Source organism: Bactrocera oleae, chromosome 4 (genome assembly GCF_042242935.1).
Source record: "Bactrocera oleae isolate idBacOlea1 chromosome 4, idBacOlea1, whole genome shotgun sequence".
Classification (NCBI taxonomy): domain Eukaryota; kingdom Metazoa; phylum Arthropoda; class Insecta; order Diptera; family Tephritidae; genus Bactrocera; species Bactrocera oleae.
In genome coordinates, this window is record NC_091538.1 from 58,949,374 (window position 1) to 59,011,967 (window position 62,594).

Genomic DNA, 62,594 nt, shown 5'->3' on the forward strand with positions numbered 1-62,594 from the left:
TAATATAAGTGAAATTGTATTTAATCAATTATTATTTTTATACCGTATTGTCACGATAACTAGTAATCCAATTGTGTTCTGCAAGCCAAAATTTAATATAATCAAAATTTCATTATTTATTAATTTTTTTTAGTTTATTTATAATTAACTAGTAATATAAATTATAAATCTATACTAAACATATACGCTTCTATATAATTTCATAAAATTCTTATTAGAAAAATTTCATATTTCTATATTCAAAATAAATTCTTGTTGATTCAAATTTTCCCTGTAATTAAAAAAAAATCATCGGAATACAACGAAGTTTACTGGAGCCTACTAGAAAGAGCTTTAATAAATTCGCTAAAAAATTAACGCGATTTTACTACCTACCTAAATACCACGATAATTTTAATCATTATAATACCTTTACTCCCAATGCATCTTATCAACTGTAACTGATTATAGTCCAGTTAATGCAATCTTTGCTATCAGCTTATCTGCAACATCGAAAGGAATGGGGTAAATAAACCATGTGTTGCTCACTCAGCAAACATCAGTAGCTGAGGGAAAGGCCTGTGAAGTGGTAGTCACCAAATAAACATAATGTGCATACAAATAAAATTTAAGAAATAAAATTAAATAAATTTCATTATTAATTTATTTAAATTAGTTTTTTCAAATAAAAGTACACTAAAAAAAAATAGCTAAAATAAAAGTGCGTATGTGTAAAATTAACGAGTATAATAATTAATAAGAAAATACAAAAATAGGTACAAAGCATTTTTTGGAGATATTGTGATCAAATTATGTATATATAATGTAATTTAAAATTGGGGGAAACTATTATTATTTTATAGAAATAAAATTTTAGAAAAATATAAATATAACCTTTTATAATTGAAAAAGTTCTTCAAAAAAACCTTTGAACTATTATTGTTCAGTTTTGAAACGTGTGGAGATTATCTACTCATATCAATCATTTAATTGGCGCAATAAGCCTAATTATTAGTTAATTGAACTTTTATAATATTAGTACTTAAATTTCGTTTATCAGTTTTTGAGTTATTTGGAGTGTGTATATAGCATTTTGCTGTTGAGGTAGACCTCAACAATATTTTATAAATAGAGGAGAGAGATATAAAAAAAGAAGGAGAGAGGGAGATAAGGAAATGACAATTGTTTGTAAAAGAGATAAAGAGAGTCAGACGATTGATACTTAACGGTATACATGTCCATGCATTACCAGAAATAAAAAAATAAAAAATAAATAATAGCTCATATCCATTAAGTGTATTCTATAAATAACGGAGGTCCGTAAAAATTGTCCCAGAGTCATCAAGTTAACAATATGTTCACATTCGTTACAAAACTGTAAACTCGACAACAAAAAATCGAAACTTAAATGGTAGACTAAGCTAGACAAAATGAGAACACAACAAGGTTATCAAGATAACTTTTATTAGTAAAATTACTCCTCCAAAATAAAAAGAGAGATAAATATTTTAAATTCGGTATTCCCGTTGCTATTAATTAATAGATTTCTTCTGCGTAAACGTGTTATTGACTTAATATAAAGAAAATCCTGGTAGTTCAAAGATCTCCGCAAAGAGGTACTTTTTTGAATAGCCTTTTTTTTTGACAAATCACGCGTCATTTTTTTATTTTTTTTTCTCTCGTTGCACATCCTTTTTACTCAAAACCCAGTAGATAGTGAGGCCATATTTGTTCGTCTTAGTCCTAAACTATTGTCAACAGTTGTGCTTCTTAGCTATAATTACTGTAACACCTCATTATGGCTCGTTCAAATTTGTTTATGTTGTCTTGTAAGTATATACTACATTAACCTTTGAGTCTGTTTAACTCCCGGGAATTGAGCTGTGATATGAATACCTTCCTTTTAGTCGCCCTAAATCTTGCTGTGCAGAGGATGATTGCTTTAAGGGGTTATATCCAAATGTGAATTTCAAAAAATCGATTTTGTTTTTATATATATCGTATGTACATATATTTGAGAATATTTTCCGAAAATTTGCAAATAGTAATATAAAAGTACTTTAAATTCTGTACATGTAATTTTTAAAAATTTGTATTACATAAAATGCGTCTTCAAAACAAATTTACACAAAAACACGTTTAATGACTTGTAAGTGGATATAAACCCTTAAGTCCTTTCGAACAGCATTTGCCAGTAATTTACGTTTATAAGTTCAGTTTACATTTTTTTGGATATTTCAATCAAATATGTTACTCAATTTTCTATTATTGAATAAATATTGCATTAAGAGTAAAAAGGCCATATTCGATAACCCAACAGCACGATCTTAACTGTGCGCTATTATTTTAAAGTATCGAAATATGTGTTTTTGAATAATTTTTCGATACTCGAATACTTTCTAATTCAAATAATATTCATAATCCACATCACCATCGAAGTAGTTTAATTACGACTAGTTGAGAACTACATAAGTATGATGTATAAAATCACTTGTACTTCACCCATAGAAATATAATATTAATATTAGGTAAAGTAAAAAGTTCGTTCGGTTTTTTATTGATTTCTCGAAAGATGATAACTTTGTGTACATTTGTCCGATTTAAGTCAAATATGCGCCGTTTTGTTCGTAAACTTGTTGCCGACGAGATGCCAACTTCATTATACCCCTCTCGTAGAAGACTGCGTTCCTATTGCCAAAAAACTCGGAGAGCTAATTTTCACAGGCCTCTCTTGAGGCCAACTTCTCAGCATTAAGCGCGTTCACCATGGACAGGAAAATATGGTAATCACTTGGTGCCAGGTCCAGACTATAAGGTGGATGCATTAGGACCTCCCATCCGAGCTCCCGGAGCTTCTGGCGCGTCACCAAAGACGTGTGTGGTCTGGCATTGTTCTGATGCCACAATTCGGCCGCTGTTGATCATAGATGGTATCTTCTGGATGAGTGCTGCCTTCAAGCGGTCCAGTTGTTGGCAGTAGAGGGCCGAATTGAGCGTTTGGCCATAGGGGAGCAGCTCGCAGTAGATGATTCCTTGCCCATCCCACCAAACACACAGCAAAACCTTCCTGGCCGTCAATCAGATCTTGGCCACCATCTGGGCCGCTTCCCCGAGCTTTGACCACGACCGTTTGCGCTCAATGTTTTCATAAGTGACCCATTTTTCATCGCCAGTCACAATCCGCTTCAGAAACGGGTCGATTTTGTTGCAATTCAGCAGCGATTCGCAGATGGAAATTCGGTCCATCATGTTTTTTGCGTTAGTTCGTGTGGCACCCAAACATCGAGCTTCTTTTTGAATCCAAGGTTATGCAAATGATTCCAAACGGTTTTCTGGCTTATCTTTATTTCCTCAGCAATTAAATAAGTGCTCACGTGATGGTCTGTTTCCACTATTTCCATGATTTTATCGCAATTTTCGACGACAGGCCTCCCGACGCGTGGTGCATCTTTGACATAGAAATTACCGGAACGGAACCTAGCAAATCACTTTTGTGCTACACGTTCGTTTACAGTATCGGGCCCACAAACTAAATTAATTTTCTCAGCCGCTTTGGCTGATATTTCGCCTTGATCGAAGAAAATTTGTAAAATATAGCGAATTTTCTCTTTGTTGGTCCATCTTTGACGAGCGCTCACAACGTACTGAGTAAATCAATCGAAAAACTGTCAAAGACAAAATTTTAGCGCGAATAAACACGTTTTCAGCGCCGTATAGTATGACACGTAACACTAGCACTATGAACAATAACGCCATCTCTTAGATAGAATATTATAGTTTGAAAGTCACTAAACTTTACAAATGTTTCCGGTTACATTGGTCAAAAAGTTTACTTCTAAAGCCAAATAATATTTAATTCACACAGCACAATGAGCGTTATGAAATTCGAAGTGCACAACAACAACATAGAGCTAAAGAAAAGCAAGAAATTTGATTGGTACTGGGCGCCCATCTACTGTGCTGTCTGGTATGCGCTTTTCTATGCCGCTGTCATACCTAGCTTCTATAATTATCCAAAGACACTACAAATCAGCGAGGAACAACAACATCCCGATGAATTTATAGGACAACGCGCCGAACAACAACTAATCACATTAGCTGGTTTTGGCGTTAAACTTACAGGCACCGTAGAAAACGAAGTTCTAGCCATCAATTTTCTACTTGGAGAAATTGAAAAAGTCAAGACACAAGCACGACTCGATATCTACGATATCGATGTGGAGGTGCAATACTCTTCGGGAAATTTCGAGTTGTGGCAGATGGCCACAAGCTATCGTAATGTCTCCAATGTAGTGGTGAAATTGGCACCAAAGAATATTAAGTCCACTTCATATTTACTGGTGAATGCGCATTTCGATTCAGAAGTGCACTCACCGGCTGCCGGAGACGACGGTGTGATGATCGTGATTATGCTGGAGATACTCAGAGTGATTGCAAAATCAGAGAAGCCGCTTATGAATCCCATTGTATTTCTTTTCAATGGCGCTGAGGAGAGCAATCTCCTGGCATCGCACGGTTTCATCACGCAACACACATGGGCGCAGTATTGCAAGTATGTAGTTAAGCATTAACTATTTTTGTGAAATCATTTAACTGCATTTAAATTAATTAAATTTTAGAGCTCTTATCAATTTGGACTCTGCTGGTTCGGGTGGTCGTGAAATTCTCTTTCAATCGGGTCCCAATCACCCTTGGCTCATGAAGTACTATAAACAAAGTGTACCCCGCCCCTTTGCTACCACAATCGCGGAAGAGTTATTCCAAAATAATTTCATACCGTCCGATACCGATTTTCGTATCTTTCGTGACTATGGCATGTTACCGGGCCTCGATATGGCTCACTCACTCAACGGTTATATTTATCACACTAAATTTGATACTTTTGCTAATCTGGAACGGCACACATGTCAGACGACTGGTGATAACGTCTTGGCCTTAACGTGGGCACTGGCCAATGCACCGGAATTGAAGAATCCAGGGGTATGAAAATATTATATATAAAATATAAGATATAAAATATATAAGAGCAGTTTGAAAAGTCATTGTGATTTTGAAAAAGTAACACAACATAACGCTATGTAACGTAATATAACTAAACGTACCATAACGTAACCTAAAGTAACTTAAAGTAACATAACGTATAATACCATAATATAACTTAACATAACTTAACGTAAAATAACGTTTCATAAAGTATTATAACGTAACATAGCATAGCATAACAAAACGTAACGTAACGAAACAACATAACATGGCCCAAAGTAACTTAACATTACGTATCACATGCCAATATACAGTTTCTCGTCAGGAGATCTTTTTTACTTATGCATACATACATATAAATGAATGTGTGACCATCTATCTGTGAACCATTATTGCGCCCATTATTTCGAAATTTTTCAAAGAAAATTTTATTAACCTATCATAAAACCTTCGCAATTGAAAAAAAATTATAAAGCTCAAAATCATTTTCAGGACCAAGCCAAAGGCCATACCGTCTTCTACGATTACCTCGGCTGGTTTTTGATCTTCTACTCAGAAGACACTGGGGTTATACTCAATATCACGTTCTCTATTTGTGCTATCATAGTCATCTCAGCTGCTTTTTTTCTAATGTCACGTGCTGACGATGCCGACACTACTAAGCGAGTCTTCATACGCTTGCTTACCATATTTGTTGTACAAATTATAACAATAGCTGCAGCAGTGGGTCTAACAATTTTAGTTGCGGTTGCCATAGATGGCATCGGTGTCTCAGAGTGTTGGTACTCAGAGCCTTGGCTCATCTTTGGCATCTACTTTTGTCCTATCTTCTTTATTATGTGTTTGCTGCCGGCAATCTACATGCGTTGGACCAAGGAGCGAGTAAGTGAATTTTAAAATCATTCACATTTATTACTCTTATAACCTAGAATATTTATTTTCAGACCAATATGCATCATGATGACTCCATTGCCTGCTTTATGCATTCGCATTGCCTCATTTTGGTGTGCCTTTGTTTGGTTATGACTGCTTTGAATATACGCTCGGCTTTCTTTCCAATGATTGCTATCTTCTTCTACACAATATCGGTTGTGTTGAATATCATAAATCACTTGTGGGGCAGAAGTAAGTTTTAAAACTAATAATTTAGTATTGTATAATTTTTATCTTCTCTGCTTTATTTTCAGAATACTTGTACTTGCCTATACATCTTCTCTGCCAGCTGTTGCCTTTTTGGTTTTATACTTACCTAACATTTGTATTCCTCAAAACATTTATACCGATGCAAGGACGCAGTGGACCAACAAGTAAACCGGAATTTATGATTGCTGCTCTTTGTGCTATAATGAGCATACATTTCGGCGGTTTCATTGTAAGTAGAATTTATTTTAGATATCAGGTTTGTCAAAACAGAAAAACCGATAATTTTTCAACTTCCTCATTACATGGTTTGATTGTCGAGAAAACCGATTCTTAAATTATAGTGGAATTAAATTTTTAAACTATGCCTCAAAAATGGTTGAAGTAAACTTATTTACTAATGACCCAATAATAATTTACGTGATTTATCTGCCATGATTAGGGCTTAATTTAGAGAATAGAGTCAGTCGACATTCCACTGACATTAGTTCAATTAAGAGAACTCTTAAAATTTTGGAAACAATTTTTTTAAGAATTTTATAAAAAGTTTCTCTCGAAATAAACGCATAACTTTGCAACATATATATATATATATAAATTAAGGAACAATCTCTCGACCCTTTACTTATCTCAAATTTCATATGAAAACGGAAGGTGCCGAAAGCATATGACAAGGGTATAAAATATGGTGCCTCGAAATTTTCTTTGATTGGCGAACAATCCATTGACCAATCATCAATGGCATCATTCATAATATTTGTAAAGATACTCAGGTGATCGGGATCCGCAACTTCTAAGCTAATGATCAGGTTCGTATTTTAAATGCGATCTATGCGCAAAATTCGAATTCTCGGCCAACCACTCGTTTTCGGAACAGGGCCGTCATGAATTTTATGAGTAGTTTCGCTTGATATAAATAAACTCATAACTTTGCAATATATCTATATAATATATTTGTCAATCCACCAAGTAACAACCACTGTTAAATTCTAGTCTAGACATTATACTAAATTAGTCACCTATTTTAAAGCACAGAATATGGTCAAACAGTGTCTTAGTGTTGAAATCAATATAGGAAAAATATAGTCCAGAATCTTAGTCCTTTGTTATTGTTGTAGCGGCAGCTCTTACTTAGAGCCGTTGTGGGCATGATCTTGGTCCTTAAGACTTTTCCAGTTCAGAATCTTACGCCAATAAAATATTTTGCAAATGCAGACAGTGTATCTGACAATCTTCATTTAGATATTTTCCTAAACAAACATAATTCATTACTTATTAAATGATATATTAATTTACAATTCATCCATCCCTACATACAGCTCCCAATATTGCATAAGTTCCGCAAATCAAAAACTTTTATAAGCCTATTTGGAGCTCTATTTTTGATATTCATTATGATTGCTTGCCTACCCGTCGGCTTTCCATATAAGAAGGATGTCGCTGTACAGAGAGTTTACGTTTTGGTAAGCGCTTCAGTAAATAATTTTCAAAACTTAGAAAGCGTAAAGCTTACAAGTATTTTAACTAAACTATATTTTATACTAAACAGCACACGACTCGCACATTCTACGATGAACGGGGTTTTGTTTACAAAAATGAAACCGGTTTCTATGTGCAGCCCGTCGATAAGCGCATTGAAACCTTGAAGAAAACTATTTTTCAAAATGCTGAACCAAAATCGAAGATTCAAGAAGATTGCGAGACGGAAATTTTTTGCGGTTTGCCATTATATAATTCCCGTTGGATGGATTGGAAGTAAGTATATACCGTTACTTGTACATACAAAAGTTTAAAAAAAAAATTTTCAAATATACGTATTTGAATTTACTAAAAATATTTCTTTAGAAACTCTTCACGCTGGACAGTGGCGCCAAGTCCAAATTTACCTATATCAACCGAACTCAAATTAACCTCAAAAACGTATATTACTGAGACACGAGTCCGTTATGGTTTCAGCTTAAAGTCCGCAGACCGCGTAGTGATCTATGTAGATCCTTATCCAAATACGAAAGTTGTTGATTGGACTTTCGATAAGACCTCATTGAACAGCAATTTCTCGACACCTTACTTTGTGTATCACGTCTATTCGATGGATGATAGGCCATTGGATTTCTGGATTGAATTGGACGTAAGTGCTAAATTTATAAATTATTTTTACTTTCTTAGTTCGAAAAATTTCAAAATCTTGTTTTTTCATAATTCTTAGCTTTCTAAAATATTTTGTTAGCCAAAAAAATTACACAATGTAAAATATTTGCCTACATTTAGGATCATAGTCAATACAACATTGCTCTTGTATGAAGAACCAAATTTATTTAAGGGAGCTTCCAAACTCCTAAATCAAATATACTTATTCCTCAATATTCTCTATTTTCAGCGCGGTTCTCCAGACTATGAGGGCGCCGCACTGCGTCTTGGGATCGGTGCACACTTCATGTACCACGAAGCTTACTATACTGAAGAATTAAAAGAGTTCCTCAAGCTATTTCCCGAATGGTCCTATCCGATAGACTGGTTAGCTTCGTATGAGAGTCGCTTTTTCTAGTATTTTCTTTAAATTTCGAATTTATTATAAAGTAAAACAATTATATTATTTTAATTTTAACATAACTTTAGGATATTTTTATATCTTTATTTTTGTATAATGTTAATTTCAAAAGATATACAAAAAATCATATAAGAACTAATAATTACAATTATATATCTGACTATAAATATTTTTTTTACAAAATTAAATAAAAAAAAGTCTTTAAAATAGTTTTGCTTATTTCAATAAATATCGTGGTGCTATAAACTTCTTCGAAAAGACTCATGTCTCAGAAGGTAAACTCATGCACTTTTTTCGTTGGTTTGCGTTCCCTTAAATAATATACAAATTTATTCAAAAAGTCATTAGTTTATAATTAAAGCTATGGCATCTGTAAATAATAGTATTTCAGGGTTTGATCATAATCAAAGTAAAGCGAAGTGTTTGGTTCCTATTGCTTAGATTCGCCAACTGTCGTAGGAGCTCGTCCAAGCACTTACGGTGGACCAGGCTGGAAACTTAGCGACGAGCTCACGAAACTCATCTGTATTTGAAATGTCGTGGTGAGTTTTATGGCCTATAACGGCGATGTCAAATGTTGCGCCTGACCAATCTGGACTATTATGCTGGATAAATAAAAATAAAATGAAAAATAAGTTTAGTAGTATAGATCAAAGCCTGTATTTGAAGATTTGTATGCTTATTCAGTACCTAAGGAATTTCATCCCTTTTTACTGCTTGGAGCAATGTAAATTAGTTAAATCATTTTTTTAATAAAGGTCTTGTTAGTTAGTATCAATTTTTCTCGACAATATAATATGTGGAAGTGTGTAATTTGGAGATAGTCCTCCCGACCTTTAACCTACCTCAAATTCCATATGAAAACGGAACGGCGCCGGATCCAAAGCATATGACAAATATATAAAGTAAGGTGCTGCGAAATTCTCCTTAATTGGAGTACGATCCAATGACCAATCAATCAATTTAGTATCATTCATAGGATTTATAAAGATACTCATATGATCAGGGCCCGCAACTTCTAAGCTAATGATCAGATTCGTACTTGAGATGCGGTCTTTGCGCAAAATTCGTAATCTCGGCCAACCACCTGTTTTCGGAGCAGGACCATCAATCCAAAAGCTTTGGTCGCTGAAAAACAAAATTTAAATGAAATTAAAATCAAACTTTTTAAATATTAAATGAAAATTGTTAAGCATACCGCCAGCCCAGCCAACGCGAACTGTAGATTGGATAGCCGCACATTAATTCAGTTTCGCAATTCACCGGTTTATCGGTTACTGTTGTATTCATATTCTCGAACATATAATCCACAGAATGTGGATGACGATCAACGGGCACGACATAGTAGCCGGAATCGCTGTAGCGTACGGACATAGCAGGATCGGCATTGTGGAAAGTGCGTATTGTGTGCTGTGAGAAGTAATTAATTTTTTTTAACTATAATATTACTTAAATTATTATTATGCGACTTACAGCGACATAGAAGCGCTGTGGCGCTTCCCGCTCCTTATACGGAAAGCCTACGGGGGTGGCGGCTAGAATTATGAAAGCCAAACAAATGCCACCGAAGATGGAAATAATTGTTTTTGATTTGCGGAAAAGACATAAAAGTGGTACCTGCAAATAAGTTGAAACTAAGTTAATTATAGGAACTTTATCGGAACGTTGCGGCGCTCAACCTACCAAGAATGGCGCCATAAGCAAACAAATTAACACCGTAAAGCCAGCGATAAGAATATCTGGATTTTTATTGGCGCCATCACGACCCTGCATCGGTATAAAAATGACATAGAAAGCATAACAGCAGTAACTGTAAAAGAGGAAGGGCAGCAGTTGGCAGATGATGTGCGGTATGAGCCAGAGGAAAGCTACGAAAGAAATAGAGATCATTATATAAAAGAAACTCAAGCAATAGTAACAAGAAAATCTTACTTGTTTTGTGAAAGCAAGTGATCATATTCAGGATAACCGATAACACATAGAAGGCGATACAAAGCATTAAAGCAAATGCCGAGCGTATGCCGAAAGAGATCAAAAGGATGCAAACCACCGTTAATATCAGACAGTGGGCATGCATGATGAGCTGAATAGCATAGCCCAAGGGTAGACCGTGCTGGAAAATAATATATACGTATTAATCAAATAACATTTCGATTATTATACCACACAAAAATCACCTCTTTCGTTCGACTCAAATAAATCGCCGGTAGCAAGCCCATCATAAAGAACATCGGACAAAAGTATAAACCGAAAATCATCCACGGTTGTGCGAACCACGACATCGATAATCCAACAGAGTCCATTAATATCGCAACAGTGATCGCTACTAAAATCGCCAAGAGCACAGCAGCGACTTGTATACCCAATAAAATGCCGAATTTGATAAAGACGCGCCGACGAAACATGCCCGTCTGGTGTGCCATATTCCAGATATAGGCCAATATAGTGATAATGGCAATGATACAAACAATAATATTTACAACAGTGCCGGTGGTTTCCGAATAATATACAATAAACCAGCCAAGCACATCGAAGAAGATTGTGTGTCCCTCTGCATGTTTCTATAATTTTATTTAAATAAATAGAAAAAAGTTAAAACATATTATCGAACTTACAGATGGATCTTCCATTTCGTATGCATTACATAATGCTTTAGTCAAAGCCAAAACATTGTCGCCCGTGAGCTGATAAGTTTTTTGCGGTATCAAGCTGAAGCGATCATATTTCGTATGATAGACATAACCATTGAGAGTGTGAGCCATATCTAAACCTGTAAAATGTGAAAAAACCAAGAGAGTTAGTGTCATATGAATTATTAGTCATATCTTTAGTCAACCTGAAAAAATAGCCGGAATTGATATGAGCCGGCTCAACAATACACTCAAAGCGCTTTGTCGATTTTTGAGAGTATTTTCGATCAATACTTAGGAGTATTAAGGTTAAGGCAATGAACCAGCATTCTCAGCTATCCATGTCAGATCCGTTTTTTTTTTTTAATTCGACGTTTTAACTTAATCTTACTTAACGTATAACTATTCGTATCTATATCAAGTAAGAAAGAAGAACACTAAACGCCTTCTCGTTAAGTTGAAGAAATCTGTGTCTTTAGTCGTCATAAATGTATGGGAAGAATGTAGCATGTACGAAAAACCAAGAAAAAAGAGATGCTTTATATGCCCTTCTCAGGTCTAGTCTTTTACGGCTCTTACGACAAGTAAAAGCTGAAATAAGGATCTCGATTTCAAATGCTTTTCAATGATATTTTGGCCTGATATAGCCTTTTTTGCCGGTAGGAACAATGGACGTATTTTTTTCCGACTTCATTGATAGTAGATTTTATCAAGAGTACTCGTAGAAACATATACATTTTAACATAACACTCTCTACAGGAATTTCGACAAGACAACATTTCATTATCACTAATTAATTTGTTAAATATATATGATCTATGTATAATATCTATTCACGACATATCTCGGCACTTGTACTCACCTGGTATATTACCAAAATCTCTAAATATTCTAAAGTCAGTCTCCGAGGGTACAAATCCAAATTGAAACAATTCTTCGCCGATTGTGGAAGCATACGGATGTTCTATGTGACTACCGTAATATTTCATTAACCACGGATGATCAGGACCAGACTGGAATAAAATTTCACGACCACCAGAGCCTGCTGAATCCAAGTTTATGACAGCTCTATAAATTTTGCATTTCATCATTGAGTTTACTATTAACTTTATTCATTTTCATTTGTACTCACTTCACATTACGCGCCCATTTGTGTTGCGTAATGAACCCATGTGAACCTTGCAACGGATTTTCCTCAGCGCCATTGAATAGAAATACAATCGAATGCTGTAACGGTGTCTCATATTTCGAAATTACACGCAAAGTCTCCAACATAATGACTATCATCGCACCCGAATCACCGGCACCGGAACTACCCGGCACCGTGTCATAATGACTGTTGATCAGTAAACTGGATGTACTATTCGTGCCACGTGGCGTCAATTTCACCACAACATTCTGTATGCTCTGATAAACATTTACCATCTTCCAAATGACATAATTACCAGAGGTAACCTGTACTTCATGTTCTATATCATAGAGATCTGTGCGCGAATCTCCCACTATTTTACGTATTTCTGTGAGTAGAAATTGCACTGCGGATTGTTCGTTTGGAGGACTACCCACAACTTTCGGACCGATTTTCGTGAGACGCAGCAGCATACTCTCCGCGCTCTCGCCAATAAAACGACCCGGATGTGTGGCTTCATCTTCGATTTTAAGCTGATCCGGGTAGCTATGATAGCTTGGTATAACGGTGAGGTAGAAGAGCAGAAACCAAAAAGCAATGAATAACGGTGCCCAATACCAACCGAATTTGCTGCGATTGTATATGATTTTCATATTCTCATATTTAGATTTCATATTTAATTCGTGCATGGTAAATAATTTTGTCTGTTCTGCTTATATCTGAGTTGTTGATTTAGGCGGAAACTTCAGATAACTGTAAAGTATTGTAAAATAACTAATTAGATCATATGTCTTTTTCTAATTATATTAACTATTTGAAAAGAATATAAACAAATTCAGTTATAATTAAAGAACTACGGTTCCATTATCAGCCAAAGCAACGACATACAATTTGTAATATATACTATATAATTTTTTTTATAAACAAAAGATTTGTATATTGACATTTTGATGCAAAATACTGAGCCAATCCTCTGATTGATAATTTTCAAAGTCTCTAAGGCCCTTAAAAATTAAAAAAAATATTATTTAACAAATAAGGAAGGGCTAAGTTCGAGTGTAACCGAACATTTTATACTCTCGCAACTTGCAAAGATCAAAACCGGGGAAATACCTTCAGATGTAGGCAAAACTTTATGTTAATAAATATTGCGAAAGAATTCAACATTCATTGTTCGACAAAAGTGTGAAGAGATTACAATCAAATTTGATTTATATTAAATTGTATTATAAATCATAAACTCTCCTAGTTTTATTACCCAGGTATAAATGGTCTAGGCTTATTACATTAACTTGTTAAAGGCTGGAGAACATATTTTCAAGCAATTTAATAAATATATAACTCACACACTGACCGTAATATTTGGAATAACGAAATCATTATACGATGTATGTATGTAGTACATGGAAGGCAAGGTAATTCGTAGACCACTTTCACATATTTTAGGAGTTAAACAATAGTATACCCAGTATTATACGCTCAGTTAATTTTACTAAGATATGTTATATATTGATCGATATATACGATATAAAGTAAACCGGAAGTTGGAGAATCTTATATTAAGGATATGGCAAATTTTATCTATCCTTGGCATTACCACATATTGTTAACAGAAAAAGGTGCTCTCTGATCTTCATTATGGTACCTCGCATACCATAACCAATATATAAGGAGTAAAATCAATCGGATGTTTAAAATCCTCATACAAGGTGCGTTCCAAAGTAAACAGTAAAAAAGTAACAAAGTAAACTCTAGTGGAGCCATCTGCGATAGCCGATCTGCTATCCTTTATCGACTTCCAGTAAAAATTTCATAACATTTCATCTATCATAAGTGGAAGTTTATGACGATGATTGCCTATCCCGTAGCAGAGTGCACGAGTGGTTTCAACTTTTTCAAAGTGGTCGTGAGAACATAAATGAGAAATGAGCCGAAGCCCCAAGTGAAGACAGTTGACGTTTGTTGCACGATAATGCGCCGTCTCATCGATCGACGCTTGTGGCCGATTATTTGACCAAAAATCACATTGTAACAATCAACCACTCCCCGTATTCACCTGATATGCCACCGTGCGACTTCTGCCTGTTCGGAAAAATGCATTTGCGGATGAAAGGAAAGCGTTATGCAGACGTGGAGGCCATTCAAAAGGCTTCCACCTGGCGGCCATACCGGGCAACGAGCTAAATTCGATATTTGGGAGCTTGAACAGCTGTAGTCCAATTTTGATTTCAAAGTTTTATCCCGATATATTTATTGTTGCTTCATTCATATACATATAAGAATAGGTCCTAAGATATGTGAATTCACCTATTATATTGGAAGTTATAATCCGATTTCAATTATTTTCGCATTGTCAGAGGGGATAACAAAAATATTTTAAGGTTAATGTGGCTTTAGTAGTTTAACATATTAGCGGGATGCTTTTTTGTCGGAATCGCCGATATCGAACTACTATAGCATATAGCTGCCATACAAACTTAGCCATGAAACTCATGTTCTTGTAAAGAAAAATTTTTTTATTTGCCAAGATATCTTCACGAAATTTGGCATGAATTATTATCCAAGGTAGCGCTACAATCTCCGAAGAAGTTGTTCAAAATAGATCACTATAGCTCATAGATGCACATCAAATTGACCGTCTTAATCCTTTGATCTTCTTAAAAGATCTTTTTCATTATTAAGTAATCTTAACGCGACTCTGAATTTGCTGATATCGAACAACGTGACTAGTAAGAGGTAGCAAAATATTTTCCGTTGGATGCAAACCATTGACCACTTGCGTTTTCGAATTTTGTTTTACATATACATATGTCAGTGGTATAAAACAAGCAGTTAAGAGGAGTATTATAGGTAGCTTTGACGCAGCCGAAGTTTTTTATTTTCTTTTTTTTCCTTTGCAGCTTGAAGTGTCGATTGGGCGGGAGAAGGGTAAACGTTAGGTTATTATTATTATATTATTATTATTATTATAACATATGTTCTTGTTTTTACATAGCTTGATTTAAAATCCAGCATTCCAGTGTACTTTAAATCTGGTTATTTATGGATTATATTTATTATATTTCATAAATACATATGGTACATGTACATATATATGTATATATACATTAAGATACTTTCATAAGTAAATATATGTTCAGCAAAAGTACATAATAATTAAGTACAACAAGAAAAAACATTACCTTATTAATTCAATTTGAACTTGCCCTTCAGAGGCAGACACAATGTAATAAATAAATTTCATGAACACACATATACAAAACAGCATGTACATATGTATTAACAACAAAAAGTGCTTATCGACAAATTAATACAGCCGCATCATTAATGTTTTGCTTCATTTCCATTTAAGAAGAACGCAATAAATTATTTTATTTTTTTCCTTTTTTTTCAATTTCACATATATCTCTCCGAATTCGCATGCAGCATCAATTATAAATAATTATGTTGGTGTGACTTTTCGCTGCATTTTTATTGCGCCAAAGAATAAAAGCTCAAAAATATTCGAGGAAAAAAACGATTCCCACTCACAACAAGTAGTTGCAGCTTAATTATATAACACCATCGCCAAACTCGTTAAAATCGTCAATAACAAGCGTTTACGCGCCGGTATAACTCGGTGGCAGCGACGAACGCATAAAAACTACATTCGAATTGCAGAACAAAGAGCAGCTGGTTGCACATTAATTGAATTGTCTGGAATGGCATGGTATACGTAACATATTTGCGGCGTGAAAAGATCGGGTAACGGTGCAATATTTACAATTATTTCACATTTCACTCGTTTACGCGTGTGACAAATGCTTGCGGCCACACAATCAATCGCGCGCCGTTGACCGCTGGTGATTGCCGCAATTTATGAATTAATTTTTTTTTTTTAATATATCATTAAAACGAAATATCAAATCGAAATAATTCGAAAAAATTTTTCAACGATACAAATATACATAACTATATGTATACTTTTGTGATGACTGTGTTAAAAAATAATTGTTTTTAAATACAATACTGATTAAGGTATGCGTCGCTTGATTGAGATTTTGATTAATTTATGGCAATACTACACACAGACACATATGTATATTCAAGGTTTCATAACTGTACTTTAATCTCATAAGCTGTATATGTCGGCGATTGTTATCTTGGTTGAAGGTTTGGTTCATCAAAACTCTCCGAAATGATGTTGACCGCATTACATCACGATTTACAAGGCTGGAATTCAAGCAAAGGCCACAGCAGTTGAATCATTCTAAAGACCATCGGGTTTATACTATAACCAAAATGAACCCTAAGATTGTTAGATTTCAAAAAACTATTTGAGAAATGTTTTATGTTACATACATGATAATATTTTTTAGAGTATAATTTTGTGGCTTTCTTTTACCACCATTTTAGTTCGGCTTTGAACCGCTTTTGAATACCTGGCAATCTTCCCCTTAAGTTTATTAAGATTATCTCGAACAATAAAAGAGATATAATCTCATTAAGTTCGTATTTTAAGCCTAAGCCGAAAAACCCGATACTGATATTACGTGTTTCCTTAACACTAAATAAATATTATATATTTTCGTTCGACTAACACCGCGTGGATAATCCTGACAGTCAATGAGATATGCATATATTGAACACCATTTAAGTTTTTATAATTATCGAAAGTATTTAAAGCTTGATTCCGTTCAAACTTAGTCCTTCCATATTTTTCAATTTTAATTTTTATTGTGAAGTAAATAGCTATTTATCGCCTTTGTGACTCCCTTAATTGACTCAGTGACAGTAATCTGTGATAATAAAATTTTAGAGCTCTTGTGAAAATCAATTATGTTTTACAATTTAATTGCTGCCAGTTATATTGCCTTTTCTCTTCTTGAAATAAACCGCCAGAAAAAAAATGTTGTCTAAAGCGAATATTTACCACTCAGCCGACTGTTATATGCAGAAAAACGCATATATTCGACTGGACAAGAAATAAAGCAATTATATACAAGTATACTGTTAAAAACTGATAAAAAACGATTAGGAGCGATAGCGTTTATATTATAATTACTTATAAGTTAACAATAGTTAACTAAGTCAGTCTCTTGAACTGCCAAAATTGCAACCTATGCAGTTTGGATTTCTGAATGACCGACAGCCGCAATTCAACACCTTGCAGTAGCCACCGACCGTGTGACCGGCGGATGTAACGCAATGCCTTACACAAGCTTAGGCGTCAGCAGAAACTTAGAAAAGCAGCGTCAATGGCAGTAGCGGCGATAGTAATAGTAGATTATAAATAAGAGAAATGTTATTTTAATAAAACAGTTTAAGAACGGAACTCAACTTGTGCTTATTTAAAATAACATCATTCCGTGGTAGTCGACAACACCGTCGCTATCGCATAATCGGAAATATTATTTAAATAGTTAGTGGGTAGTCGACAACACCGTCGCTACCAATCACAACGCACATAAGTATTCAAACTACTTATAGTAAAAGTAGCGATAATAAATAAATAACTATTATTTAAATAGTTCGTGGTAGTCGACAACACCGTCGCTACCGAATAAAGGAACAATAAAAGTTTAAAGATAATAGAAATATAACTGGCGCCCAACGTGGGGCTCGTGAAAAGTGCTGTCAAAAAAAAATAATAATAATAACAAAACCCCATCGTCATTGTCGCGGTACATGAAATTCGTCGTTACGAGAAAAGTACTGAATTTAATCCGCAAATTGCCATTCCAACGTGGAAGAAAGATTACAAGCAACGTGCAAGAAGGAAGATCGGAACCAAGGAGGAAGAAAGAAGATCACAATCAACGTAGAAGAAAGAAAATCTCAATATAATTATGTAAGTTAAACCCCTTTTCATATCCGCCATATATCGACTCTTTAGTAGTATTTGTATTGACTGTAACTGTATGACTGTGTAACTGTCGACTTAAACTAACGAATCAAACGCGGGCAAGATATGAATGAACAGCAGTTGCAAGGTATTATCTATGCGGCCGTTAGTGCCGCACTGCAGGTTCAAAGAAAAGAATTCGAAGCCAGGATAGAGCAGCTTACAAACCAATTCACAACTGTGACAGCCCCCGAAATCAAGGCCTACGAGCCAATAAAAATTATAGACGGTGTCGAATGTCATGAAGGGCTGGATGCAGTTAAGTCGGTCCCAGAGTTCGATGGCTTACAGGAACTATATGTGTCCTGGCGGGAGGCAGCATCTCAAAGAATGTCTGATTACAGACGCCAGAGCGTAAATTATTTGACACAAGAAAAAAATGATGTATCCCAATACAAAAATCAACACGATCAAGCTGCTTATGATGCAGCGGCAGAAATAGAAGCTGAAAATGTAGCCGGCTATGAAACAGATACTCTTAATTTGTTAGCGGAGAAGGCGATTGGAATCCTCCATGCCAGTTCACATATTTTCCCGAATATTGCTACGAGGCAAATAGATCGGAGCAACGCTTATCGCCAGAATATGGTCTTCGAAGTGGGAGAAAAATCCAACAAGAGGTTGGGCGACAAGGTCATCCCATTGCATATTGAAGAGAAGGTTGACGCTGATTTAGGAACAACCGTTCTTATTAAGGGGAGGGTGGTTCACAAGGACAACCTCAAATGAAAACTTCCGATACAGTTATTTTGATACAGTTATTACAGAGGCGGTTATGAAGGAGGGTTTTAAGAGAGTTACAATAACCCAATTGCTTAGGATAGCTAGAGTTAAGGTTTTAGCGAATAAAGAAATAATAATTTTTGTAATCAGCTTCCCTAGAACTAAGTTACTATGTAAAAATATTACTATTTTTTCCCATATCGCATGCTGGCCGTATATTGCACTTGTTAGATAACATCATAGCTGACTGTGAAGGTAGCATCACCGCTGTTACTTCTTGCGTTGACACGCCAATGATAACGTTCTGTAGAGATGCCGTAAATGGAAGACGACGGTATAGTGGTGGTAAATGATGCGCTGGTCGAGGTTAGCGTAGATGATGGCCCTGAAATTTTTGTGAACGGCCCTTACCTTATTACGTTTAAACGCACCGCCTTTATCAATGGTACAAAACATGTCAACTTCAATGACTATCCGAAGAGACTTCCCCAACTGGCGACTTCAGCGCGACTCAACGTAACCTACCATCATGCCCTGCCAAGCTTACCATTCCTTCACAAGTTGAGTAAAAAGAACTTGCAACGCATCTCCGAACTACGCATACGAACAATTGCTACACCAGTCGTTACCGCCGTAATCTGTGCCATTATCTCCGTAACCACAATCGGATTAATCGTTTTACTGATGCGTCGGCGACGAAATAAAACTTCGGAGGCTGTGCGGCGAGTACTGGAAAAGTTGGGTATGGCCGAGGACGCCCATATTTTGGAAGAGGGAGTAGTTAACAATAGTTAACTAAGTCAGTCTCTTGAACTGCCAAAATTGCAACCTATGCAGTTTGGATTTCTGAATGACCGACAGCCGCAATTCAACACCTTGCAGTAGCCACCGACCGTGTGACCGGCGGATGTAACGCAATGCCTTACACAAGCTTAGGCGTCAGCAGAAACTTAGAAAAGCAGCGTCAATGGCAGTAGCGGCGATAGTAATAGTAGATTATAAATAAGAGAAATGTTATTTTAATAAAACAGTTTAAGAACGGAACTCAACTTGTGCTTATTTAAAATAACATCATTCCGTGGTAGTCGACAACACCGTCGCTATCGCATAATCGGAAATATTATTTAAATAGTTAGTGGGTAGTCGACAACACCGTCGCTACCAATCACAACGCACATAAGTATTCAAACTACTTATAGTAAAAGTAGCGATAATAAATAAATAACTATTATTTAAATAGTTCGTGGTAGTCGACAACACCGTCGCTACCGAATAAAGGAACAATAAAAGTTTAAAGATAATAGAAATATAACTTATACATATATAATACGTATATATGTAAGTTTGTATAAAATAATTTTACTCTTGCTCACAGAAATTTATGAAATCAACGAATTGTCTCGATTTGTTTTACTCAGAACTAAAAGTTCCATTCAATAAAACTAACAACAGTTATCAGTGTCTACATTTATATCTGTGTGTGTGTGCGTATAAAATTTAGTTTAGAAACAGTTCATTAGCACTTGCAGCCATTGGTTTATCACAATGCTCGTTTGCATGCGCATTCAAGTTCATTGCTGTCGATAAAACGAAATAAAAAGAAATACAATACAATTGCAAAAGATGTAGATAAATTTACCAAGCAATAAATATTTTTGCTTGCAATTAAAAATATGAACTTAAACACACACAGTTATATAAGCAATATATTTAATGACTACTCTTGTTACTTGCCTCAAACTTGCAGCAATCACATTCATTATTTCTTGCTTGGCTTGTTCCAGTCATAAATTTTTAATCGTAGCACAATTAAATAAATATTACACTCATACTCCGTTACACCAACATGAAGCGTTATTAATGACCCCAAATGACTGGTCACAAGCGAATAAAAGTCAAATCGTAAATTGGTCAATAATTTCGGTGGTGAGTTCAAGTGCTTCAAACACGATTCGGACGAAAAGATTGATGGTACATTGTCAGAAAATTACTTAAATAAATTTATATTTATTCAGAGTATTTGTTGTTATATATTATTTTTTTTTATGGCACCGGAATAGAAAAATGCCCAAAAAATGTATTACTTAACACGTACATATGTATGTTGCCCATTGATTACAATATTTTTCCACTCGTCGATAGTTGCCGTATGCGCATGTAGGTTGAAAAATTCTGCTTGGTGCCTTTTTCATTTTAGACATTTGAGTGGGTGGGACCTTCTTTTCTAGCACATAGTCTGAAAAGCCTATATGTCGACAATTGGGATCTTGGTTGAAAGTTGAGTTCATCAAAACTTTTTGAATTGATATTGACCGAGGCTCCAAGCGGTATCATATAACGGTTATGGATCCTTATTGCTTCCAAATTTTTGGAAATTTGAGTGGGCAAGACCTTCATTTCTACTAAATAGGCTTACTGAACACTATGGCTTGACGGAGATATCCCGTCAAACAAAAAATCTCTATCCTTGACTTATCTAAATTACTCACGAGGTTTATTGACATTTCATAGAATCATTCTCAAGCTATTGTTCTCAAAGTGGCGCTACTTCTGCGATTTCTGCTGAGTTTGCCATTTGATAAAACATTGTTGCCTAATGGGAAAAAACACCGTTGATACAAAGCAATGGCTTTATAAGTGTTACTGTAAATCAATCAAGCATATTCAATGATAAGTACTGAAGATATTTTTCATGAATTTTACGAATAAAAAAGTTTTTCACGCTACTGGTGCCGCCTGCAATCAAGCAAACGTTCAAAGGACAATCCGACTTTGATTATACTCAATGAGAACGAGTTTTTGCAGCGGCTTGTGATAGATGGATGGGTGAAACATGAATACGTCATTACAGATCTGCCTCTAATTGGCATTCCGCTGAATGGTTTTCTAATGAAAACCATCTAAAGCCGAAAGTACAACAGTCAGTCGCCAAAGTTTTAGGCAATATTTTTTTGGGATTCTAATTGATAAACATCTTTGCTACGATAAAGATCTTCAGAAAATGTATTTTTTTTCTTATTAAGATATCTTAATTGATTCATGGAAGGCGCTGGAAAAGACTACACTGGCGAAAAAATGCTCTCATCAGTATTTGTGGTGCACTACGAACCACCTCAACCATTATATGGCACTGAATGTCATTCTGCATATAGCCCTAAGCTACCCTCAGACTCAGAGAATATGGGTAGTTAGATGACTCCGAGCCTGAGCACTTTGGAATCTTCGCACACTTTAAATTTATTCCTAACACTTGAATTAACAGGTTGCCGAACCTTATCCCAGCTGTTACTTCTCTGCTCACATTCCTTCAAGGGAAGCATGGAAGGAAAAGACTCGGTCGAGAAGATGAGCGACGAGCTTTTTTACGGATGGCTTAGTACAGTAGTACACTGTCGGTAACTTTGCATCAGCCACAGTTTTTGACTTCCTGTCTTCCGCGTAAAGGTGGGCAAAAAGGTAGCAGTAGATCTACTGCTCCGCAGCACAGCCTCCTTCGGAATGTTGACTATCCACTCCGATAATAGAGTAGCGATATTAACCTTGAGTTCGCTGATTGTGTGCTCAAAACTAGTGAAAGGATATCTAGACTCTTAGCTTCTAGCATCGAGTTTGCTACACGTTTAGACTGATTTGGGTGACTGGTCACGGCGGTATTGCAAAAAACACAATAACCGCATAACGGATTGGAGCTCCGTTGTCATCTTGTGGTTCACGACTGGACTGTTGGGCCTCAGACCAAATAAGCAAACGCTATTCGACTACTATCAGCTAAGGTAAATTGTCAGAGGTTGTGGGAACTTTTCGCTCTCAGCAAGGTCCGCCTTTCAATTATTGTAGGAGTTCTAACTGGACACTGTCCGATTGGGATTCATGCAGTAACATTGAATATCTTACCGATCTAGAATCATCTCAACACTTCCCCCTTAAATGTCCCGCTTTTGCGAGATCACCTCGGATCTCATACTTGTAGACATCCAGGTGAAATAGCGAAATTAGAAATAAAACACCTTTTGATATATTCAAGGCGTTTTTGCCGATAGCTGATATTCAACTAAATGAGCTTTTCGTTTGGCATCACAAAAGACTACACATAAAAGTCTAAGTGTGATCCCCCCGCAATGCTGAGGAAGCAGCCATTTAACCTAACTCTAACCTAACCTAACTTTAATTTGTCTTGAAGGTTGTTTATATTATACAAAATGGCTGGAGGAGCTAGCAAAACGATTTCCGTTTGATGGAGACCGTTGGTCGGTTAAGTTTTCAGATTTAGTTATACATATGTTATAGTTGCTATAAGAAATACACCTGTGAAGAGTATTATAGCTTCGGTACAGATGAAGTTAACGTTTTTTCTTATTTATAATGATCTAGTGATGTCTAAATACTGTCAAGGATTGTCAAAGTACGAATGCTATTAAAAGTATTTTTTACTACACACTTACAGATTTTGGAATAATTTAGTTTCTAGTTAATATTGTATAATATATTTTTCTGAAAATATTTTTTACAGACCGTAAAGATTTATGTTTCCTATTTGCTTTTTAATACCGTTGAGAATATTTCTGCCAAGTATAAAATAAAGTATCAAAAATACACACCGCCATCCCGAGCACAATGTACAATATGTAATTGTGTAATTTTAAAGATGACAACAGGCGAAAATTCCATCTTTGAGGTGTCTAAAAATAAATTTGTCATGTTTTCATTACAGCAAAGCGGCAAATGACAAAAGTAAAAGCAAACCGCTATACTATGCCCTGGTATTGGCGCGTTTTTAATGAATGAAAAAAAAACAAATGTGCAGATGAAAACAAAACAAAATAAAACAGTATAAATTGCAAAAGTCACAAATTGTCGTCTTGTGTTTTGATAGAAGATGGCGTGTGATGCAACTAAAATACAAAAACATTCACAATAATAAATATAGATCATAGCTCTGATATACATATGTATGAAGGTAGGTATAGCATAGCAATTTGTTATTATTGTTGTCATTAGCCGTATGAACTAGTTAGCGATTTTGTTTTTCTTTAATATTTTTCTTCAATTTTCCATTAAGTATGTTTGGTGTTGTGTGGATATTTTGCTCAGCTCAAATGTTGCATTATTTTCATTTGTTTTCCATTTTTAATTTTTTTTTTAAATACATACATACAAACATACATGATATATTTACGAGCATAGCAATTTTTATGACAGCGAAATAGAAAAATGAGAACTGTTGATTCGTATGACTCAAGCATAACGGCACATCAAATCACTTGAGAAAAATTATTTTGAAAGAAGATATTTCTGAAAATGCAAAGCAATTATTTAAAAGCTTTAACTTACATAAGAAGTCACATATGACTAGGCGGCCACTTTTTGTTAAAATCAGCTGCCAAATTATTTTAGTATATTTCAAATCAATTATTATATTATTATTTATTATATTTAGCGTTTTACTTTCGAAACAAAATAATTTAATTTGGAGGGGCTCTAAAATAATAATTTTTCATGTGTTTTTATTTTAGTTGTAGTTTTTTATTTTAGTAGTAGAAATTCATCTATAAATAACATAATAATAAGTTTTAATTTTGAAAAAATACCAGATTATTGTTTTTTTTTTTTGCTTAAAGAGAACCCAAAATTTTTTAAAATGAATAGCAAGATTATGAAAGTACATGCAATTCTGTAAATGTAACGGGATACCTTTTTCAGAGTTGGTATTTTTAATAGCTTGTTTTATACTCGGTTTTGTTTGCCATTCCTAGTGAACAGACTTACCACAGAAGACCCGAATGGGTTCATCCACCACCGCGCTCAATAATTGAAGCTGTTCTACTTGGAGCTCATTTAATTTACGAAAGATTTTGCCCTAAGATTTTGCGTTGGTTGGCTTACTAAATTCAACTTTTGCACGTATTCAGATAATCCCGAGACGATTGACGCTTTAAAAAAAATATTCGGCACGTTATTGTTGACATTCAGTCTAATTGCTGCAAGAAGTGGTCGAAAATTGGGCCTCTCGGCTGGAATTTATTCGAGCCAGCAGCGGCGGTCACTGGTCCGAAATCATTTTTATCTTCTCTTTATAATAAATCTAAATTCATGGCCGTAACATTAAATTTTATGCGTTTTATTTCTTCTTGAAAACCACATGTCTAAAAAACATACTTTATTTGAAACCATTCTCCGAAAATTTAAAGCTTATCTGGCAAATAGAAATATGATATTTTAAAAAATTTAGTATAATCGGCTCCCACAATTTGAAACACATATTTCTCGAATTTTTTCGATGGGCTTGAGTATACAAAAGGTATATTTTTTCGGAAAAATCGTCTCTTAGTCAAAAAAAATCTTCTAGTTCTTCCATCATTACCTGTATTCATCTATAATAATGATACATTTTTTTGGGTCTTGGATTTCAGAAAATTTTAAGCAGAAAACCCGTTTTCGCCGCCAGGCATTTTTTTCGAAAACCCTTTCACCAAATTAATTTTTGTCTTAACAAACATTCTTCTAATTGACTACATTAGGTGGCGATAAAGTTAATTATTTCATTCATACACTTGTGCCAACGAAAATTCATGTGTGCAAAAAACAAATTGGTTGACTCAATTTAAAACTTAATTAGTACAGAAGTTGTACTGCCTGTAGTAATTAATACCTACACACATATACTCAACAATTGCACTTTATACTCAAAACCATATCACCCTTTTGAGTTTTATCAAATGAATAGTGGCGCCTACAACTGATTTCCATATCAGTTAGAACTCACAGGCGTTGGCTACAACGCAATCAAGCTAAACAGTTGTTCATATTTGCAAAACATAAGTAATTACAAATGTTCGTATAGGAGAATATATTTGTACATATATACCTATGTATTATATATTTATGCAATTTATTTAAAACATGTGAAAAAGTTTCCGCTTTCCTTCCGCATTGCTTGCCGTGAGTCATAGCGAGTTTCTCGTAATTGCATGGAAAGCATAAATTAAATATTGCTATTAAAAAGCATTCACAGTAACAACAGTTAAATGAATTTCATTTATTTTGATTCATTCAATTAAGTAGTTAGTAATTTGACCGACGCTGACAAAATGTGATTTGCAATTGAATGCTTCAAAATAATTGAATTATTTAAAGTTTAAAATTAACAATTACTTTTTTAAAAAATAAATTGCATTGCCAGTTGTAAATTAAATGATGCATGTGATATGTAAACCGTACCAAATGTGCCTTTATCCTTTGCCATGACGTCGTCCAGCGTAGCGCAAAGTGTATTCCAACCAAGGTTTGGTTAGGATTATAAAATTATTAAAAAAAGGAAAGAAGCCCAGCCATCCTGTAGTATACCGCAAGAAGACGATGGAGCGCAGATTTTATTGCATGGATTTTTAATTTGAAAAATATTTCTTTATATCCAAAAAATAATAAGCACGTCAGTACATGAGGCATCTCAACTCTCTAACTCTCTAATCAAAAATGATCTAGTGTGTTGAATGTACACCAGACTTCTTTAAACTATAACAATATTATTTACATTTACCATCGTAGAAAACTTAGGAACTAATTCATTATTGAGCTTTTCACATGTTGATGAAGGGTTTCAACAATATATGAGTCTTAATTTATTTTTTTTACCGGGGGATCTATATCATCAATAATCCTAAATTGAAACATCGAAATCGCATACTTTCGACCAAGTTTAGCATATGGGTGACTCCCATCATTAAGACGAGTCAATGATCCAGAGAACCTTTCCTCTCCAGCACCATAAAATGTCAAGGGTTTTCTACAGTGATCGTAGAGGATTTTGGGATAACATGTCAAACAACCGGTGAATTGAAATGAGTTTCAAGAAATCTTGATTCAAAAAAGTGACATTAAACTAGCGAAAACCGAACCTTCAACTTTTCTCAAAAGCGATTTTTCTTTGAGCATAATTTACAATTAAGTAAGTTTTTGTGTGGGTTTCATAATCAATAAACAGTTTGTTGGACATTCATCTAGTTTTTTTAGTTCGAGTTAAAATGCATTAAATTTTTTTATACCCTGAATATAATATATTTAGTTTGCCAAGAAGTTTGTAACACTCAGAGCGAAACGGCGGAAACCCTAATTAAGATATTGTTCAGATCGAACCACAATAGCTTAAAACTGACTATTTAGATCAGCTGCATCAATCTTATTTAAAATTAAATTAAATCAAATAAATGTGACTAAATCGACTAAAACTACCACTTCTATATGAAATTTATTAAACACGACCTTCCATTGAGAATCTTTTTGAGTTGAACTGTTGATGGAAAAAGTGTCTTAATTATCAAAATGCTTAATTAAACTAAAATTCGACATAAAAAAGCCTCTTGCAAATTATGAAAATTTAGTAGCTACATTAATAGTTAACGGTATTTGAATTTCAGTGCCAAAACAAATCACGAAACTAATTATTTTTCATAGTATAACTGTATAAACGAGCCGGAGCATTGCATCATATTTCAATTCATTGGCAGCACAAATGATACCACTCAACCCAGTAGGCGTGACTTGCAAAACGCATCGAAGAAATTTAATATTTGTTCAAGGAAAAGCCAAATGAAACGCACAACAAATGCCACAAAGCAAAACAGCACGCTGATGCAATGTGTTTCCGACTAAACAAGAACGCAGCAGCCAGCCACAGAGCAAATCACAAGTGAGCAAATGCAATAAAAGGCTTGTCACTTATACGAGTAAATAATTGCACAGACACATAGATATATTTATCTTTGTATGCACATAGATATATGAGTGTCTGTGTAGTGACTAAATACAGCCTCGTGGATTTCCACGCTTATTTCCTAGCTAGCTAGTAGTCAGACTGACTAACTGAGTGAGCGACAACGGCAACAATCTGGCAATTGCAACATTTTATAATCGCTCCTATTTAGCTAATGTCGACTGGGGAGCATAGTGCGTCGTTAACCCAATTCCAAATGGAGGCGACAGTCTAAAAAAAAAAATATACGGAAAATAGAAAAATTAGCACTAAATTTGCTAATGCATCCATTTGCCAGCGTATAGAGAGGTCGTTAGCCCGTTAAGAACGACGCGTGCACACACCTACACACACGTGCGTTCACATGTGAGCGCCTCCGATTGCACACTTCATTGCAACGCGTTGCATATGTATATATGCAAATGAGACGAAGTCGTCGATGTGTCGTCGCCATGTCAGCGCGTCACTTTGCGCCATTTGGGGCAAGCATAAGTTGCACACGCCGGCCAATGTGCTGCGGCCTCCCTACCTCCACCTACATGTTAATGTATACTATTTCCAAATGTTTTTTTTTTCTTAGATTTGAAGCATACATGCGCTCATATGCAGATTCATATGCAAATATCGGTATGTGTATATGTAGCGTATGTTTTGCATTTTTCACTAAACCAATGCGACCGTTGTTGTCGTCTCGGTGCAACTCTTTAATTTCTTGCATTATTTTCCTTTTCACTGCACAAAATAATTGTGAGCTTAATGGGAAAGTGCAGAGAAATATTTCTATAAAATAAACTATAATATTATAATTGGTTTGCAGCGACTGAAGATTTGAGCAGTCATGAATACAGTTTTTTCTATTTGGCGTTGAGGATACGCACATTAATTATTATTATTTTGAAATTTCTAGATATTTGTCCATGTTTCACATACACATAGTGAAATTTTTGACAAAAATGCGACGGCGCTTAAACAAGCTCCTCCACTACTTCAGTAATTCCGGCCTTCTCCATGAATGAGTTGATTGAACTGAGTTTTTACTCTTTACATCCCTGTAACTCAAAAACTATTTGAGATATCTATTTGAAAATTTGGTATGTAATTTTTAGAAGTATAAACTAAAGAAATATGAAAAAAATTTATTTTTTCTAAATTTACACTGGGTGTGCCCTAGGGTGGGTCAAAAATCTTATATTTTTTTCCTATAGGTACCCTTAAAAATTAGTTAGTAGCCAGCTTTAAGTAAACCTTTCCAAGTTGAAAAAATATCTCGTTTCATAGATTTTGTTGGAAACTGAATTGAACACAATTGTTTCTTACGAATTTTTAGTAAACTCAACCATTTAAGAGATATTAACAGTTGAATTTTTATTATTTTAAGGCAACATTTTTTTTCTTATAAATTTTATAACTAACTCAATTCGATAGCTCATTTGTCTATAAGAAGCCTTCACTAATGTTTTTGTATCTACGATAATACAGGTTCTATGATAGTCAGGGTTGCCGAAATTGCATGTAATTTCAATTCGATTGGGAATTTTTTTGGTTGTTAATTGTTAAAATTGTTCATTTATAGCTTCATAATAGTTATCAAAATTCCTTGAAATATATGCTTCATACTATAGAATCCATACAACTTGGCAGATAAATCGAAATATTTGAGAAATATTATTTTCTGTACTATAGCGAGTTCTAGAACTTAAAAAAATTTAAGCCGCGCAAGAATTGGAAAACGGGTGATGAGATAGATGAATATTGGGTTGATATTGAATGTTACTAAAAATTAAACCCAACTTGTTACCAAAATGATAGTGGATAGTTATCGAAGAAAACTATTGATAGGTAGGTAGAGTGGCTGTCTGACGACGCACCTAAGCCTTTAGGAGGCCCATTGTGGCTGCTTCTACAATATTCTTATATGGTGTTCCTAGTCTGCTGGTATATCAGCCAATAAGATTGTGACCTGTTAGCATTCCTACTACAGTTGTTATGCCATTCCTTGTTGAGCAAAACTATAACTTTATCTCTTTTTCTATAAGTCCCGCTAAGTTTCCAGCATATAATTTTTTATGTTATTATTTTTTGGGGGGAAAAACGGACAATTCTAAATACGAATTGGCGGTTTAGAGTACAAAATTACCCTCTCCCTCTTGAACCATGGCTACAAATCATGAAATTTAAATACCAACTATGGATAGATCATCATACAATAGGAAATCATACAACAATACCTATAACTATAACTATAAAATCAATGTGCGGTGTCCAAAACTGTTTTTAATTTGTAATCAAGTACCTTCAGAATAACCTTCATATTATCGATACAAAAATATAATGCTCAAAATTTGCCTCGATAACTTTTGCAAAAGATAAAAGTCTAAGGTATCAAAGTCTAAAAGACTTGAAGGTAAAAATATAATTGCCAACGGTTTATCACCTGTGATTATGGGTGATATCGGAGTCGTAAAGTAGATATCTAACTGTAATATTTGTTATCTGATAGCAAGAAATATATATTTTGGCTCTTTCAAGTACCCTCTGAAAATATTTCATATTAGCTTAAGAGGTATTTTCTTTATTTATCTTTTTGCTTTTAACATTGTAAAGTGGTTATAACAGTCTTGAACTCTAAAAAGAGAAACTTGAACTCTTAAAAACCAGAAAAAACTTTACTACACTTTAATACACTTTACAGGTGAATTTCGTATAGCACAAAAGAGTATAAAACGTTCTTTATCTTAATTATATTGTAATTGGTCCCATCTTAACAATATGTTTAGAGATTGTGATCTTGTCTATACCTTACAGTGGTCCGTTATTGGAGTTTCCGACAAATAAATAGGTTCTTAAAGAGACAAGGACGTGCGTAAAATTTCTCATCGTTATCTCAAAACTGAGAGACTAATTATTTATATATAAACTGTATAGAGTCTCAAACGTTTTCCTCTGCGTGTTAAAAACTACGTGACAAACTTGATATACCCTGTCAGCTTAGTCATAAGACTTGCTAGTATATTATAAGTATATACTTTATGTTTTGAGCCTTTTTCAGACCTTATAGAATACTTTAGTAAAAACTCGATTTTTCCAGAATACTAGACTGAGCTAAATCCTAAATATATGTATTCTATATATACTTAGAGCGTATATATGATCTTTCATCAATTAAAAATTTAAATACCTTCACGGAATGTGAGAAAATTGAGCCAGCCATAAACCAATATTATAAATAACAAGTAAGGAAGGTGTAAGTTCGTATGTAACCGAACATTTTACATTCTTGCAATTTGCAAGGATCAAAGCCGGCTTAATACCTTCATGTGTTGAAAATATTGAAAAGTGTTGCGAAGAATTCAACATTCATTATATAATATAATGAAATCATGAATGGATTACAATCAAATTAGGTATCAAATTAACTTATTTTGAAAGTCATAGACTCAATTCGCATTATTACCATACTTTACTTCCAGTCAGCGAAAATTAAACCTAAATGTGTGATATAAACTCAACCGAAGAGGCAATAATTTTTGACATTGCTCAGGTATACTTGAGAACTTGTTTTTAAGCAATTTTATAAATATAAACATATATATGGACTAAAGTCATTCGGATGTTTCAAAATCTTGAAAATCAGTTATATGGGTGCTAAGGCATGTTTTTACCCGAATTTTTCTATGTTATGCTCAAAAATACACTGTTATTACAAAAACACGCTCTTTCAATCTTGGCCCCACTTTCATTATGATATCTCAATTTTTACTCAAGTTACAGCTTGCACGGACAGACGGACGGACAGACAGACACTCACCCGGATATCAACACGTCTCATCATCCTAAATATTTACATATGTAAGTATATAGTATAATCCTATAACTCGATTATTTTTAGAGGATACAAACAACCGTTTGGTGAACAAAAGTATTATACTTTTTAGCAACATGTTGTAAGAGTATAAAAACATATGGTTACACATACAAACATATGTACATACAATCATATGTATACCGCGATATTCACGTATCATTAGTTTTAATACCCTCAAGCGGAAAGGTGGAAAATTGAGATTGAGTTTCTCAATTTTCTCAATTCCAAGCGATTAAATACGCCAACACAAATCAATTGACGATTTTTTTTTTCAACTATATGCTTTATCTTCGTCCAACGCTTTATTATCAACGATATTCACACGCGTGGACCCCGGCACGCATGCATACATATGTATCTGCCTATAAATATACATAGATACATACAAACACATACTCGTATGTATACATATATAAATAAAATATAAATATATATACCGTATGGAAATGAAAGATGGTGTGTTGAGCAATCACGACGTCACATTAAGAACCGTTGGAACACCCACACACTCATTGTGCATAGACACAGGCGCACAAGTGTATACACATCATACACACACACATGTGTATACTTTTACGCTGGTATAAATATAATATTTAAAATTACAGCAACATAATTGTGGTGATTGTCTCTCCGATCTCTGAAGCTGTTTTCTTTCTTTTAACACACGAAGCACACACACATACTAAACGAGTACATATGTAGATGTGCATGAATGTAAATAAGTAAATTATACCGCGAAGAAATACCAAAAGTGCAATCAGCTGTGGCGGTGAGATGTCAGCCAAGTGCAGCAAGCGGCTGCCAAACTGCCAATGCGCAAACAAGTAATCAGGCTGACAATGTGGAGCGACGGCGAGAAGCGCAGAAATTAAAGCGGCTCTTCGGGGAGATAAGTTGCTAGATGCCGCAAAGTGTGGTGCTTATATACATATACATATGTACTTATATATGTACATAGTATTTATTTTTATGTTTAAATACTTCTGCTGATAAACATTACTGTAGGAAAATTCTGAGTTTTCACTGAAAAATGTGAGCATCTCACGAACTGATTGAGTTTTCAATGGCTGAGTGGTACTTTCCATATAAATTTCCTTTACTATTTGACTTTTTGAAAAATATAAAAGAAAAACGTTAACCTGGGTACAACGAAGGTAATACCCTTCACAGTTGCATTTTTATACCATAAAAGGGTATAAAAAGATCTTTATCTTGATTTCGATAGTTCAGTTTGTAGGGCAACTATATGTTATAGTGATCCGATCTGAATAATTTGTTTGGAGCTCGTAGCGATGCCTTGAACAATAATCTGCGCCATATTTCATAAAGATAACTAACTCAAATATAACAGTATTACATACGAAGGCTTTCCGAAAATTAATTAAAGATTGATATTTCAAAAACCGAGGGACTAGTTCGCATATATGTATACAGAAAGACAGACGTACATGGCTAAATCGACCTTGTTAAGGATATAAAACAATCCTAGAATGAAAATATTGCCAAATAATAGATATAACGGTGATGTAGTTGCTGTAGTGGCAGAATTTTATCGAGTTGACAGTCCTTGGCCGGAAAAAATCCGTGTCCGTTCCGGTTACGTAGACCCGACTGTTATGGGAACGGATATAACGGTGATCTCTGTTTGTGTTCGGTCGGAAATAAAGATTTAACTGAAATCTTAGCACAATAATTATAATTAAATAATAAAAACATTTAAAAAAAATTAAATAAAAAATACTAAAACATTAATTTATTTAATTTAATATCTTTTTTAAATTAAATATTTTACTGAAATAATAGCTTAAAAATTTAAACTTTAATTTAAAATAAAATTAAATAGTTTATTAATATTAAAGATTTCACTAAAATAATGCTATAAAATATATTTTAAAAAATACAAAAACTAAAATTAATTTTGAAAATTCCAGCAATTCAAATTAAAACATTAAAAAAAATATACATATAAACAAAATTTAAAAACTGAAACAAAAAATAAAAAGTAAAAAATCAAACATTAAAAGTCAAACAACACATAACAATTTTTTTTAAACTTAATTTTTTGTTGTTGTTGATATGTAATTTTTTAAATTAAATATATGCAGCTGGTTCCCGAGTTAAATGAAATCAAAATCAATGAATATACTCAAACCATTTTTTTTGTTATCAAATAAGTTTCTGTTTATTACATGAATATTGTTACAAGTCAATCAAATACACCCATTAAATATTAAATATCATTGTAAAACAGTGCATTTCCTTACTGGGAGAACGCTAATATTTCCACAGAGTCGCGCAACGATTAAAGCACCCACAACACAAATGTAAATACATAAAACCATGCATAAGAAGTGCACTCACATATGTGAGTATGTATTTCCCATATGCCGCTAGTTGATTTGAAAAGCAAGTGAGCTTATGGTGCAACATGCAGCTGCGCTTGTGTGGGAGAAAGCATCCGCCAGATAAAAACGAAAAGCGAAATCGGAGAAAAGAACAGCGCCGCCACAACAATGACTTGCGAGTACAAACAAAACAATGCAACAACATTACAACAACAAAAACTGTGACATACGAGTAAATACAGTGAACGGAAAGAGTATTAGCAGTCAAATATTTGTATATACATACATACATGCATATAGTAGTAATAAATAAATAATTATGTGCATGTGCATATACATATGTTAGTGCATAAATATGCATGTATGGGTTATGTAAGCCACTGCATAGCGCTGCTGCAGTCATTCACCTCACTGTCAGCACCTCAATGCAGCATAGTGGGGAAAAGATTTGAGGGTTCAAGGATGGACCCCCACAGAGAAATAAAGGATTCAACAGTTAAACTTTCAATCAAAACGCACTTCAAGAGTTTGGTCGTGTTGTAGTCTTAGTAGACACACTAGATAATAGAGCTAATCACCCCAATAGTTCAGTTATAGAACCGATATAAGAAATGTTGACTGTAGCTTTCTGCGCTTCGGGTAAAGGTCACCATAAACGACGTGAGCTTCATTTAATTTATACATATTTAGGTACCACTTTTCATTCTAACTGAATTTTTTCCTATCATATTTATGTCACACCTCACAAAATTCCCACCGCAATGTGCCTCCAATATGCTGCACTCTGTCAACCCGGCATGCCGTAGGGCAGACGTTCACAATGTAATACTTGTGCAGTGCTGTGGAGCGCAATTACCGACGTCAGTATGCCTTTTTATTGCTCTTCTATTTGTTTCGGCTACTAAGCAACACGAACATATGCGAAGCAGTAAGAAATCAAAAGGAAAATCCACCACAATGCAAGTAAGTGCCATTAGCGGAAGTGCAATGCCGCTAGTTGCGGTTTACGAAAGGGGCACGTAGGAGGACACATGAAACCATACAACTCGTTTAAGTTTACTAGCAGTCAGACTAAAAGTGACTGACTGACTCACTAGCTCTTGTTTCACCTAGAGCCAATGATGCCTGTATATACGAGTACACTATATATATACAAGTACATACATATGTAAAAGTGTGGAAATAATTATGGTAATGGCCACAAAATGCGACTAAGCTGCCGTAAGCGAGCATAAACAATCGTCTGTATGTACGAGTACACGCCTGTTGCAACATGCCATGTCAAAGTGCAACGTCACAATAGCTTAAATAGCTTTAGATTGTTGCATTCTTCTCAAACTTTTAAATATTCTATTTCTTTTTTTACCTTTTATTTTATCTTTTGTAGTTTGACCTGAAAGAAAGCAGTTCGTTAAACAAGCGATGGTAATTTTAATGCGAAATTGTCGGATAAGATCTACCAAGTATAAAGTAAAATATATGTAGTATAGTAAGGTCAGGTATATAGTCACTTAAAACTTTAAACACGTTTTTCTCGAAACTGTGTTTTTAAAGTCGGTTGTCACGATTTCTCACGAACTACTCAACTGATCTTTATGAAATTAGACACAGGTATGTAAGATATAATATACAAAGTCTTGCACGAAGGATTGTTTGTGTTTCTTTACAACTATTTAAAAAAACTAAAAACATCGAGAAATTTTCACCAAAATTTGAATTCTTTTTCTTTGTAAAAACATCTGCCAAAAATACAACTTTCACTTTATTTGTTTTTTCTCCGTCCACTACCTAGTTATTGGTCTTAGTTCAAACACGTATGTTTGATTTTTTTTATCTTTGGTGATCCTGTCAGCATTTCTGGTGTCAAAGCGGAAGCACTTTTTTCCCAGGGCCTGACGGAAACGAGTTTTGAATATTTTTCTTTGAAAATTTCACAAAATCTTTATCAAATATGTATCCTTGGAATAATAAACAGTTTGAATAAAATATTTTGTTTATTGTATGAAAAAAAAATCAGTGAAAATCGGGCGTTTTTTACTCGACGAAACCCATGTAACCGCTTTAATTCGGTTCCACCGAAGCTATAATACCCTTCACAAAAAAAGGTTCCTTAGCAGAACTTGATTCCGATTGTTCAGTTTGTATGCTAGTTATATGCTATAGTAGTCCGATATCCGCCGTTCCAATAATGAGCAGCTTCTTGGTGGGAAAAGGCCAGGTGATCGCATATATAAAGACTGGCAGACAGACGGACATTGCGAAATCGACTCAGCTCATCATGTTGATCATTTATATATATATTTTATAAGGTTTCCGACGTTTCTTTCTGTGTTTTAAAAACTTCGTACTAAACTTAATACGAGTACACCCTGTTCAGGGTATAATAATAGGAATAAGTGACAATAAATCGGGTGGTAGGGAGAGTCTTTTCGGCAAAATTAGATACTTCCATCTACCAGACCACTACAGCGTATTCCAAGCAGAGATCACAGCAATTAAAGAAATGCTTTCTTGTTCTGACAAGGAGTATGTTGTACAGATAGCCTAGCGGCTGTGAATTCACTAAAGTCTCTTAGGGTTCTAACATACTATTTAAAAATCTGCAATGAGTTCCAGGATATAGTGATATCCCTGGTAACTGTGAAGCAGATGAACTAGAAAGAGCCGGCACTACCCCTACAATTAGACTCCGGAAAAGAGGGAATTTATATGCCTCTGACCACTTGTAGATTTTAATCGACAAACATATCGGTAAGTATCGGTGAAGTGATTTACTCAACAAGCAGGCAAATGTGGCATGATTAGAATTTGGGCCGTACATGACTACTATTGAAATTTCGAAAGGAATGGCATAAGAACTCTAATTGGCAGATAAGCCAGCAGACTAAAAACACCATATAAGACTATTGTAGAAGCTGAGGTAGAAGAAGAAGAGAATATCATCTATGCTTATGCAATGCTTTATAGATTAATGATTAAAAGAACGTTCTGTGAAATCACATAGCAGAAAAGTAAAACTATAAAAGCTTTTACTGCTAGCAAGCCACTCCTATCATCACCAAAGGAATTCCCAGCAAATCTAAGACTCAAAAAGCCCATCGTTTCTTGAAATTTTTTGTTCTTACTCATTGTTTTTCAATTACTATATCGTGACGTATCATAAATACGGTTTTTAATTCCGTAGAACGTTTTATAGAATCTTTTTTAAAAGAAATTCATTGGTTGATTACAATATAAATAGTGCAAAAACAAGTTTTTTCTGGAAATTGGATAAATTTTGTTCGAGAGTTTGAATGCTAAGTAAAAATAATAATAATTCTTCCGTTTTTCGAAGTTGACCCCCGAAATCCAAATATTTGTATACAAATTTAGAAATTAGGGTTTTTCAAAAACATTATTTTTAATTACAGTAAGCAGTTGCAAAAAAATTTAAAATATGGATCGAATGTACTTTTATCACTTCTATTAATGTTACAGCTATAACATATTTAAAACAATTAAAATTTTTTCATTTCAAAAACACTGTCTCAATGATGTTGACCACTAGTAACATTTGGTTTATAAGCTTGACCGAAAATGTTAGAAATAGAGGTCAACGTGGATGATTTTTTGGAAACTTAATGCTGTAATTACTTATGATGTCTTCAATAAGTCCAATCTCAAAATTCGAAGATAATAAGAGGCTTGATATTGAATACTAATTTCTAAAAACGGAGAAAAAACTTTTTTTTCAATCTTTCCAAAAAGTTTGGTTTCGCCAGGCAAACTGTCCGGATCAAATTTGATTTTAAGTGTACACTATTGTTTTGTTTTTCAGTACAGCATATTTTTGTTACATAATGTGAAAATTTTAATCACTCCTGTTTCAACAAGCTCTTATTATATTCTGCTAATTGCCACTCTTTGGAAGGCAATTTCGAAAATTCCATTTAAGTACACATTCTCAACTACTAAGAAATAATAATTACTAAATTTTAATTTTACGGCAGTTGGAAAACGTTCAAAAACGTTGATCAGATTATTATTAGTATTATTATATATTTTTACTGTTGTTTTTTTTTTTCAAAAACTGTATTATTATTCTTCTTTTATTTGATTCTAAAAATATATCCTTCAAACACTTACCTAAAAAATAGCGTAATACCGTGAAAATTTAGGCTTTTTTAGCCATTAAACGCCAAAAAAACAACAACATTCACAGTAATTCCAACAAATAATTTAAATATTTATTTTATACTCAAACAAATGAAACAAAGGCACAGATATTCAGAGACGCGCACTAATAAAAATAAACACTTTTTTCGGCACTTCGTAGAAAAACTTTTTCGGCAGCTTTTGGTTGCTATTTTTTCACACACTAATCAGGGACAGGAGCTGTGGCTGTCCTGCTATATGTATAATTCTTACACACAACGACAAACAGTAGTCAGAAAACAAATATTTTTAATTTTCAATAATTTGCCTAAACTCGTACTTGCCACATATTCAACACACTTTTTTTTAAAATAAAAGTCTTGCAAGTAAATGTTTGCTCATAACTATAAATTTTCCAAATATTTTAACGAACATTTTTTTGTTTTACATTAAAATGATCTTTAATCTTTTAGATAACGCACCGTGTTTTCGGTATTTGAGCACCGCGTTGCCCGGCGTTTTCTTCGTATCTGCAGAAGCTGGATGCAGCCGTCAAGCTGCTAAGCAACCAGTAGATGCTAAATGCTGAGTTAGCGATGCTAAGATCAGAAGCAACGCCAGAAGTGATCAACAGTGAGAGCGACAGCGCGCTCAGCAACAAATTCAACAGAGCGACAAGTGCTCTGCGCGCATTTGTGATATGTGGTGAAGATCACTTGTTCACTGCTGGTATGCTGTACGCTCTTATTGCAATGTTTTTCTTTTTCTCTTAAACGGTATGAATGCTACTCTTTACACAAAGCTAACAAGTCGCGAAAGGATCTTCGTGGCTGTCAGCAGGATATTATCGAGAGTTCTTCTTCTTCTTACTCGTCTTCTTCTTCCTCTACTCGTTATATTAAATTAGCTTTCCGTGTTTTGTGCTCGGAAGTGTGACAACTTTCTGGCACCACGGCTACCGACTTACAATTGAACAATTTACCGCTACTGTTAATCGATTTTATAAAGGTATTGGTTAGTGAGGCTTCCTACTGATAGCGCTTAATCGAGCGATTAACATAATGATTATACATACAGCTATTATCCAAATAATAGGAGTGCTGTTGCAGACCTTCTTCTCTGCGAAGTAATTATATATTTATTGTTTTATTTTCTATTTTCATCTAATTTCCTTGAATATGTGTGCAAATCATGAAGTCTCTTAATTTTTGCCTTTGCCTTTATTTTTTTGTTCCCATTAATTTACGAATTTCTATTTTTTTATTAACTCGCGGACGAATCATTTGATTTTAAGGAAATAGGCCAGTACAGGAACTAGTTTAGTGTGATATTTTTTGGATTTTAAGAAAAAATTTACCACATTAATGTATATATTTTTTGTACCATCAGAAAGTAGAGACTTTAATAAACATAAAGTCTACTGACTTTTTAAAAAAATCTGATATTCTGACGAGCGAATTTTCAATTGAAAAATAGGGGTTTTTCGATATTGAGTAAAAATAAAGAGCAAAGCCACATATTTAAAATCATACATAATAAAACACAGTGTATTTGGGATATAAAAAGATAAGTTTACACCAAATTTCTTGTAGTACAAGATACAAATCAAAAACCCAAAAACTTGTTTATTTGAAATTTTCACATAAATTTTGAGGTTATGTGAAAAAAGTGTTAATAAAAAAGTTGTAGATCTTTTTATTACCTATTAATTTTAATTCAATAATCAATTTTAAGTGAAAAAACGAAGAATGTACAAAATTTTATCCAGAGCGAAGTTTCGATGCTACGAAATGCTGTTAAATATGCACCAAGACCCGAAACCGAGGCGATCGACTACGAGTAACATCAAAAAAACTTGCTATTAGTAAAACTTGATAAACAAGGCCACAACTTTTCTCAATTAAAACAAAAAGAAGAGATGACCTAAGCGTTGGTTCAACTATCCAAACTATTAGCCGACCAATTAATTATAGCCCGAGGAAAATTCATACAAAGAAACACCATTAGCGTTAGCTGGTCACAATCTAAAATTCTTCTGTTTTGATGTTCTGTTTGTTCGTCAGTATATGAAAATACCATAATAGTTTCCTACAACGGCGTATAATCAGTACCCTGATTCAAGGATGTTGTGGATCGGCCCGGTTATGTTAAAATTTTCTCGGAAACTATGCTAACCCATGCGATGCAATTCTATTGGTTAGGATCTTCCAGCAAGATATTGACCCAAAGCTTACAAAGAAAGCGGGAAACAAGTGGTTTCTTGTGACTCGCCCAGTATTCCGATCTCAATCTGGGCGAAAATATATATATGAATAGACATAAAAAGCAAATCGCTATTAAGACTCTCACAAATATAAACGAGCTTTGGGAGACAAGCTTCTAGTTCAATTCGCCCACAAAGCCGTAAAAAATTGGTGGCATCAATGTCCAGCCGCTGTCGAAACAATCAAGTCACTTACAAAATTGTTTTTTCTACATTATCCATGAAAGCAATTTGCACTCCTATTATTTTGATAACAGCTGTACATACATATTTAGTTCCTGCGCCAGTAGCAAGAGGCGCAGAAGTATGAGAGGAGCATTATGCGGCATTTAATTATAGTAGAAGACGAAAATTGAACAAAAAACAATTAATATCGCTTATTACGCTTATAAAGATTGTCACGCACAATTTCCTGTTTCTGCAATTAAAACAACAAAGACTACTAGTGCAATAAACGCAAGAAATTGAAAATAGTAGTATGAATTTTTTAAAAGCAGTTTATATATCTACACCGAAGCACATATTTATGTATGTGTATGTACGAGTACTTATAGCTAAATTTTTGGAGTATACAAAACCCGAAATATATTCGTAAAATTAACGAATGACTTCATGAACTTATGTAGACATAAGTACATACATATATAATAAATGTTTTATAGTAGCCGGAAGAGAATAAATTTCAAGAGCCGAGCTGTCGTTTTCATATAAATAGAGGGTGTCTCTATATGTTATTGCAAAAAATAAACGTTTATATTTATACTCCGAACATTATATATTAAATTTGCCAAGAAGTTTTGTATATGGTATATGCGAACTAGTCGCTATGTTTTTAAAATATCGATAAGAAATTTTTCACACGTCCCCAAAAAGCTGCGTATTATTATAATATTATATATCGGACCACTTGGGATATAACTGTCATACAATCTGATTGATCAAAATTAAGTTCTTACATGAAAAACTTTTTTTTTTTATTTGACAAGTTATATTTATGAAAGTTGGCATAGAATAACCGAAACTGAAAAATCCCTAATTCGCTGAAATCACTGAAGGCCATCATAGCTGAGATTTACAGCAAGTATATGAAAAATTGGATAAGCGTTGCTATATTTGTATAGCTCAAAAGAAGCCTATTTTGAAGACAATAACAAAGATTTGTATTTAAATGCTTGAAAATGTAGTTTTTTTTTGTTACACCGGGTCAGATCAGGTGGTAAAATACTTTTGTTTCCACATTTTGGAACACCCTATAAAAGTAAAAGATGGCAATTGGATTAAAGTTATAAAGTTTGAAAAGTCGATACCAAATTACAATTTTTATTGACTTTTTTATCATAAACCAAATAAATTGATTGCCAGGGTCTACGAAGACGTACTTGCTATTCGAAGAAAAATTGCGATCATAAAAGACATGGATATATCAAACAACCCTCATAATGATAAAATTAAATTTAAGGAATATACATTTATATAGCGCCTTGATAATATATTTGTTGTTAATCACTTTTGAATAAATTTTACCTTTTGGCCCAACTCTCCAAATTAAATTTCTCTCTTAAGTAAACAAAAAAAAGCACAAAACATTATCAAATAATTATAAGCCAGCTCACTTATAAAGGCTTGCGGCTTTCAAATACATATATTTATATTCCTCTTAAGCTGTTATGTTATATTGAATCCAAGCAATGACCAATAATTGAGCGAGCAACAAAAATAAATAAACAAAAATTTAACCAAATGCATTCAACCGCAACGGATGGTTGAATGTTTAATTTAATTTACAAGCAAAATAAAACGTACTTTAATGTCACTTTGCAAATAACTGAACTATTTACCCATCGCTGTCAGTAAGTGCTCCGATTACTATGAGAGTTACAGTGTGTTATTTTATAATTTGTCAGAAATTTTCTCTTGTCTTAACTTTGGACTGTTCGACCTCTTTATGATATATTAGACTAAGTTAAATGCTGTTGCGGATGTAGTATGACCACGTTTCAAAAACAAAATGTTCGTTAAGCAATTTGAAGCTTTTCTGAATACACTGAAGTCAGAAGAAATTAAGTACTAAGTCTCCCAAGTGGGCTTCTCCATTAAACAGCAATTCCATAAACCTTCTAGTGGACAGCCAAGGCACCACTAAATTTCACTGTGTCGGGTTATGCAAGCAGGCAAAAACTAGACTCTCCTTGGCAGCTTCTCTTAAGATTCCAATTTCAGAAAATTGGACAAAGGGATTCGGCGGAGGGCAGAGCATGCGCAGGGACACTGGAACAGTATCTTTGCGAATGCCCAGCCTTGAGCCGGATGAGACGGGATATATTCCACGGCACCCAATGCTCAATGTTTCTTACCAAATCCATTGAATTGCTCGATAAGGCTTAATTCGCTTACCACCAGGGATTGTCTCTGTCATAATACTAGTTAAAGCAGTTCAGAAACAGTACATGTATAGTTCTTCTATCGCAGATGAGTAAAGACCTCACAATTTTTTCTTCTTTGTTTGCCGCATACGTCGAGATTCAGCTTCAGTTTAAAATAGTTTACTACAAAGAGAGGATATAAGTTTGATTTCAAGATTGATTAAATTTTTTTCCGTTACCAAAGGTTCTAAGCTAATCGAAATTATCATTAAGATTGGCATAGAAACCCTGAGATACTCTGGTTCTCTTATCACTTTGTAGAAATAATATACTTGTATACCTATGCTTACTCCATATATTGTACACAGGTTTTAAAGTGGACTGCGCACTGCACTATAGGCTTAAAAGCATTGGACTCATAAAGAATTTAAGCTATGAGAACTTTAACCTAAACAATTTCACATAGAATATTTAATGAGCTACTATTTTTTTCTCTGCTGCATTTGCTCACTAACAGACCACTGTGCGGCATTTAATTTCAGAGTAATTTACACAGCCGCTATTTGATGTGCAGTGAACATTGAAATTTGATTGCACAAACAAATGTAAATCGAAAATTTTCGAAATAAATGTCAAAAATAAACAACAACAAATGGCGATATAAACAAAAGCACCAAACGAACGATGATGCAACAATACTAATTGTGGGTGGGAAGAGGATTGGTCAGTTCGCGGGCAAGCCGGTCGAGAATTCAATTGAAATAAATACTTAGGAAAACAACAAACAGCGGAAAATCAATGCGAAATTTTAATAAAAAGAATCTAAACAAGTGCAACGTAAACATGTGGGGAGTGGCTGACTCAATTTACAAACGAATGGCAGTGAATACAATTGTCGCACGTTCGCAGTAATGAGCGACCCCTAATTGTGAATATTCTTCGACGTTGAAAAGTACATACATCTGTAGATAGATAGATGTATGAGTCTGCAGAGCAAGCGAATTGTGGCGTTGATGAGTGTAGCGCCTTTCTATCAGCCACTAGCTTCACACAGTCAGTGCAAAAACGCGCATTACAACGAAAGGTTTATGCAGCGCTGTATAAATTCCAACGATACTCTCCTACATAAGTATATATCAGTGTGGTGGTAGAAGAAATAATAAATGGTGACAAAAACGAAAGAAACTTAAAATAAAAACATTTAAATATTGCGAGCCTCTAAAAAAATTTATATAGAAAGACAAAAACTCAGAATGAGAAATTGAAGTCGGTAAAAAATCTACGTTTCCCAAGCAAATTAAAAACTATATCAACTTTATTTTACTTTTAATTTATGTGAAAATGATAGTTAACGATGGAAGATGAGTTTTTTAAAATTATAAAATAGTTTTGAAAATTTTTAAAGGATATACGAAAAAATTTAGAAAACACTTTAAGAGGTGTTTTATATATAATATATTTAACACAATTTCTGTAGTAACAATTAAACAAAATGCAAAATTTCTGATCAACCACAAAAACTGTATAAGCTGATATGACAGAACACCGTTAGGAATTAAACAAAAATCTTGGAAAGTTTTTATACATATAATTAAATATACACTCAGACTAATTTGGCTGCTCGTTTGCGCGCGCAAACGGAAACATTAACAATACCCAAAACATTAACCAAAATGTCTTAAGTCGATCTATAAGACATGTTGATACCCTCTGCTATCTCTCCGATGCCAACACGACGATTTTCAAGCACTGTTTTTTAACTTGTATAATAATAATGTAAGATGAAGTTATTTAACTCATAAATATGCGCTGTGATATATGATAAGTTCTGTATAGCAAAATATTTCAAGTAACTTTAGATTACATGCTACCCAGAACTATAGTTTCAATTATAAACTCAAATATAATATAATATTTTTATCTTTATAGACCATACATTTGCGGAACAAACGCAATATTTTTATTAACTTATCGACTTACGAAAGATCTTAAAGTCGTGATCTTGTAAATATTCACCTTGTTGTATGATAACATTATAAGTAGAACACTATCAGTGGTGCTTATTAAGTTTCAGTGGTGCTTATTAAGTTTATAAGTATCTTCTTTGAGACATTTTATAGCCTCTGAAGAAGTTTAAAGCAATTCTAGCTGCTTTGGTAAATAATTATTTATTAATTACAAAGCCACTGGCGACAACTATTTATGATTCTACATGCAATAATTTTACTAACTCATATCTCTAACAAGACATATAACTGAGAAAAGAAAAATATTTGCGTTACTCATAAAGATAAACGTTAACGTTATTTATATCGTAAAATAAAATCACAATAAAAAACTAAAATAAAATCGCGAAATTTTAAAATCTTTCTATTGAATTACCCACTAGAACGACGTAGAGATTCGGTTATAAGAAGTAATTTTTTTTGCCAGATAATATTTATAACATGAAGAATTTATACAATTTCGATTAATAAATCAATGATGTATAAATTACTTTAGCAGCGAAGTCACAGTCTGGAGTATTTGATTAAAATAATATAACAATTATATTAACAGACAATATATAGTAATAAGCACATATGTATATAAATTCATTAGAAGGTTTAACATATATATTTTAGCAGAATTTATATCCCTTTGTTTTGTAAATATTCCCACTGAAATAATATAACGCTGCCTACAATTAGGCGCATTTCGCTTATATTTACCTTAGACACGCTCCTAAAATCATTAACACCAGATGATTAAGCTTTTCGAAGATAAAATAAAAACAGTCATTCGACTTTTTGCAAAATAATTTTTATTCACAAAATGTTTTAAAAAATAGTTTAAGTATAAAAAATAATTACATAGTATTGTTTAAAAAAACAACGCTTCCAACGAATTTCATAAGCAACGAGTATAATACCTATATCTAAGACATTATAAACATTTTATGGATATTCATAAATGTAACTACATATGTATGTGCATAGCTCTATAAAAACACAATATTGCAGATAATAATAGTTATAAAAAAATCAATACTATCATACAGTAATTTACGCTCATAAAAAATTTAGGAATGAAACAGAAATATGGATTTGAACATTGTTGTATGTTGGCGTTTTATCACTTCAGATATCGAAATTTTTAGATAATTGTTGTTATTTTTTTTACAATCACCAAACACCATATTAAAAACGACAAAAGACTGTATTTACCGACGAAGCATATATACATACAATTATACATACAAATTTATGATCATTTATACATGTGTTATTTTTCCAAATCAATTATTATTTGAGCTTAGTACGAGTGAATCAAAACTTCAATTCGATGCGAAAGTCGGTGGTTGAAAGACGTTAAACTAGTGAAGTCGCAAATCAAAACAGCGTTACGCGGAAGTGGAAAGTGAAAAATCAAAGCCGAAAGATTTACAAAGCCTGTAGATCGTACAGGATCTCAGGTCATTTGTGTGGAATAGCTAATATTCTGAAACCAAATGGAAAATACGAAAAATTTGTGAACAAGGATAACGATAAATAGTGCATGTTTTTAGATTGTGTTTTACTATGCATGTTTATATGGAATACTTTTATAAAAAAGTTTAACGAAACTTTGTAAAATTGTTCAAACTATATTTACCCAATTTGTGTGATTTGGTGAAATTGTAAAGAAACATTTGCTGTTGCCGCTTACGTTTTTGCAGCTTTAAGGCAAAAATGGGTGTAAGTATAATAATTAAAAATTGAAGTTTTTTAAAATTTAAAACATGTATGGTAATTTTATTTTATTGTGAGATTATAAAAAATAATAATGAACAAAAGTAGAATATAAACAAGAAATTACGTGAACTTCACCTACTTCACAGGTGCATTTTTATGGCATAAAAAAGTTTAAAGATTTTTGTTTTGATTTTGATTCAGGTATATCTGTATATTCGGAGATTGTGGATTGTTTCCGGCAATAATCTATGCCAAATTTCGTGCAGATATCTTGCCAAATAATATAGTTTTCCATACAAGGATTTGATTTTGTTCGGTCAGTTTATAGGCCAGCTATATACTATAGTGATCCGATCTGAACAATATATTTGGAGATTGTAGCATTGTTTACGGCAAAAAGCAATGACAAACCTCGTGGTGGTATGTTTCCAAATAAAAAAGCTTTCTATACAATAACTTGATTTTGATCAGCCATCAGCTGAGGCAGCTATGTATATCCTATAGTAGTTCAACAACATGTTCGGATATTGTAGTATTGCTTTGACTAATAAATCGTGCCGAATTTCGTGAAGATATCTTGTCAAATAAATCGACTCAGCTCGTCACGCTTATATATTATATATACCATATAGAGTCTTTGACGTTTCCATTTAGGTGGTACAAACTTTGTGGCAAACTTAATATATCCTGTTCAGATAGAAAAATAATTATATTCCTGACAACTATTTTTTTCTGTCTAACTTAATCGGATTGGGAAATTTGTCCATTTTAAGTTTTTTATTTAAAATTTATCCAAACGTTTTATTCCACATGACCGTTTCAAAGACCATATGTAACATATGCACCTACATAGTAATGGTAAGACATCCCTAACATAAACAATATGGATTTATGTGACTAAAATATAGTCTAAGAGTATAGTTTAAGAGACTATTGTAAGAATCAATTCATATACCAAAGCATTTCTCTAATCGCTGAAGATATACCCTTTCCTACCTAATTTTCTGCTTTAAATAAAATATATTCTATTCAAAAGCTGTCCCTGATTGTTTTACCTTTAGTGACAATATGTTAGTCTGTAATTACAAATCAAAACAGAAAGAAAATGTAGGTATAAATGCAAAGCAAAACTCTTACAATTTATAATAAGTCGAATTTTAAGAAAATCTGAAATATTTTAAAAGTAATTAAAATAATTTCATGACAATGCAAATATTTTATCGATTATTTTTGCGCTTCATTGAGCCGTACAAATAATTATCATATAATGCAGCAGATCACTAATCAAAGTCACTGACTATTAAATGTACTTGTGAGTAGTATATTATGGCTCCATATTATAAAAACACAATATATACATACAAAAAACTTTCGTTAAAATAATTGCCAATATTTAATGGCCTTTGGCGGCAACAAATGCTCGTGCAAAAACAAGCAAACTTTAAAGATGTCAACTTCAAAGAAAAGAGCTAATCAATATTGGTTTGTTTAAAGACACGCTGCACTGAATTATTATAGTATTTATTTACAACAATAAAACTTATCTCTTGTCCCCACATATTTGACCACAGAAATATTGCACGCGTTTGAGCACGTTGCCGTCGCCCATTATTGTTGACCGTTGATTAGATTAGCAAGCAATTAATTAATCATTTAAAGGATTAATTGCTTTAATTACTTTGTATTATTGTTGTTGCTATGGTTCGAGTGCTTAGCAATTATTTGCTTGAACCACTGATTCCAGCCATATTTTGAGACATAAATACAAATAATAATTACATAATCGTAATCGTAGTCATACTTGATAATATACAAAAGTATGTATGCACTCAGAAGAATCAGCTAAGCTGAAATAATCGCTCCAAGCAAATTTAATGATTATGTTTATGGTAATTGTGAAAAATTATTGTGAAAGGTTATGCTCAGATCTTTCTACAACATTTTGCAAGAAACTCGCTGTTAAAATTTTGATACCCGTAATCTATTGCAAATATGTGACCTTGATAAATAAAGACAACTTGTTTTTTACTTTTGGAATACAGAACCGTATAAATAATAACACTAAACATTGCATACAAATAGGGTTGTTGCCTGGCTTAAAGTATGGAAAAGACCTCTACCAAAATATATTAACACGTTCCAAATCATACCTAAGAATATAAAGTTTATATAATCGGATTCAATACTAATATATACTCTAAACAAGAATTTTTACCGATTCAAAACTCTCTCCAACTATTTGGGTAATAGTTTATGGTACTACAACCATCCGCAACCGTTTTTATTAATAGTTAAAATCTAGCACTGGAGCAGTGGCAGTAATTTGGCATAATTGCTATTTCAGTACTCGAATGTTTTTTCTTTGGAATTTTGAGATATCTTTGCCAACATATTAGAATATCCCCCTCAAAAAATAACAGCCAAGTTATTGACATATTAAAAACTGTTATAAAATGTTGCCTACAATTAGAAGCAAGATAAAAATAGCTACACTACTGAAAACTGATGGCTATCAGAAAGAAGATAAGTGCGAAAATTAAGTGTTCTATATGTATGTACATTATATATAGAGGAGTAACACACATAACGAAATATTAAATAAATGTAGTTTTAAAAAATTAAAAAACACGCTTTTAAACCACTTCAAACTAAATTTTGTTATTCAAATGGCAGCATTGATCGTTCATGCTTTTAGCTGTATAGCTTTAGGGGCATTTTAGGATAGTAGATGGATGTATTTGGTTAATACCTGCTTTTAGCTCCATAGTGGTGTAGTCGTTGTACGATTTCGTCCATTTTTAAAGTGTGTGATAGGAATGGGTAACCTCACATACCAAATTTGGTTGACATTATTTCGATAGATTCTGAAATATAGGATTTCACTTAAAGGTTGATGCTGCCACGCCCATTTTTCAATTTTTACACCTCTTCCTATAAAGCTCTTCCCTACCATCTTGATTGTAAACTTTAATTTTAATTTATGGCGCATTTATTTCGTCAGTTATTGCACTTATAGTATATTTTAACATAACTGTTATATAGGGAATGGGCGTGGTTATTATTATATATTATGAAATTTGCTTGAGTTAGCTTTAGCGGTTTGGAAGATATATATATAAGTACATTAAACCAATTAAGGATAGGTTACGCCCATCTTTAAAATAATGGGAAACTGTTATCAAAAATTGTTGCATTGTCATCGGTTCTTGACACGTCTGCAAAGTTTCAAGTTGGTCGGACTTCTGGAAACCGGTGAAAATTGAGCTCTCCATTCCATTACATACATACAACCCAAGCTAATAAAAGCGTATTAAAAACTAATTAAACAAGAAAAGGTGTTAACTTCGTTTGGACCGAAGCTATAATACCATTCACAAATTACAAAAAATACACTTGAATCCAATTAATTTGTATGGCAGCTATATACTATAGTGGTCCGATATCGGCCGTTCGGATAAATGCGCAACTTCTTAGTAAGAAAAGGATAGGTGCAAAATTTCAGATCGATAGCTTAAAGACTGAGGCCTGGTTTGTATATATACAGACAGACGGACAAACAAACGTACATGGCTAAATCAACTCAGCTCATCATTTTGATCATTTATGTATTATATATATTTTAAAGGGTCTCCGACGTTTCCTCAAGGTGTTACATCATATACCCTGTTCAGGGTATAATAACTTTTTGTTAACGGTTATTAACTACCGCAAAATATTATTATAAATTAATTATAACCTTGAAATATGTTAATTATAAACAAATAATTTACAAAATTCTCTCCTAATAATTCTAGTTCAAATCAAAGTATCATATCGATGTTGATTTTGAGGTGCCAAAAAAACTCAACTGGTATTATGCGCCACTTTTCACCGCTTTTTGGTTGATACTTTACCTGAGCATAGTTCTCACACAAGTTGTACGTCTACCCACACCGCTCACACTTAAAGATGAGGCCACAAATCCCGACTCATATATAGCTGAACGTGCCGAACAAATTCTAGTCAACTTAGGACGTCTCGGTCCTAAGGTGGTGGGAAGTGAAGCGAACGAGGTAAAAGCTGTTGAGCTTCTAGTCGGCGAAATTAATAAAGTTAAGGAACAAATGAGCGATTACTTCGAACTCGAAATCGATGTACAAGTAGTTACCGGTTCATATATTCATTGGACCATGTTGAATATGTATCAGGGTGTACAAAATGTGGTCGCCAAATTGAGTGCGAAAAACAATACAAGCGAAAATTATCTACTCATAAATTCGCACTTTGACAGCGTGCCTGGTAGTCCGGGTGCTGGTGATGATAATTCGATGGTGACAACAATGCTAGAGGTGTTGCGTGTTATCGCCAAATCAAGTGGACCCCTTCAAAATCCCATTGTGTTTCTTTTCAATGGTGCCGAAGAGAATCCGCTGCAAGCATCACATGGATTTATAACACAGCATAAGTGGGCTCAAAATTGCAAGTGAGTAGAGTGAAGTAGAAAAAATATATTGTTGCTATTTTCTAATCATACATACTCCCACAGAGCTCTCATCAATTTGGATGCTGCCGGTTCAGGAGGTCGCGACATACTATTCCAGTCCGGACCCGGCAATCCATGGCTCATGAACTATTATCGGAGAGTGCCACATCCCTTCGCAAATACCCTGGCAGAGGAGCTATTTCAGAATAACTTCATACCATCCGATACAGACTTTCGAATTTTTCGTGATTACGGCGGTGTGCCGGGTAAGCAATCACTAGAACTACCTAACCGGTAATTTTTGTAAATATTTCATTTTTTCTAAATTGTTTAGGTTTGGATATGGCTTATACCTACAATGGTTATGTCTATCACACGGAATTCGATCGTTTCAATATCCTGCCGAAAGGTTCACTACAAAATACAGGCGACAATGTCTTACATCTAGCTAGATCTATAGCTAACGCACCGGAAATGTTAAATCCAACAGTAAGTCCGCATAATAAAAAGCATTATCTCTCTACATAATTCTTCTCGCTCGTAACTCTCACTTAGGGCTATGAATCTGGGCATGTTATTTTCTATGATTTTCTCGGTTGGTTTATACTATATTACTCACTGAACACCAGTATCATTGTCAACAGCGTTGTGTGTGTGATAGCTGTATGTGCCATCGGTGTGTCGCTCTTCTTCATGTCAGCACGTTCGGGTCTTGGCTGGTTGGCTGTCATTCGGCGTTACGCTCTCGTGTTTGCCATACAATTATTCTCACTCTCAATAGGTGCCTTTATTGCCTTAATTATTGCAGTATTTATGGATAGTGTTGGACGCTCTATGACTTGGTTTAGTCAAACTTGGTTAATATTTGGTCTTTACTTTTGTCCAATATTTTTCTGCATGGGCATCTTTCCCGCATTATTCTTGGAGCGTACAAAGAAGGTGAGTTCTATAAGTGTTCTAGATTACTGAAATTAGAACTGTCAACCATTATTTTTCTTTTTGCTTAAAGGATCTCCTGAGTTTGGGCTTTCGCATTCAACTTTTCATGCATTCACATTGTCTAATGCTAATTTTGCTAACGATCGTCCTTACGGCATGTAATGTGCGTTCGGCTTTCATGTGCATGCTGGCTGTATTATTCGACATAACAGCTCTCATCATTAACTTGATAACGAAATGGCATCGTAGAGGTAAGCAAATGTGGAGAAAATTAACGAAGAGCAGAAACTGGAGAGACAAACTTATTTATTATTGAATATTTGAGAGACCTATTTTAAGAACTTTAAGGATTTTTTAAAATAATAATTGTCTCCGTAAATTATTTTTCTGAAAAGTTTTGTTATCGTGAAATTGTATGCGTTCTGTAGATCACATAAAATTCCTGTTTCCAAAGTCATTATTTATTATTAACCAACTTCACATCGTGTCTCGTTTTTAACAAACAACGAGTAACAGAAAGTAGTAGTATAAACCCTGAAATATTGAGATTACTCTAACTGTTGGTTAATTCTTCGAATGAGTTTAAAATCTCGTTTAGGTAGAAAATGTCGGAGATCCTATAAAGTATGCTTATATAAATCAGCCGATGAGCTGTGCCGATTTAGAGACTAGTTCGTCTCTCAATTTTGAGATATCGTTCTGAAATTTTGCACCCGCTCAATTCTCCCCAAGAAGCTGTTCATTTTTTTTGAACCGCCGATATCCGACCACTATGTAATATAGCTACCATACAAACTGATCGATTATATCCTTGTATGTCATAAGAATTGCACGTGTGAAAGGTATTATAAGTTCGGCGTAGGCGAAGTTAATCACAAGGTAGATTCACCAGAGTTGTGTTACATCTATCAATATGTCATGTTCGGCTAAATGTAGTTAATATATAAAATTGGTTCTCTTTGGAGTTTTTGACAGCCGTTCCAAGAGCATAATTTGTATCTCTCATTAGGTCGAGGATACATAGTATATCAAGCCAACCGAAGTATTTTGTAAATATTTAAAATATATATTTTTAGTATCCTTCTTTTTATAAGTCATTATTACCAATATTTAAATTCATATATATATACATATTTCATCCACACGCAGCTTATTGGTTCGCCATCGCCGTTATCATATGCCAAGTGTTGCCGTTCATTTATTATACCTCAATAACATATGAAATTTACTTTACAATGATACCGATGATGGGACGCTCAGGATCTGCTACTAATCCAGATATTATAATCGCAGCTATAGCGATATTCTTTTCATACCTATTCGCCGGGTTCATAGTAAGTCTAACTCACAAACCTTACTTAGTTCTTTAAAGAAGATGCATAATATTATATGAAATTTCTTTATTTTTAACACGAATGCTGCCTTAGATACCACTCTACTTGTTCTTCCGAAAAACGCGTACGATCGCTCTTTGCTTCTTGGGTGTCACAGTATTCTTCATAATACTAGCGGTCACGCCCATTGGTTTCCCATATACACCCAAGGTAGCCGCGCAGCGTTACTCGCTACTCGTAAGTATAAATGAGAAATAAACACAAAAAACTATTATTTTATTTGTAATAAAATATTATGACAGCATGCGAAGCGTATACTACATAACGCCGACGGCACTGAACGGGTCAATGAATCAGGTGTTTATATATATTCGCAGGATCGACGTATTCACATTGTGGATGGTAAACGTTAAATTGTTTCGAAATATTATTTAGTTTATTTTTTCAATGAAAATATTTCAGACAATATTAAAAGCATTGGCGAAAAGCACAAAGTTTCTGATGTCTGCAACAATGAGATTTTCTGTGGGCTGCCAATATACAACCATCGTTGGCATCAGATGAAGTTAGTAGTCGCGCTTTAAAGTGGCATACTTCCAAAGGTTTATAACAATATGGAAAATATTTTATTTTTTTGGTTTTTACAGAGAATACAGCTTTTGGATACCCATCGATGAGCAGCCTAATATACCTGGCGAAAAGCCAACACTAACGCTCACATCCAAAACTGAAGCGGACGCATCCAATAACAGCCGTTATAGCTTTACGCTCACCGGTCCCGATCATATGACAATATTTATCGAACCGAAAGCGCCAACAAAAATTGTTAATTGGTCTTTTAACGATACAATGATTCGTGATAATTGGGAACCACCATACTTCATCTACTACTCATATGGCAAAGATAGGAGTCCCTTAGATTTCTACATTGATGTGGAGGTAATCGAACTTTTTCACTAATTGTTTTCAAATTAATTCTTAACTTAATTTTTGTTTACCTTCACACTTTTAGACTACTGACTCGAACACACAAAATTTGGAAATTGGCATAGGTGCTCATTGGATACATCAGGCGGTGGTGCGTACCGACGGATATGAAAAGTTCGTTCAAAGTTTTCCAAATTATGCCGTCGTGGCAGACTGGCCGGCTTTCTATGAAAGTTGGCTATTTTAAGGCGTTTAAGACGTTTTGGGACTGCTAGCTTTAATGTTATGTGAACTGTATTTTGTAAGAAATTCTTCAAATATGCTATTGCATGTGTATAGTAACCGTTGTTGTTGGGCACCGAAAATCATTTGTAAAGATACTCGTAGTTTATGTTTAGTTTAGTTACAAGTTTTACTAAATAAATTAAGAAAAAACGATATTAAAATTATCTTAAAAAATGTGTTCTATTTTATAATTAACATTGATTGATTGAAAATAAGAATTTAAAAAGTTTTCAAAGCGCACGACGACCACACGTAAACCTAACGACCTATAATAGGCTTTATTTCCATACTTAGCTTCGTAAACTGACAAAACGAAGTAGATTTCACTAAGTTGTAGACAAAGAACCATCTGATCACATTCAAAATAGGCTCCTTACTTAACACAAGCATTCCAATTATTAATCCAATTTTCCATACACTTGTTGCAAGCCAAGCTTCTCTTTTCGACCTCTACTCGACGTCGTTTCAGGTCTCAAGAGTCGAATCGATCCATAAGAGATGTTGAGGCCCTCTGCTATATCACACTAATGCCAACACAATGATTTTCAAGTACTGTTGCTTTAACTTTTTTGGTGTTATCGTCAGCAACAGAGGTGGATGGATGACTCGCATGAAGAAAGTTTTCCATGATTTCACGACCTTCTCTGAATACTTTGTGCCCCTCAAATACTTGTGTTCGTGATAAAGTAGACTCCTCAAAACACTTCAGCAACGTTTTCAACGATTCCGTAACCGTGTTTCCATTTCAAATACAAAATTTCTGTCACACTTTTCGTATAACAAACAAACAGCTGCCGTTCACATACTAATTAACATATGAGATCAAACTTCATTCGAACATGAAAAACGTTTTACCAATCTAGGGAAAAAAATTTGTCGATTTGGTTTGCGGGCGCAGGTTTTATGGGCCAGTCTGGGTGTAATTTAAAGCGAACATTCGTGTTTGTATTTGACTAGTGCTTTCGATCCCTCCGAGATATATCCAAAAGGCAGTATTATCCTGTTCATAATTAATGTAACATAATTAATCTCACAGATTTTAGTGTTATTTTTCTCAAAACAAAATAAAATTTTAATAAAAGCTATAGGATAAAGCAGTTTTTTATATTTTATTAGACGAAATGAAGAACCGTTTCTACAAGGTGCAAGAGACAGCTGAAGCTCCCACTTTGAAATTATAAAGATTTGCAACTTCCTTAACAACTACAAATAGTATAGCTAGTCGAACAACAAAGTCAATTATTTAGTTTGTTGAGAAAGTTATCGAACATCAAGTTGAAATACGATAAAAACTCAACTTCTGACAGGTTGAGTTGTTTTCCACTACACCGAAGTAAAAAATTTCAACTGAAGTGGAGTTGAGTTGTAAGCCGTATTAGCAGCATAATTACCTTTATTAAGCAAGTATTTTGTCCTTTCAACTCAAACCAGTAAAATTACCGTTACAAATATTGCGATCGTCACTATATGTACCTACAAGGTACAATTCAAAAGTTCCAGGACTTTTTAAACAACGCGGCTTCTAGTGGCGCCATCTGTCTGAAATTGTTATCCCTCAATTGTGTATTCTTCAGTGTTGTCGTATAAAATTTATATAACAGCTGACTTTATATAAATAAGCTATATATAACAGCTGAGATATCGTGCTACATGTGACATTACATTTGTAGTGTCGGTCGGAAAATGAGCTTCGAACAAAGAGCCAACATTAAGTTTTGTTTTAAACTTCAGAAAGGTTTGTGCTCGCACACTTTGAAACAACACGAAAAAGACCTCAGAATTCAACATTCAAGAGACATCATTAAAGACATACATACTTGTAGTACAACCTTTTTTTAGTATTATATGAAGTTGTGATCTCCATATTTCAATTAGTCTGTATTTGGTAGCCGTTTTGTAACGTCGCGAATAGTTTGTGTGGCGATATTTTTGATGAAAAAAAAAAATAATTAATAAAGATTTTGCTAGAAATTTTGTATTTAAAATGGCATCATGGCTACTGTATCGTTGAAAATGTTGCAGTAGTGTTTTGGGGAGTCTACTTTATTACGAATACAAGTATTTGAATGGCATAAAGTATTCAGTAAAATCTTCGATAACTTGTCTCATTCGAATCAACTATCTAACTCTGATCGAAAACTTCAAAGAAACAGTTGAAAATCGTTGTGTTGGCATTAGTGAGTTAGCTTTCAACCTATCTTATGGGTTGAGCCAACCAATTAATGTTTTGAAGCGTGTCAAAGCTAAACTCGTACCATAACCTTTTGCAAAAACGACGACGACTAGAGGTGATCAAAGGCATCATTACTGGTGACGAGACATGGGTTTATGAATGTGACGTCGAAACTATCCCAAAATCTAGCGAATGAATCTCCAAAAATGGGCCGAAAACCGAGGAATTTTCATTTTTCGCATCCGCATTTTCTCATACATGAGATGTCATGTAAGAATGTATCAAAAAAACAGGCCTTTAGAGCAATTACGAACGAGACAGATGAGCTTTAGCTTTCTGGCTTCAGCGTTCTAATTGTTATTGTTATCGTAACGGCAAAAAACGTTGACTAAATATTTTTGACGAATGCTGTCGAGTTGATATTCATTGGTCGTATACAAATCCAGGTCCGTTTCGATTATGTACATAGACTCGACTGCGATGGCGATTCTGCTCGATGTGAGCTCTGCTGGGGTAATAGCATATTATTATTTTCACAGCATATATCGATCTCACAATTAAACTTATATTACTAATTAAATCATTGTCGAAAAATAAAATATAACACTTTATTTTCATAATTTCCACACACTATTTTCTATTTACTCATAAATGCACACTTTGACAGTGCACCGACGAGTCCTGACGCGAGTGATGACGGCGCAATGGTATCCGTCATGTTGGAATTACTACGTGTACTGGCCACATCCTATGGACCACTTGAACATCCAATAGTGTTTTTATTCAATGACGCTGAGGAAGATGGACTCTTTGCATCGCACGGTTTTGTTAGACAACACAAATGGGCAAAGAAATGCAAGTATGGCTCAGTTGAACAAAAATTATTATATGCATACATTCTCATATGACATTATATTTTTCAAACTGAAAACTGTGAACTACTATTTCGTTCTGCTGCCAACAGCACCTGGCTTATCAACTACTATAGCCCTGTGCCACATCCATTTGCCAATGTTCTAGTTGAGGAACTTTTTCAATACAATTTAATACCATCTGAAACAGATTTCGGAGTTTTTGGCAACTATGGTGTACTTATATGAATGTTATATTTTATAAATATTTATATTCAAAACAAGTATTGTAAATTTGTAATTCCTACAGGTCTTGATGTGGCTTAAGTTTATAACGGTTACGTTTACCACATGGAATTCGATAGCTTCAGTGGTTTTCCAAAAGCCTCTCTCCGAAATACTGGCGATAATATGGTAAGTTTAGCGAAATCTATCGGTAATGCGCCTGAAATGATAAATACAATGGTAAGTAGGCAAGTTTTGATTAAGGAGCTCGAGTTTAAAAATTCCATTGCGCTCACGGGCTTTAATATGCCGTACACGAGTTTTAAACATATGCTCACGAGTTGTAAACTTCCACTCACGAGTTTTAAAATTTCACTCCTGATTTTTAAACTTCCACTCGCGTGTTTCAAAGTTCATGAGTTTTAAAATTCCACTTACGACTTTTATTCCGCTTCGCTTGAAATGATTCATATTAGAACTTTCTAGAAATCAAAAAATATATATTTTTTCGAAACTGCTTCGTTATTCTATAAATTGTACCATAAAGCATTATTATTACAATAATATAATATATACTTTTATCAGACTAGGATCCACTTCGTTCAAAATAGTAATTGAAGAAAGATTTGGCCCCTATTGAAACCTCACTTTAAGCTAAACTTAGAAGCAAATACATTTGGGGTCGAAAGGTTCCGTTTTCACTCAATTTATGCTTAATAACTTAAGGAAAAATATTATCCTCCTAAAAGGAAATGTTGTTTTTTAGCAGGGAAAAATATACTTCGATATTTATATACCATATTATTATTTTTTACAAAATACTTAATATATAATGATATATTTAATTATAGAATAAACTAAACACCATTAACACTTACTTAAAATACATTTTCAGATGTGATAAATCGCTTCAGAGATATCTATGAATCCAGCGTTGTCTGCGTCTGATCCAACGACTTGTCTACAAAACAGGCCCAGGTCGATTAAAAATACTTTGCATAATTAATTTTTGTGAACTCTTATTTTAATATATGATTTTATTGTTTTTAGCGTTTTCTATTCGCCGAGTAGTTTGTGGTTACCCGTCAATGAGTCACCGATTATACCCAGTGAAAAACCAGTGCTAACGCTAACTTCCACAACTGTTTTGAATTCAACAAATATGCGACGTTATAATTATACATTAACCGGTCCAGATCACATGACGATTTTTATTGAACCGAAATCACCGGCCAATGTGGTGAATTGCTCTTTTGATAAAGCAATGTTGTCCATGACAAGAGGCAATTTTTTTATCATATTTTCATATGGCATAGATAGCACGGCGTTCGAGTTCTTTATAGATTTAGAGGTAAGTTATTTAGTACAGTTATCATGTGTGTTGATTTTATATTTTTCCAATTTTAGCACACCACCACTAGTGGAACCTTTGGATATTTAGAAATTGGCATTGCTGGTTATTGGATACACCAAAAAATTAAACGCGCTAAAATTTATGAAGAATTCTTAAAAAGTTTTCCGGATTACATAACGAGCTTAAGCTTGATTGCCAGCTATGAAAGTTGGCTATTTTAATGTCTATTTATAATGGTTAACCATTAAATATACAAAATTTTAAATAAAGTCGAACAGAAGAAGAAGAAGTTATCTTGAACTTTTCTTATCGTTCTTAAATAAAATAATATTTTTTCAATATATTGAGTTAGTTTTTCTGAGGCGGGTGGTTACTGGTGATGAAAAATTAGTCCCGTACGACAAAGTCAAGTGAAAACGGTCGTGATTGAATAGCACTGAGTCGTTGGAAATGGTAGTCAAGTCAGGATTGACGGTTAGAAAGTGTTTGGTGAGATTTGGCAGGGAATCATCTAGCATTAGTTGCTCGCTTTCCGCCAAACTAACAGTACGATTGAACCCTCTGAAGAAAGCATTCGGCTAAAAGCGGCCAATAGGAGTGCATTTATGTTCCATCGGCACAAAACACTATTACTACCTGTTCCTGTCTATGGCGAATGATTTTGCCCGTACAAAATTTTCCTCAAAGGATTCTAGTAAAAATTTACTATCCCAGTCTTTTGCTAATGGGAACGAGGACTTCTTATGACTTTACCTCTAAAGCGAGCTAAGTCTGGATTCTTGTCGAACCAAAGATAACATTTTTTATTGTACCTATATAGTGGTATCTCACACTGTACCAAACGCATATTATATTTACCGGAAACTCTGTTCTATATTAAATTCAGGTACAAAGTATGGAAACCGGTAATATTAGAAAACAAATAAAATAAGCATGCAAAAGAGTAGATAAAAACGGCGTTTGTTCATTAAAGATATTTGACATAGAATTTTAAGAACCATATGAAGAGTTATTTACAAGAAGGCTCAGAATTCAACTCAAATCTATTCTTCGGCTAGTTTTCGTATCCCCCTAAAATTATATTTTGTGAAATTAATGCATGTACCATAAAAACGTTGCTTTATAAAAAGAGGTTTTTAAATTTAGATTTTGTGACTGATCCAGGCGACGAAAATGACGGAAATTAAATTTTAATACCGCGTAGCGGATTAACAAAAAAAATTGTAATCCAAAAAGTGTATAATTTTTTATCCCAACTTCCAGATTGAAAAATAAAAAATAAAAATTTTAATTTCAAGCTTATATAATGAATATATAAAAACAATTTGTTTTACAATTAACATTTTTTCGCATTCATTCAAATTAAAAAATAACATTTTCAATTTTTAATCTCAACATCGGGATTAAATTTGTATACATTATTCCAAAACTTTTGATTTTAAAAATACTTATTTCTCTCTAATATTCCAGCAAAATTCTCCCGGTATGACAGCCAAGATATTTCAACCTCGATCTAGCTTAAGCAGAACAGTCGAGGAGAAAGTGACGAGTTATTTCTGCCCAACCCATTTCTTCATGTATTTTAGCTAAAGCAAAAAATAAACATAAAACGTTGCCTACATTGGGGCGCAAGATTAAATTAGCCATTAATCACTCTAGTATACATATGTATATGTATATAGTTTGATTGAGAATAATTTGAATAAGGTCATACGTAACCTAAAATAGAAATTCTTGTGAAAAATTAACTCATTTGAAATAACGGTTGTTTGAAATACTTTTTTCGGAGTGGGTCTTTTTGACAGCTGTTACTTGATTTATACTCAATTTAGTTAGCCATTTCATAATGAATGCATCTCGCGCTGCATATAATATTCGTTCGACATAATTGCCCAGCAGTGGAAAGTTAGAAATATTGGCGATTAATAGGCGACAAGGTAATGAGTATAGTTTCGTTAATTGTGTCACTAATTCTGCAGATCTCGATTAGCTATATTTGCTCGGCATAGTCAAGAAGTTACGCTTTCGAACTTTTATTACTTATTTTGGCTAATATGGTTGGCCGAACACAGCAGATAATTCGAGCAATCACTAGTGGATAATGAGCATCCTCAGAGTTGCCGTACAGTGTGAAGTAGAGAATCAAAAAAGACCCGAATGGGTTCATCCGCCATTACGCGAAACAATTGGAGCTGTGCCCATTCACTTTATGGGAGATTTTGGGGAACGATCTTGGTTTGTGAGCTAACAAAATCCAACTCGTGCAAGCGTTGTTCTGCAATAAACCTCACTATTGGTTGAATGGGTACGTTAATAAAAAATAATATCACATTTAGAGTGATAATAATCCGCAAGCCATTGTTGAGACGCCCTTACATCCTCAACACGGCACTGTTTGGTGTTCTCTATGGAGAGAGGAAAGGAATAGTCCATATTTCTTCTAAAATACAATCGACCATAATGTTAGGGTCAATGGGGAACGCTTTAGAGCCATCATTTATGTCTTCGTGTCTGAATTGTAGGATGTTGATGTGGACAACCTTTCGTTCCATACAACCAACGAAACAAGCAATTTATTGAAAGAAACTTTTGATGTGTCCTGGGCCTGTTTCGTGGCCTACAAAATCGTGCGATTTAACAGCGTTGGACTATTTTTTTAGGGTTATGTGAAGTCGCTTGACTACGCAAATAAGTTCAAGTCGATTGACGCCTTGGAAGAATATTCGTTTTTGCTGACATACAGCACCAATTGCTGCAAAAGGTGGTCGAATATTGGGCTTCTCATCTGGAATATATTCGAGCCAGCCGCAGGTAAACTCGTATATTTTTAAAAATCCTAAATTCATGGTCATAACATTGAATTATATGAGTTTCTTCTTCTTGAAAATTATATGTCTAAAAAACAGCTTCAGTAACATAACTAGTCTTTTATCGAACGCGCCGTTCATTTAATTGCTACAAATAACAGGTTTGTAATCTAATTTCTAAAAACTTCTTGTATAATTGTCTTTGAGCGAACTTTTGTTGGACCCGCCCATACAATATTTACGTATTAACTAATTATTTGTATGTTTGTCGCTGCGCTAATGACGAGTGCCCTGAGGCGTAAAATTGCGCTGGGCAGTGACTAAAATTAAATCACTTTCAATCAAATTGTCAATATATATACAACATACGATATATAGATATGTATTACTTACAAATATTTAAATTTATATAACGTTATAGATGCCAAATATGTAGTATGTATGTATATATTTGGCTTAGGGCATTTAAGGGCTTACTGCTTACACTCCCGCTGCATACATACAAGCATTGTTAGTTAATATTTATTGCTCAAATACTTGTGTAATTTTATACTCAGTCAGTGGCCGACAGCTCAAAAGATAGTTCCGATGCCTTTAGTTTTTGAAGTCAAACAGAGTCAAATAAAATGAAAAAAAATCTAAAAAATATTCTTATTTAAATATTTTATTTTTGGAAACATAATAGATAGGTAGGTAGGTAGAGTGGCTGTCTGACGACGCACTTAGCATAATAGATAAGACTACAGCATTATTAAAGACCAGCATGTGTGCTCTTGAGCAACCGAT

At 34.0% G+C, this 62,594-nt stretch overlaps 3 protein-coding genes and 1 long non-coding RNA gene across 7 annotated transcripts; 3 read left to right on the plus strand and 1 right to left on the minus strand.

Annotated features, from left to right (window-relative positions):
- Nucleotides 1–532: 532 nt before the first annotated feature.
- Nucleotides 533–8,859, plus strand: LOC106624888 (endoplasmic reticulum metallopeptidase 1). 2 transcript variants are annotated; one of them, XM_014244673.3, is made up of 10 exons: nt 533–755; nt 3,845–4,531; nt 4,599–4,959; nt 5,455–5,844; nt 5,907–6,087; nt 6,150–6,334; nt 7,422–7,565; nt 7,652–7,857; nt 7,948–8,230; nt 8,480–8,859. In XM_014244673.3, exons 2-10 carry the CDS (start codon nt 3,849–3,851, stop codon nt 8,645–8,647), a joined length of 2,601 nt encoding a protein of 866 aa, XP_014100148.2. In that variant the 5' UTR covers nt 533–755; nt 3,845–3,848; the 3' UTR covers nt 8,648–8,859. The 2 variants fall into 2 exon arrangements, with proteins under 2 accessions (XP_014100148.2, XP_036218888.1); XM_036362995.2 differs by having other exon boundaries at nt 535–700.
- A 119-nt stretch (nt 8,860–8,978) lies between these two features.
- LOC106624889 (endoplasmic reticulum metallopeptidase 1) lies at nt 8,979–38,781 on the minus strand. Of its 3 annotated transcripts, none has more exons than XM_036362994.2 (11): nt 38,595–38,781; nt 12,413–13,162; nt 12,143–12,348; nt 11,266–11,420; nt 10,828–11,211; nt 10,583–10,763; nt 10,334–10,518; nt 10,124–10,267; nt 9,849–10,060; nt 9,496–9,778; nt 8,979–9,255 (listed from the first exon to the last, which is right to left on the minus strand). In XM_036362994.2, exons 2-11 carry the CDS (start codon nt 13,096–13,098, stop codon nt 9,088–9,090), a joined length of 2,604 nt encoding a protein of 867 aa, XP_036218887.1. In that variant the 5' UTR covers nt 13,099–13,162; nt 38,595–38,781; the 3' UTR covers nt 8,979–9,087. The 3 variants fall into 3 exon arrangements, with proteins under 3 accessions (XP_036218887.1, XP_036218886.1, XP_069963917.1); XM_036362993.2 differs by having other exon boundaries at nt 38,104–38,780; XM_070107816.1 differs by lacking the exon at nt 38,595–38,781 and adding an exon at nt 15,592–15,713.
- LOC138857021 (uncharacterized) lies at nt 17,461–20,060 on the plus strand. The gene is made up of 2 exons (XR_011396015.1): nt 17,461–18,239; nt 19,248–20,060. It is a non-coding gene; the product is annotated as an uncharacterized lncRNA (long non-coding RNA).
- A 5,010-nt stretch (nt 38,782–43,791) lies between the features above and the next one.
- On the plus strand, nt 43,792–54,559 carry LOC106622277 (endoplasmic reticulum metallopeptidase 1). Its single transcript, XM_070108055.1, has 13 exons — nt 43,792–44,004; nt 46,037–46,454; nt 50,246–50,913; nt 50,977–51,179; nt 51,248–51,402; nt 51,469–51,852; nt 51,923–52,103; nt 53,002–53,186; nt 53,280–53,423; nt 53,489–53,588; nt 53,649–53,751; nt 53,834–54,125; nt 54,199–54,559. Exons 2-13 carry the CDS (start codon nt 46,449–46,451, stop codon nt 54,358–54,360), a joined length of 2,583 nt encoding a protein of 860 aa, XP_069964156.1. The 5' UTR covers nt 43,792–44,004; nt 46,037–46,448; the 3' UTR covers nt 54,361–54,559.
- Nucleotides 54,560–62,594: the final 8,035 nt, after the last annotated feature.

Coding starts and splice junctions, on each gene's coding strand:
- LOC106624888 (XM_014244673.3), top strand. CDS start 3,849: ATGAGCGTTATGAAATTCGAAGTGCACAACAACAACATAGAGCTAAAG. Junction 5,845..5,906: donor TGCGTTGGACCAAGGAGCGA/GTAAGTGAATTT, acceptor ATTTATTTTCAG/ACCAATATGCATCATGATGA. Junction 6,088..6,149: donor AAATCACTTGTGGGGCAGAA/GTAAGTTTTAAA, acceptor CTTTATTTTCAG/AATACTTGTACTTGCCTATA.
- LOC106624889 (XM_036362994.2), bottom strand. CDS start 13,098: ATGCACGAATTAAATATGAAATCTAAATATGAGAATATGAAAATCATA. Junction 10,061..10,123: donor CACAGCGCTTCTATGTCGCT/GTAAGTCGCATA, acceptor TACTTCTCACAG/CACACAATACGCACTTTCCA. Junction 9,256..9,495: donor GTTTTCATATGGAATTTGAG/GTAGGTTAAAGG, acceptor TTATTTATCCAG/CATAATAGTCCAGATTGGTC.
- LOC106622277 (XM_070108055.1), top strand. Junction 51,853..51,922: donor TCTTGGAGCGTACAAAGAAG/GTGAGTTCTATA, acceptor TTTTGCTTAAAG/GATCTCCTGAGTTTGGGCTT. Junction 54,126..54,198: donor ATTTCTACATTGATGTGGAG/GTAATCGAACTT, acceptor TCACACTTTTAG/ACTACTGACTCGAACACACA.